General features: G+C 42.7%; 2 protein-coding genes across 6 annotated transcripts in view; both read left to right on the top strand.

Annotated features, from left to right (window-relative positions):
* The window catches only part of ascc2 (activating signal cointegrator 1 complex subunit 2), a 23,716-nt gene extending 12,422 nt beyond the window's left edge, over positions 1 to 11,294 (top strand). Inside the window, exons 12-19 of the mRNA XM_062050661.1 lie at positions 1,726 to 1,800; positions 1,867 to 2,053; positions 2,121 to 2,317; positions 2,380 to 2,499; positions 3,347 to 3,541; positions 3,602 to 3,686; positions 3,758 to 3,843; positions 10,929 to 11,294. Coding sequence (XP_061906645.1) covers positions 1,726 to 1,800; positions 1,867 to 2,053; positions 2,121 to 2,317; positions 2,380 to 2,499; positions 3,347 to 3,541; positions 3,602 to 3,686; positions 3,758 to 3,843; positions 10,929 to 11,091 — 1,108 coding nt within the window. The 3' untranslated portion in view covers positions 11,092 to 11,294. The remainder of the gene's footprint in view (positions 1 to 1,725; positions 1,801 to 1,866; positions 2,054 to 2,120; positions 2,318 to 2,379; positions 2,500 to 3,346; positions 3,542 to 3,601; positions 3,687 to 3,757; positions 3,844 to 10,928) is intronic.
* Positions 11,295 to 28,938: 17,644 nt separating this feature from the next.
* LOC133652188 (STAM-binding protein-like A) lies at positions 28,939 to 67,298 on the top strand. Of its 5 annotated transcripts, none has more exons than XM_062050659.1 (11): positions 28,939 to 29,058; positions 32,019 to 32,243; positions 37,638 to 37,713; positions 38,925 to 39,020; positions 43,937 to 44,321; positions 58,329 to 58,453; positions 59,015 to 59,152; positions 61,244 to 61,264; positions 61,339 to 61,451; positions 61,528 to 61,627; positions 66,932 to 67,298. In XM_062050659.1, exons 2-11 carry the CDS (start codon positions 32,041 to 32,043, stop codon positions 66,986 to 66,988), a joined length of 1,314 nt encoding a protein of 437 aa, XP_061906643.1. In that variant the 5' UTR covers positions 28,939 to 29,058; positions 32,019 to 32,040; the 3' UTR covers positions 66,989 to 67,298. The 5 variants fall into 5 exon arrangements, with proteins under 5 accessions (XP_061906643.1, XP_061906640.1, XP_061906642.1 ...); XM_062050656.1 differs by having other exon boundaries at positions 61,244 to 61,276; XM_062050658.1 differs by lacking the exon at positions 61,244 to 61,264 and adding an exon at positions 60,793 to 60,816.
* The last annotated feature ends 4,791 nt before the right edge of the window (positions 67,299 to 72,089 follow it).

Genomic DNA, 72,089 nt, shown 5'->3' with positions numbered 1-72,089 from the left:
CATAATAAAGAAGGAAAAAAACATATATAAGTCGCACTGGAGTGTATGTCGCATTTTTTGGGGAAATTTATTTGATAAAACCCAACACCAAGAATAGACATTTGAAAGGCAATTTATAATAAATAAAGAATAGTGAACAACAGGCTGAATAAATGTATGTTATAAGACGCATAAATAACCAACTGAGAACGTGCCTGGTATGTTAACATAACATATTATGGTAAGAGTCATTAGAATAACTATAACATATAGCACATGCACATGCACAATCTGTCATTCCTAATTGCTAAATCCGATTAAATCTTATACGTCTAGTCTCTTACGTGAATGAGCTAAATAATATTATTTGATGTTTTACGGTAATGTGTTAATAATTTCACATATAAGTCGCTCCTGAGTATAAGTCGCACCCCCCGCCAAACTATGAAAAAAACTGTGATTTATAGTCCGAAAAATACGGTATCACACCTACTCTACATCCACCATTTTGTCCTGACTAAGTAATAATAATCATATATCACATCTACTCTACATCCACCATTTTGTACTGACTAAGTAATAATCTTATATCACATCTACTCTACATCCACCATTTTGTACTGACTAAATACGAGTTGTCTACGTGATATCATGTGTGATACAAGCAGTGTTTACCTGTGTGTGATATCATGTGCGATACAAGCAGAGTGTTTACTTGTGTGTGATGTCATGTGCGATACAAGCAGAGTGTTTACTTGTGTGTGATACAAGCAGTGTTTACTTGTGTGTGATATCATGTGCGATACAAGCAGAATGTTTACTTGTGTGTGATATCATGTGCAAAACAAGCAGTGTTCACTAGTGGGTGATATCATGTGCGACCCAAGCAGAGTGTTTACTTATGTCTGATATCATGTGCGATACAAGCAGTGTTTACTAGTGTGTGTGATATCATGTGCGATACAAGCAGAGTGTTCATATGTGTGTAATACAAGCAGAGTGTTTACTAGTTTGTGATATCATGTGTGATACAAGCAGTGTTTACTAGTGTGTGATATAATGTGCGATACAAGCAGTGTTTACTAGTGTGTGATATCATGTGCGATACAAGCAGAGTATTTACGAGTGTGTAATATCATGTGCGATACAAGCAGAGTGCTTACTAGTTGGTGATATCATGTGCGATACAAGCAGAGTGTTTACTAGTGTGTGATATCATGTGCGATACAAGCAGAGTGTTGTACAAATATGACAGACAGTTAACATCTAAATGTCCTCCAACAAACACACAATTTCTTCTATTTTACTAAAGTAATCTACACAATGTAAACATGCTAGGCTGTAGGCAGCTAGCAGCTACACAACAGCTAAGCACACAAGTTTCATTTAATCAAACCTTTCCTAGCATTCCACACAACTACATAATACAATATGAATGATTCCTGATGATCTGATATAAGTATTTCTGTGACCTCACATTATCAGGTAATTAGAAGGGGCCTTTATTTTGAAGGCCAGTTGCTCCCTCCTGGAGTTTCTAGTAGTCAGACTAGTTACACACCTGTTGGCCCACCAAGTTGTATGAAAAACAAAGTGCAGGTCAACAGCATTCAAAGTGCACACTTCCTGTACACCAGCTTAAAAATAAGAGCATGGCAGTGTTGTGGCTAGTTAGCACCATTGTTGGAGCAAGAGTCAGGTCCACAGGAAGTATGTGGTCAAGGTGTCATGGTCTTCACCTGGCAGGTTCCTGACAGACTACGACCAGCTCTTTCCCATGGCAGACCAGGTCCGTCTACTGCAGCAAGCACTTCCTGTCTTGTATCCTTCTCCGCTCGCCGTGTCCCAGGGCGCACCTTTCCACACACGCCTTAACGTGTCCCTCAGAGACGAGACCAGGACGTCCTACCTACTGCAGGGCGTCCAGAGCGCCTGGGACAGCCTGGGCAGGCGCAAGACCGCCTCCTCCTCGCCGCCTGCCAGTCAGGGAGCAGTGGGCGGGGCTTCACCCTCAGCTCTGCAAGTGCCAAGAGAGAGCCCGAGGGGTGCGGACGCCCCGCCTGAAGGAAGTAACGTGCGTGCTTCCTCCCTCCGTGGTCACATGACCGCACCAAGAGTTTGAGTTGTAGTTTTGTCTCCAGGGAGCGTGGTGTCCTCTGAGTGAGGCGGAGCTGGACTCTCTGCTGTCCTGCATCAGAGACCTGCTGCCGGACTTGGGAGATGGCTTCCTGCTGGCGTGTCTGCAGGAGTACCACTACGACTGTGAGAGGGTCATCAACAACATCCTGGAGGACACGCTCAGTCCTGGCCTGGACACGCTGGACCGAGCCACGCCCAGGTGGGCCACGCCTCCTCGCCGCACGCCACCACGCCTTCTTCACACAGACTTTGTGTCCTCAGGCCCGTCAAGCCAGCGCTACCTGCCGTCCTGAGCAGCCGCTCCAACGTCTTTGACGACGACCACTTTGACGTCTTCCGCAGGGACCAGGTGGACATGTCCCGCGTCTCAAAGGGCAGGAGGTGACCTTTGCTTTAAGTTAGAATATGTAACGCACCATGTTACACAACTGATATGTACGGTGAAAAGGCTAACAGTTAGCATATGTAACACGTCCGCCCTGAGATCGGTAGGTGGTGAGTTCAAACCCCAGTCGAGTCATACTAAAGACTATAAAAATGGGAGCCATTACCTCCTTGCTTGGCACTCAGCATCAAGGGTTGGAATTGGGGGTTAAATCACTCAAATGATTCTCGACCGTGGCCACCGCTGCTGCTGCTCACCTCACATCCCAGGGGGTGATCAAGGGTGATGGGTCAAATGCAGAGGATAATTTCACCACACCTAGTGTGTGTGTGTGACAATCATTGGTACTTTAACTTTATATGTAACATACCAAGTTATAAGACTGTAAGGTGTACGGTGAAAATGCTAACAGTTAGCATATGTAACATACCAAGTTATAGGACTGTAAGGTGTACGGTGTAAATGCTAACAACTATGTAACATACCAAGTTATGCGACTGTAAGGTGTACGGTGAAAATGCTAACAGTTAGCATATGTAACATACCAAGTTATAGGACTGTAAGGTGTACGGTGAAAATGCTAACAACTATGTAACATACCAAGTTATACGACTGTAAGGTGTACGGTGAAAATGCTAACAACTATGTAACATACCAAGTTAAAGGACTGTAAAGTGTACGGTGAAAATGCTAAGAGTTAGCATATGTAACATACCAATGTGACAATGCTAAGAGTTAGCATATGTAACATACCAAGGTGACAATGCTAAGTATTAGCATATGTAACATATCAAAGTGAAAATGCTAAGAGAACATACCAAGGTGACGGTGTGACTCTCACAGGAAGCAGCAGGAGGAGGATGCAAGGCAGCTGGTGGACAACAAGCAGCATGTGTCAGAGCAGAGAGAGCGTTACCATGCCTACCAGACGGTGGTGGAGGTGCAGCCAGGAGACTACGATGACGAGTATGACGACACGTACGACATGAACCAAGTGGGAGCCAACGACCTGGACGGAGACAGCCTGCTCAACAGGAGGTAGGAAGGAGCAAGATGGCCGCCAGATGACCTCTGACCCTGGCTGCTGTGTCCCTGCAGGCCCTTCACTGTCCCCAGGGTCTTGGAAGGAGGGAGCAGAGCCCATGATGAAGAGGAGGAGGAGGAGGAGGAAGACATCATGCAGGTGCACATATCTCACCTGCTCAAAGCAGGACTCACCTGCTCCATATTCACCTGCCACCTCTGGTCCTCCAGAGCAAGAACCCAGACCACTTTGTTCAGGACCCGGCACTGCTGAGGGAGCGAGCTGAGGCCAGACGTGCCATGCAGCAGAGGAGAGGGTAACCATAGTAGCATTAGCATAGTATCAGTACATCATTGATACTACACTCATTAGCACTTTTCTCCTTTCTCATTGTTACCATATCAGGAAGTAAACATTATTTGTATACACCTTTATGTGTGTATACAAATCTATGTATACATGTGTGTGTGTATATTACGTATCTACATGTCATGTAGATACATAACATGTAAATACATAACATGTATCTAACTACTTTTCAAAGGCAGTATAGTACCGATTTTAATCAATTGGTACTGATAAAGTACCGCGATACTGTACACCCCTAATATAAAGATTATATGTATGTGTATGTATATTTATGTTTATATATATATATATACATATGTGTATATATATATATTTATATATATATATATATATATATATATATATATATATATATATATATATATATATATATATATAGTTTGGGGTCACCCAAACAATTTTGTGGAATAGCCTTAATTTCTAAGAACAAGAATAGACTGTCGAGTTTCAGATGAAAGTTCTCTTTTTCTGGACATTTTGAGCGTTTTTTTGACCCCACAAATGTGATGCTCCAGAAACTCAATCTGCTCAAAGGAAGGTCAGTTTTGTAGCTTCTGTAACGAGCTAAACTGTTTTCAGATGTGTGAACATGATTGCACAAGGGTTTTCTAATCATCAATTAGCCTTCTGAGCCAATGAGCAAACACATTGTACCATTAGAACACTGGAGTGATAGTTGCTGGAAATGGGTCTTTATACACTGTTTCGTTGACCAGCATTCCTCCAATGGGGAATTGAAATTGCTAGTCTCTCCCAGATTCTTTTTATGGCAATACGCTGATGTTTATATTCAATCTCCAGGCAATAGTTGGTATTTTGTAGTTTATTCTCAAAGCTTAGAGGACAAACCTGAGACCAACCCAGCACCTAAGCGTTCCCTAGCCCGGTCCAGATCGGTCTAGCTCAAACTCCCGGAAGTCCCGTGATCTTCCGTCTGTCCCTCGCCCCCACTCTTTTTGTTTAGACTACTCCGAGTTATCTGTACTCTGACACATTCCAATCTAGAAGGCCAACACCTTACTATGAGACTCAAAAGAAGGAAGAATACTAGCTATTCTTTATATGACTATAGGAGTTTAGAAAGAAGTAACACTTAATTATGGATATTCTTCCAACAAGTCCCCCTTTAAGATCTTCTAATAAGATCTTTATTACTTGTACAAAACTTATAAAGCACGCCCCACATTAAAGTAGGTGCTGTTTTTTTTTCTTTAAGCAAGCTAGCAATAAAACAATAGCTTATTTACATGGGAGATAGATGGAAAGAGTCCACGTCAATGTCGTCATGGTCAGGGAAGTAAACCAACAATTCTCGAAAGTCTTAAAGTTACCACTTTGCTAGACCCCCTTTAGTGACACTTAGCCCAAGGGGCGATAAAGCAACCGCATGAGGCTATGATGGCCAAAAAAGCTCCGAATGGAGACCAAGACAGACTTAATTAGGTCAGTCCACCTGCCTAATGTGCTTTGAAGCCAACCTTTGAAGGGGTCAGAGACCCCTGAAACTTCAGTAGTTCCCTAGACAGGGCCTGGAGGCCCTTTAAGGCCCTCTGAACTGAGCCATCTGGGGTAGTGTTGTTAGGAATGAAGGTACAGCATTGGTCACCAAACATTGCACACACTCCTTCTTCCTTGGCTAGGATGCGGTCAAGGGCTATGCGGATCTGAACGGCCCTGAGGGAGGTCGGGGCAAGTTGTTCAGCAAGTCCCTCAACGGCGTCACGAGTCAGGTTGGTTAGTCTCAACGGCGGCGGGGAGTTAGAGAGGCCGCTGAAACAGGAGTTCCAAGGGGTGTTAATTTGGTGAGTGGGGTCACCAGTCTAACCATAGCACAAAGCCCAACGGCTGACGTCGGGATTCTAATGTACAATCTGTGCTTCCCACAACACCAGAATAAGTCAGCTCGTGCCTAAGGGCCTATCCTAGAGCCATCTATCAGTGTGGTGCACCAGTAACGGTTGATGTCACCCAATTTGTTGGGGGACGGAGAGGGTCCTGTAATTTGAAAACGCGTGTAATTCAGCTTTTGGGCCACAAAGGGAAGAAGTCGGGTGGCATTGTCAACAGAAGGGTACACATGTCAGTCAACTTAAAAGGGGCGGGGTAAGTGTGGGAAAAGGGACGTCCAGCGGAAGAAGCAACACAGTCACCCAGGTTTTGGCATCCACCTGAGCCACAGGTTGTCTGCACCCGCTCCTAAGGTCAAAGGTCAAAGTTACCAGGCCTTCGGTGGTGATGTCATTAGCACGCACAGATGTGAGCCTTTGAAACACCACCGAGGTGGGGTGGTACTTTAGGTGCTACAGAGGGTGTAGAAGTAGTTAACGCCCTCTCAAGGACATTAATTTTAATAATTCCTTTAGCGTCTGTATCAGTCAGGTCAAGCCCCAAAACAACATAAAAGGGACGACGGGCACAACTTACCAGAGTATGTTGTCTGCATCCGACACCAATGGTTCAGGGTTGAGTCGTAACAAATATAGAGGTTATTACCACGGTAATAGCTATTGTGTCCCCCGTAATTAATCACACTGCACAGGTGAAAAAATAAGTCTTGCTATCCCCTTTGACCCAGTCTATTTAAAGTCCGCTGTATGTTCTTAGACACTTGTCAGTCACTGTCGTCAGGAAGGATGAACTGAGACACAAAGACAGTAGAACACGCCCAAGCACCAGTCCGTCAGGGAACACTAGTCGGGTGTAACATCCTGCCTTTCGTCTATCAATATCAGAGTAATTTAGGTAACAAAACGGGGATAAACATCAAACTTTTCACTTAATGTAACGACACAGATAGTTATGCTGCAAACAAGCAAGAAAAACTGAGAAACATTTAGCATACTGTATTGGTCTCACACAAGGATATACAATATAGAAGTTGAAAAGAGTAATGTAGGTAGAAAATCTCTCTCGTCTCCTGGGCTGAGGGGCAGATGTTGTGGCGATGTCAGCAATGACATCCCCTGGTGATCTGTCAGGTTCTTCAGCTGTAGTGCAGAGGGAGAGGTGGTACCAGGTGTCCCCTCCACCAGCCAGTCGAAGGGCGTGGGACGTCCGTTCCACGACCTTGAAGGGACCAGTCCACCTGAGCTCCGTCCACTTGCGTTTGATGACCTTGATCTTGACCCTCTCAGCGGGCGGAAGGGAATCTGTACAGAAGAACTGGCACACAAATTCTGCAATTTTTTGTGTAAAATACCATTTTGGTTTTACGCTGAGTCCTCCTTCCATGGGGGGGGGCTGCTGGTCCTGTGAATGGCTGACCTGTATGCAGCTCATAGGGTGAAAAACTCAAAAGGGCGGTAAAACAGTTTTATTCACAGACCTTCGAATGATCATTAACGCTAATTGCAACATGTCAATCCAATTAAATTTGGTCTGTGCACAGATTTTAGCCAATTAGTTTTTGATGTTCTGTTCCATCCTTTCAACCTTACCTTGGGACTCAGGATGGTACTCCAAACCTGTGTTCTAGTCCGAAAGCCTTTTCGACCAAGGCTAAGTGAGTATTTTTTTTAAATGGTTGCCGTTGTCTGACCTAATCTTTTTGGGGAAACCATGTCGGGGTACTAGGTCATTCACAAGTCATTTAATTACTGATATTGCATCCTCTTTTGAGGTTGTTGTTGCTTCCGGCCAACCACTGTGATTGTCAACACAAGTCAGTACGTACCTTTTCCCTTGTACCGTATTGATCATATCAGTGAAATCAAAGACTATACATGGTTCACCCTCACCTCCTCCATATTCTAAATTTGATCTACTAAACTACTATCGATGTGTAAAATCATTATTTTCAAATTAAAATTAGTTATAAGTTCTTACCCACGGTAAAAACGTTAAAACTATGAAAAGTGTCAGAGTCGGATGATTGTCGATTTTGTTCCAAGGAGTCTGTATCCACCCTCACTCACCCCCTTCTGTTTCTGAAAAAAAGGACTGTGTTAGTCATATTATCACTTTCAGAAACATCTAAGAAAAAGGTCAGCTATTAGTCAAGTAGCGGGTCATGTTTGAGGTCAATGATTGTCTCTTCAGCCTCTATGGTCCACTGGGGGGTGGTGTTAGGGTAGGGGACCCCTTAGCAATATCACAATTAACTCAAACTCATCTGAACCCTAACTTTTATGTAACTTATTCAATATGGTGAAAGTAACAAAATATGCTTACGTTTATATTGTCACCAATACTAGAAAAATACTACCCTTATGGCGGATGCTTTAGCAATAGTATTTTGAAATTTTACCACACCTGGTGGCCCCAATAATTCATTAAGTCAAGCTCATGTTGTAGAAAGTTGAATGATGCAGACACGTTTGTTACTGAATACTTTCTATCAGACTTCTGTCTTGACGACTATGTGTATGTAATGAGCAACTATAATTATTTGATATGCTTAAATGTGTAATGTGTCGTTTTAGCTCAGCTGTTGTGTAGCTGCTAGCTCCTCGTAGCCTACAGGTGCCTAAAGTGCAGCCCATAGTTATGTGTTTAACATAACCATGGGCTAAACCTAAACAATTGAAAATGTGGTATTTGGGTGTTGGTGTAATGTTTGGCAGCTATGCCGTGTCTTATCATTGTACCTAAGTTCTTTGGTTTTGTAGGCGAGACAGAGAGCAAGGGAACAATGTGGGACACTATTGTGTCCATCTTATACCATGCTAGCTGTTGCAAAGATAGGTCAACATGAGCAGCCACACCTTGAGTTCCAACATATATAAATAATCATAACATATGGCGAGTCGGGTGGCAGTACACACGGAAGCATCTCAGCCAGTCAGGGTTTTCACTGTTAGAGCAGTTGGATGTCAGCCATTCCTATTGTTTCAGGCTGTGGTATGAGCTCCTGGAGGAGCCTTGGTAGTGGTGTCGCAGCTTGGTGGTTGAGCCGTCAGGTAACACCAGGAAGGTTCCTTCTGTGCGATATTGAATGTCAGGGTACAGTCTGTAAAGGAGGTCATTACCAATTAGGCAGGGTGTGTGCAGGTCAATCACGAAGGGGTGCTTTAGTGTGTGTCCAGCAATCTGAACCGGAAGTGGTTTGGTGACAGGCAACCTTCTTGTGACCCCAGCGAAGCCTTCGACCTTTAAAGAGGAAGCACACAGTTTCTTTGGTACCTCTGCAGTCAGAATCGAATGGGTGGCGCCAGTGTCAATCACGAACTGATAACATTGTCCGTTGACACTCATGTCCAGCAGGGGGCCAGTCTGTATCTCCTGCTGGGGCTCCTGCGGTGGGTGTGCTTTGCCACGCCGGTATGATGTTCTGGCTGCAAACCGGGGCCTGTCTCGTTCAGAGGAGTTAGGACATTCACGTTGCCAGTGACCCGGCAGGTCGCAGATGTAACAGTTTCCACCCCGGACTGGCTTTGAATTATTGTGTTGTCCACCACCCGAGTCCAAACGTCTGGTCTCACGTTTGTTGAGGATTCTTTCCTCCACCTGTTGGAACTCAAAAGCAAGGTCACCCACAGCTGAATATACCCTATCTGATTTTTGACCTTTTGGTTCTTTTGACTTTTTATCTTCGGCGATCTGTAATTTAAGTAGTTGCTTCCTTGTTGCTCTGTCATTAGCCCTATTTTGCATGGGATGAATAAAATGTCCCTGCCATATGTTGTTTTTGGCACCGTGTATATCAGGGTTAACTTTGTCCAAAGTGTTTGGCCAAAGGTTCCCTCCCGGAGGTACAGGTGGGAAAGCAAGGTCAACAATGGCTTGCATGTATGCATCGGCAAGAGACTTATATTGTAGTATGTCCAAAGTGTTAATGTCATGTGTCAAAAATGTCTGCCGGAGAAAATGGTCAGACGTGTACAAGGGGTTAATTTTCGGAGGCAGGATTAATCTTAGAGGGGGCGTGTTAATACCTCCTTCTCTTGTCACTGGAGTAGGGGGCGGTGTCCTAGTCAACGTCTGGGCGGGTCGTTTGAATTGTCTTGCGCATGCGCGGCAGACAAAAAAACCAATCAGTTCATTCTGTCATTAATCATCGTTTCTTTTGCTGCATTTCGTTTTTCCACGTAATCCCCGTTTACTTTTATCATACGCCAAACTCTTAAATTCTCTCCCTGAGTGTTCCATTTTCACCAGCGCACACACACACACACACACCACACACACACACACACACACACACACACACACACACTCAGCAGCACACACACACACTCAGCAGCACACACACACACACGAGCACGCGTAAGCACTCCCGCTCACACACACTCACACTCAGCAGCACACTCTCTGCGTTTCACTTTACCATAAAACTTCCAGTTACATTTTTTTATTTTATTTTACCAGACGTTTGAGTTCACGACTTTTCGAGTATTGTAAACTCCCTCTTAACCCTTTCAAGGAACGTTCTCCTTTTTTTTCTCTTTTTTTTTTCTCTACCTGCTAGTTCCATTGTCGACAACCGTCCATTCAATTGATCATTACACAGTAATGATTCATCACATTCCTCCCCCGCTGCCATCATTTTTCTGTTTGTCACACTCCAAGGCCATTGTGTCTATATTTTCTTAATTCTAGTGCCCTTATCGCACTGGGATCTTCCAACCCGGGAGTCTTTATTGTACCTTTTACAAATGGCCTCCAGCCTTTTCCGTACGTTTCAGTGCCCTATTATCGTCACTGGGATCTTGCAATCCGTACTCATTAAGGGACGACCAAATTCCCAGGGTAAGCTACACCCAACTATTAGTTCACTCGTCAATGAAACTGCCCGTCACGGTAATCGAGACACAATGGCCTGAGTTGACCACTTATTTACAATTTTAATGCAATGGCAGGCTCGGCAAAAATGCAATCAATCTATCAAAATCACCAATCTGTGCCTGGGATTAAAAAACAGTGTTTGACTTACAGACTTCAGGACAGACTCCTAACGCAGATTTTATCTAAAAAGAAAGGTTCTGCTTACCTTGAATTGGCCAATTGAGTCTGTCCAGAAGATTGCAAGAAGATGATACTGTAGATGATCAATATTGTAAACATCAATGTTTCATCATCACCTGTCCTTCCCAGCATGCGTCCAGACCACCTGCAGGGACGTCCCAAAGGCCAAGGCCAGACTCTGGAGACGTTCCTGGACCGCCGCAAGAAGGAAGCCAACAAGAGTCGCGGCGCCAACCACAACCGTCGCAACATGGCCGACCGCAAGAGGAACAAAGGTATGATCCCGTCCTGATGCTGGCCACCCTGAAGGACTGTGTGACCAGGTGACAAAGAAGTGAGGTCATGTGACCTGGTCAGTAGTTTTGTAGCCCTTCCAATAAACACTTCAATCATCCTCTTCAAACAATCCACCACAGCCTCATGGAATGATTCATCACCCCATAATGTTTTTTACACATGTTGTCACATTTATTCCAAATAAAAGTATGACACCTACTTAAGTCTTTGCCATAAAGCTGAAACCTGTTTCAGCTTGAGATGTTCCTCCAGCTTCATTCAGGGTATCTGCGGGCTCTTAAAAAGTCTGAAATCCAATCATTTGAATTTAAGGCCTTAAAATGTCTAAAATTCCTAAAATGTCATGATGTGTTGTTACAGCTTAGTTAGCATAGCAGAGGAGAACACTTCACCAAAGCCAAATGACTTGCATAAGATGGCTAAGTCAAAGATTTATGTCTCCTGAAGGATCCATTTAATGCACGCTTGAAGAGGAGGCAAGAGTTTGTAAATATGGTGCTGAAAGTCAATGGAATGTTCATGTCAAACTCCAAAATAAGTCTGTGTCAAAAGATGCTGAAACACTTGCACAACTTTACAAAGTAAAGTAAGTATGAGATGTTTAGTAGTGACATCATACTATTACATACAGTAAGTATGAGATGTTTACTAGTGACATCACACTATTACATATAGTAAGTATGAGATGTTTACTAGTGACATCACACTACTACATACAGTAAGTATGAGATGTTTACTAGTGACATCACAGTTTTACAGTAAGTTTGAGATGTTTACTAGTGACATCATACTATTACATACAGTAAGTATGAGATGTTTACTAGTGATGTCATACTGTTACATACAGTAAGTATGAGATGTTTACTAGTGACATCACACTTACATACAGTAAGTATGAGATGTTTAGTAGTGACATCACACTATTGTATACAGTAAGTATGAGATGTTTAGTAGTGACATCCTACTATTACATACAGTAAGTATGAGATGTTTACTAGTAGTGACATCCCACTATTACATACAGTAAGTATGAGATGTTTACTAGTAGTGACATCACTATTACAGTAAGTATGAGATATTTACTAGTGACATCACACTATTACATACAGTAAGTATGAGATGTTTACAAGTGACATCATACTATTACATACAGTATGAGATGTTTAGTAGTGACATCACACTATTACATAATGTAAGTATGAGATGTTTAGTAGTGACATCATACTATTACATACAGTAAGTATGAGATGTTTAGTAGTGACATCACACTATTACATGCTGTAAGTATGAGATGTTTAGTAGTGACATCATACTATTATATACAGTAAGTATGATATGTTTAAAAGTGACATCACACTATTACATACTGTAAGTATGAGATGTTTAGTTGTGACATCATACTATTACATACAGTAAGTATGAGATGTTTACTAGTAGTGACATCACACTATTACATACAGTAAGTATGAGATGTTTAGTACTGACATCACACTATTACATACAGTAAGTATGAGATGTTTAGTAGTGACATCATACTATTACATACAGTAAGTATAAGATGTTTACTAGTGACATACTATTACATACAGTAAGTATGAGATGTTTACTAGTGACATCACACTATTACATACAGTAAGTATGAGATGTTTAGTAGTGACATCACACTATTACATACAGTATGAGATGTTTAGTAGTGACATCACACTATTACATTCAGTAAGTATGAGATGTTTACTAGTGACATCCAGTGTTGGGTTAATTACTGAAAACCACTAACTAGTTACAGTTACTAGTTACTTTATTTCAAAAGTAACTCCGTTACTTACACCAAAAAGTAATGCGTTACTGTGAAAAGTAACTATTTAGTTGCTTATATATTTTTTTTTTTTAAATATATTTTTTAAGGCCCCATTTAATGCCCTTTTAGCCTTCATTTCAGTACTGTTATTGCACTGGAGAATAATACAATCTGTTGATCAACTTGACATGCATTTGCATCACTGAACTCTGCTAAGCAATGTGGTCTACATACAACACACAAAGACAAAGATATGTTTCAAAGGGCCGATTTGTTTCAGGCCAGAACAAATTGACAAAACTATTTTAAATAGCTGCAAGATAACATACATAAGTAACAAACAGCATAATAACAACATAGCTGTAAACCAAGGAAGGCACACACTGCATACACAAAGCCTAACCAGGCGTGTTTTTATCTCAAGAAATTCTGAAATAAAATCATGTCTGAAGCCCAGAACCCTAAACATTTCCCCAGTTTTAGTTTAGAGATAAGGAAAGATTGGCCTGGCCCACTAGCATCCCTCTTTATGTTTGTGAACTTTATAGTCTATACATTTAGAGTGATGTGATAATCAAACACTCTAGAAGTCTAGAATGAAAGAGCAACAGTATATAAGACAATTGACAGTGTGTGTACCTCCAGTGCGCAGTGCCTCGTTAAAATCCAGCCGCTGTTGCAGGTGGAGGTGAAGTGTGTCTCTCTTTACTAGCTTTGTCGAAGCATGTTGTTTTTGTAGCTGTTTCAGCAGATTTGAATTGCTAGGATAGGATCTTTGATCCAAGACACAACTTACAATCAACTAAAATGTTATTTTCTTTGTGGTGGACAAAAGAAAAGTATTGAGAATATCTCCATGTTGAGAAAATCGGGTTCGGGCTTCGCCATGACGTCTTGTTAGTAAACACAGACACGCCCCCTCCCACACACACACACAGACATAGCGCGGCGCGCCTCTTTCTTGTCGCCTCTTCCGCAGCGCTGCAATAAAACACACTCAGATCTTCTCAGTTTCTAGCCGATACTACATAAAAAATAGCGTAAAATAACGCAGTAATGCATCATGTAGTAACGGTAACTGAGTTACTGAATATAAAAAATAACGAGTTAGATTACTATTTACCGCTGAAAGTAATGGCATTACAGTAACGCGTTAGTCCCAACACTGGTGACATTACACTATTCCATACAGTAAGTATGAGATGTTTAGTAGTGACATCACACTATTACATACAGTAAGTATGAGATGTTTACTAGTGACATCACACTATTACATACAGTAAGTATGAGATGTTTACTAATGACTCGGCAGTAAAACTGTGAACTCTTATATTATTTATATTATTTGTTGCAACAATTTCAGGTCAGCTTCTCATCTTTTCTCCAAGTTTATACAGCAAGCGACATTAAAAGTGTTTACAGGAGAACAGGAGGCCGAGAACCATCGTAGCTAAATTGGAAGACTTCAAGCAGAAGGAGCAGGTGAGGATCCAGGGCCGAGAGCTGAAAGGATCCAATCACAATACACCTGTGTGTCATCATAACGCTCACGTAAAAATCTCTCTCTCTCTCTCTCTCTCTCTCTCTCTGTAAACCAGGGGTCGGCAACCTTTACCACTCAAAGAGCCATTTTGGCAAGTTTCACACATTAAAGAAAGTAATGGGAGCCACAAAAATGTTTTTAAAATTTTAAATGAAAAACACCGCATAGAAAGCTTACATGCTTTGTGCTATGTTAACCAGGGGTCTCAGACAAACGCACCGGCACGCACTTTAATGTGGGAATTGGATGTTAGTGCAGCCCGCGAGTTTTGGATGAATGTCGCTTGCGTCACACTTGCCAACCCTCTCATTTTTCCCGGGAGACTCCCGAATATCAGAGCGTGATGACACTGCATTTGGCGCCCTCTACAGTCTGCCCAATCAGTGTACCTGCTCGGCCACAAGTGGAATGCAGCTTTAGCTTGCTCACGTAAGAGACAGCAAGGCTACTAACTCAGCAGCCACACATCTTACACTGACGGTACCAATACCCAGAATCCCATGCAGCCCTAACTCTTCCGCTCAACCAACCACGAAGAGGGGGGGGGGGTTGATGTGTGGGGGGATTTGGTGGTAGCGGGGTGTATAATGTAGACCGGAAGAGTTAGGACTGCATGGGATTCTGGGTAATGGTTGTGTTGTGTTTATGTTGTGTTACAGTGGGATGTTCTCCAGAAATGTGTTTTTCATTCTTTTTTGGTGTGGGTTCACAGTGTGGCGCATATTTGTAACGTAACAATGTTGAAGTTGTTTGATACGGCTACCGTCAGTGTAAGCTGTGTGGCTGATGAGTAAGTATGCTTTGCTGTCTCCTGTGTGAGCAATTAATAACAACATACAACATGTGGCTGGCCTGGCATGCTGTAAGTAAATGCTATAGAGGACAATTACTGCGGTGCAATTAGGGCACGCCCTTTATATAGTAATTAGAGTGTTAATAGGATTATTTTTCCCTGGGAGTAGTCTATGAGAGACACTGACATCCATAAGTCTCCTGGGAAAATCGAGGGGGTTGGCATGCATGTAGCTGAGCCGCATCAGAGTGGTCAAGGAGCCGCATGCGGCTCCGGAGCCGCGGGTTGCCGACCCCTGCTGTAAACCAATATGTTTATTGTTTTACTTTCTCTTTTTCCTTTTTATGTCACTTATTTCACTACCTGTTCAATCCACCACTCTCTTCTTTTCTTTTCATTTGATGTTTTTTCTTTTTCTCTGTCTATTTCTCCACCTGTTGTGTGTCCCCTTGTCGTCATCAGCATGTACACTCACAGCTAATACATGCACAACTATACACACATGATAGGCTTACATTTAGATACATTATTTACACATAAAGTACACACATACATCCACACACTTAGTTACAGTCTAGTTTAGTATGTCCACTATACAGTTTGTCACTTGGAATGTGCGTGGGGTCGGGTCCAAGGAAAAATATATAACAATTCTTAATCATTTGAAGAGCATGCAAGCAGACATTGCTTTACTACAAGAGACTCACCTCTCCAAGTCCGATACCTCAAAACTGCATTCATCACAATACCCACACACATACTTTGCTAGTTACAACTCCAAAAAGAGAGGCGTAGCCATTCTCATTAGTAGAAAGGTAAACTTTACATTCCATAACTCCATTACTGACATAGAGGGAAGATACATCATTCTTAATATTTCTGATGACGGGAGAAACTTTTGTATCGCCAACATTTATGGTCCAAATGTTGATGACCCCTCCTTTTTCATACTTTCTTCTCTTCACTTTCTCCTCACTCAAACCACTGCTTGATTCCAGGAGGCGACCTCAATTTAGTATTTAATCCAAATATAGATGGGTCCAGAGTGAGTCTCAGTCAGTGTTAATACTTAAGCAATATATGAACGATTATGGTCTTTGCCATGCCTGGCGTTCTTATCACCGCACTCTTAGGTATTACTCTTATTTTCCCCCAGTTCACCACTCATTCTCTTGCATTGACTACTTTTTAACAAGTAGCTCAATTTTATCTGACATCGCAAACATTCACATCTATCCTATCATTATCAGTGACCATGCACCTGTCTCACTCTCCTTCACTAACAAAACTATCACTGCACCTATAAAACAATGGAGACTTAATACATCATTACTATAGGACCCAGACTTCCTAAACTATTTTGAGAAAGAATGGACAGATTTTTTAGATTTTAATGATCAAGCAGAAATCACGGCGTGCATTCTCTGGGAAACGGCGAAAGTAGTTATGCGAGGAAAAATTATTTCTTATTCATCATACAAGAAAAACAAGGAACATTTATTAGAGCAGGAACTTGAAAAATGAAATAAAAATATTAGAAATAGCTTATGCTAACTCACAAAATGAACAAATTGAGAAAACTCAAATTAGATTTAAGAGAAATAATTGATAAGAAAAGTAAATTCCTGCTCCAGGGGTTACGCTTAGAAAAATTTGAACATGACAATAAACCAAGCAAATATTTGGCTAACCAACTAAAATTAAACAAAGAAAAAAACTCCATATCATCCATTAAGGATTCAGCTGGGAACATTACGCATGTTCCTGAGGAAATTAACTCCATCTTTAGAGGCTTTTACAGAAACTTGTATACACCCCAGATTGACCCATCTCTTTCAGACATTGAGACATTTCTCAATGGTATAGACTTACCTAAATTAAATACAAGGCAGGTATCAAATTTAGATCTTGCTATTTCTGTAGATGAACTTCACGATGCTCTTCAACAGATGCCAAACAATAAAACACCAGGGCCTGATGAGTTCCCTGTGGAGTTCTACAAAATATTCTGGTCACTGCTAGCTCTGATATTTACAAAAATTTATTTTTTTACCTACTCAGTGGCCTAGTGGTTAGAGTGTCCGCCCTGAGATCGGTAGGTTGTGAGTTCAAACCCCGGCCGGGTCATACCAAAGACTATAAAAATGGGACCCATTACCTCCCTGCTTGGCACTCAGCATCAAGGGTTGGAATTGGGGGTTAAATCACCAAAAATGATTCCCGGGCACGGCTACGCTGCTGCCCACTGCTCCCCTCACCTCCCAGGGGGTGATCAAGGGGATGGGTCAAATGCAGAGGACAAATTTCACCACACCTAGTGTATGTGTGACAATCATTGGTACTTTAACTTTAACTTAACTTTAAATGGCTTTAGAGATTAAAGAAAACTCATTTCTTCCTCCAAATATGAACTCTGCCACGATCAGTCTCTTGCTAAAACCTGATAAAGACCCAACACTTCCATCCAGTTACTGGCCAATCTCCCTGATTAATGCTGATCTTAAAATGATCTGCAAAGTATTAGCTCAAAGATTAGAAAAAGTCACTCCATATACAGGACTGTCTCAGAAAATTAGAATATTGTGATGAAGTTCTTTAATTTCTGTAATACAATTAAAAAAACAAAAATGTCATACATTCTGGATTCATTACACATCAACTGAAATATTGCAAGCCTTTTATTATTTTAATATTGCTGATTATGGCATACAGCTTAAGAAAACTCAGAAATAATATCTCAAAAAATTAAAATATTTCCTCAGACCAAGTAAAAATACAAGATTTATAACAGCAAAACAAAATGGAAAATGAAATCATCATCTCCATAGAGCTTTTCAACAGATGGAAGCATGTAGTGCTCTAAAATCTCTTGGTACACAGCTGCATTGACTCTGGACTTGATGAAACACAGTGGACCAACACCAGCAGGTGACATGGCTCCCCAAACCATTGCTGACTGTGGGAACTTCACACTGGATTTCAAGCAACTTGGATTTTGCTCCTCTCCAGCCTTCCTCCAGACTCTAGCGCCTTGACTTCCAAATGAAATTGCTTTCGTCTGAAAACAGGACTCTGGACCACTCTGCAACTGTCCAGTGCTTCTTTTCCATAACCCAAGTCAGACGCTTCTTCCGTTGTCTTGAGTTCAGGAGTGGCTTGACCATTAGAATACAGCTATTGTAGCTGTATCTGTTGAAAAGCTCTATGGAGATGATGATTTCATTTTCCAGCATGATCTGGCACCTGCCCACAGTGCCAAAACCACCAGTAACTGGTGTACTGACCATGGCATTACTGTCCTCGATTGGCCTGCCAACTCCCCTGACCTGAACCCCATAGAGAATTTGTGGGGTATTGTGAAGAAGAAGCTGAAAGACACCAGACCCAATAATGCAAATGAGCTAAAGGCCGCTATTGAAGCATGCTGGGCATCCATAACACCTCAGCAATGCCACAGGCTGATTGCCTCCATGCCACGCCGCATTGATGCAGTAGTCCGTGCAAAAGGATTCCCAACCAAGTACTGAGTGCATTAATTGACATTTTCAAATGTTTGTTTTTGTTTTGCGGTTATAAATATTTTTTTTTTACTTGGTCTGAGGAAATATTCTAATTTTTTGAGATAGGATTTTTGAGTTTTCTTAAGCTGTATGCCATAACCAGCAATATTAAAATAATAAAAGGCTTGCAATATTTCAGTTGATGTGTAATGAATCCAGAATGCTGGTGGGGCGGGGGCGGTCTTCCCGTCCGGTTGCGGGGAGTCTCTGGGCCCCCCGGGCGGGGCGTCCCGCCTTTCTGGGTGTAGTCTCTCGCTGGCTTGAGGGCTGGCTGTCCCCTGCTTCTCCCGTGCCTTGTCCTCTGCCGGGCGTGTCTGTCTACAGCCTGCTGCTGGCTCTTCCGGGCGGCGTGGTGGGCCTGGGGTTCCTGTCGCTGGCCGGCCTTGCTGCGTGGGGCCGGTGGTCCCTGGTTCCCTGGGTGCCACACCTGCTGTTTGTGGGTTGGGCTCTCTGGGTGGCTGGGGCCGTACTCTGGCTCCCACACACACTGGGAGTCAAATATATTGTACATACAAATACACATATATACTCACATACACACCGTTATTCATACATACATAGGTACCTACGCTCCCACATACATACACAAATACAGTACATACCTACATACTCAAAAGTTCGTACATCGACACGCACATTCACTGTACAAACATACATATACACATACTGTACATATACATTCACTGTAAAAACGTACATATACACATACATGTACATATACATACACTGTATAAACATACATATACAGTGTACACATACTGTACATATACATTCACTGTATGATTGTAAGATACATCCTCAGATGCACTGGGACACATCCTCAGTGATGTGCCTGCGATCACCGGGGGTTTCGGGTCTTTCAACATCATACCCCCTCCCTCAGGTGACCCAGCCAGTGTTGATCAGACCCCAGCTTGTGTCCCAGTAGCATTGGCCCACAGTTCGCTCCTCCTGATCCAAAGCCATCTAGAGGCTCTCTCTGCTGCCTCCATGGTGGTCTTGATGGCCTTCCTTTTCCCATCACCTGTGATGCCAAGTAGTGTGAACACCTTGCACAGTGAGCGGCCAGCAAAGCCTCTACACCCCACTTCAATGGGCTCACAGCGTGCCCTCCAGCCTCCTCTGCGGCATTGCTCGACTAGCTCCTGGTACTTTGACCGCTTCCGCTCGTTTGCCTCCTCTATGCGATCCTCCCAAGGAACTGTCAGCTCTATCAGTAGCACCTGCCGTGAAGATACTGATGTAAGCAAGATGTCTGGCCTCAACGAAATTATTGTAACATAGTCTGGAAACTTGAGCTGCTTGCCCAAGTCCACTCGAAGATTCCAGTCCAATGCTGAGGTGAGGAGCCCGGCTGCTGACTTGGGCTGTGACTGTGGCTGCTCTCCAGTCCTGACAAAGGCAATTCTTCTCTTGCCAAGTTGTTGCTTGCTGCTGTTGTTTTTGGCCACGGCTTTAGCTATGGCTTCAGCAACGGTCTTCAGCACTTGGTCGTGCCGCCAGCGGTAGCGGCCCTCCCCCAGAGCTTTAGAGCAGCTGCTTAGGATGTGCTCCAGCGAGCCTTTCCTGGACCACAGCACACAGGCTGGAGAGTCAATCATGCCCCAGAGATGGAGATTGGCTGGGCTGGGTAGGACGTCGCAGACAGCTTGAACCATGAACTTAATGCGCTGGGGTTCAGCCAGCCTGATCTCAGACCAGGTCACCCTCCTCTCCAGTGCACCCTCCCACATTGTCCATGCTCTCTGCTGCTGCATTCCCACCATCCTGCTGGTTCGTTCCTCCTCAACATCTGCACGCACCTCCTTCAGGACTAGCTGGCGTTTGTCTTTACCACGTGCCTTCTCATAGTGAGGTTGGGGGAAGGCTCCCAGCCCAGCACGGCCTGTTGCCACCGTTCCCACCAGGGCCCTATGTCTCAGCCGAGACTCAGCAACCTCCAGGCTTTCCTGAGCCCTCCACTTCCTGCCAGTTCGCACCACGATGCCTGCTGATGCCACTTTAGAGTCCTTGGAGTCACGATAGAGCAAAGCCTCTCGAGTGCGAGAGACCCTGAACTCCTCGTCCATACTACTAAAGGGGAGCTGGAGCTTGTTGGTCTTCCCATACAGTGCTGTGCTGCACAGGCTGCGTGGAAAGCCCATCCATCGGCGGAGGTAGCTGCTGATCTTCCTCTCCAGAGTCTCCACTGTTGACAGAGGAACCTCATACAACAACAGAGGCCAGAGTATCCGGGGTAAGACGCCATGCTAGTAAATCCGCGCCTTAAACCGGCCAGTTAAGCCAGACTTGTCTACAGCCGATAACCACATCTCCAGGTCTTTGATGGTCGTTTGGATTGCTGCAGTATCCCTGAGACTACAGTCGAAAACCTTGCCCAGGCTCTTGACCGGTTTCTCTGTGATAGATGGGATTGCTGTGCCATCCACGAAGAAGCGGAACTTGTCTGCCAGTTTTCCCTTCTTCAGAACCATCGACCTGGATTTAGTTGGTTTAAAGCTCATTCTTGCCCAGGAGATGAGCTTTTCCAGGCCCTGGAGTATCCATCTTGCGCCGGGCACGGATGTAGTTGTGACAGTGAGATCGTCCATAAAGGCTCTGATGGGGGGCTGTCGAGTTCCAGACTTCGACAGAGGGCCTCTGCATTCCGTTTCAGCTGCCTTGACTACCATGTTCATGGCTAGGGCAAAGAGGCAAACTGAGATTGTACACCCAGTTATAATGCCTTTTTCAAGCCTGTGCCAATCTGATGTAATGCTCCCGGAAGTGACCCTGAGCCTGAAGTTCCCGTAGTAATTCAGGATGAGGTCTTTGATCTTCTTGGGTACATGGTGTCAGTCCAGGGTAGTCTCCATGAGCTTGTGGGGTATGGAGCCGTGCGCATTGGCAAGGTCAAGCCAAAGCACAGCAAGGTCTCCCTTACCCTCCCGCGCCTCCCTGATCAGCCGGTAAACTACACCGGTATGTTCCGGGCATCCTGACACACCTGGGATTCCACCTTTCTGGACCGAAGTGTCGATTTAGGCATTCTTGAGGAGGAAGTCAGTCAACCTTCTGGAAAGGATGCTGAAGAAGATCTTTCCCTCAACGCTAAGGAGCGAGATGGTCCTGAACTGCTCCAGCTTGGAGGAATTTTCCTCTTTAGGTATCCAAACACCCTCAGCCTGCCTCCACTGGTCTGCAACAGTTCCTCTGCGCCAAATCACTCGCAGGATCCTCCAAAGGATTCTAAGGAGTTCCGGGCATCGCTTGTACACCTTGTAGGGTACTCCACTGGGTCCTGGAGCTGAACTGGCTCTGGCTGCAGTAACAACCTCCTGGATTTCCTTCCAGGTGGACTCGCTGGTGATGAATTTGACAGTGGGAGATGGTATGTCCAATAAGGCACTGAGGGGCCCTAGCTCTTTCTCTTTTTCAGGGTAGCTCAGGTTGTTTTTCAAGAAGTTGTTAACTTCTTCTTTGGAGCAAACTAGACGCCCACTGCGCTTCTGCCCCAACAGCTGTTTAATAAATCCAAATGGATTAGCTATGAATGTAGTTCGCTTCCTGGCTCTCTCTCTCCTGCGCCTCCTGTGCCATTCAGTTCTACGTAGGGTCGTCAGTTTCTTCCTGATGATGTTCCGGAGTTCAGCCAATGGCGCCTTCTCCTCCTCAGTTGCTGCCTTGTACTGCCTTGCTAGGGACCGGAGCTCCTGTCGCAGTTGATGGATCTGTTCTGCCCTTCGGTTCATGGTGTAGTTGGAACTGATGGGCTTGTCCTCTTCCACACCGAACCTCTCTGCTCCATAAGAAACAATGATGGTGGTCATGGTTTGAAGCCGTCTGTCGACATCCCCTTTGGCTATTGATTCGATGATTCTGGCTGTGTGCTCGTCGAATTGGTGCCACACTTTGTGTTTGCTTGCAGGAGGCCACTTGATACGAGACTGCTTAATTACTTTGCTGGGAGCTGGAGGGTTTATCACATGGAGGTTCTGGGCTCTGTGGGGTGTCTCCCGGCCGGGCTCCTCCGTCGTCTCACCAGGACTCGGTCCTGTGCGCTGTGTGTCACTCTCCTGCACCAAGCATTTCATTCGACCCTGATGGATTTTTAGGCCACGCTCGTTCTTGAGGCTCTTGCCACAGTTGCATCTTAGGGTTGTCATTGTCGTTAAGCCGTTTGCTAAAGTCGTCAACGTTGGATCCGTCCTGTTGGGGAACTCATCCTCACCCCCCCTCTCGGGTTCCCCTTGGGGTATTTCTCAGTGTACACATACTGTACATATACATTCACTGTACACACATACATATACACATACTGTACATATACATTCACTGTCCAAACATACATATACACATACTGTACATATACATTCACTGTACAAACATACATATACACATACTGTACATACTGTATACATTCACTGTACAAACATACATATACACATACTGTACATATACATTCACTGTACAAACATACATATACACATACTGTACATATACAAGTACATATACATACATACACTCATGCATATAATCACGTTTCATCAAACATATTAACGTTGTTGCCCTCGGGTAAACTGGGTAACACATGGCACACTGACAAAGCTTAACCTATTGTTACTATAACAATCTACAAAGTTAATATAGCTGGCTTCTCTTTCTTCCCCTCCATGTATCTGCTTTCTTTTGTATCTGTAGTTATTACGTATATGTATTGTTGCATTTGAACAACTGTATTGTTGATAATAGAGGTAATTATTGGTATTATTCATTATCAATAGTGCTAATTCTATTGGTATTTGTATTGATCCATTTGTAGTGTAATAATGTTCATTGTCATTTCTGTATTATTATTTATTTCACTAACTGCTTCTTTGCTATCTCTTTTACTATCATATTTGTACATATCCTATTTGCTGATGTTGTTCTATTGTTGTTGTAGTTGTTGTTATTATTGTTGTGTTTGCTGTTTTTGTCTCTGTCTTATCCCCCTCTTGTCCCCATAATTCCCCCCTCTGTCTTCCTTTTTTTCTCTTTCTATCCCCTACTGCTCCGGCTCGGCTGCACCAAATAATAATATAATACATTTAATAAAGTCAAATACAAACAGGAACTTCAAACAGGAAACAGGAAGCCAGTTCAGTTTTAGTTTCGTTCTACGTAGCCTTCCCTAAGCTTTAATGCCTTTTCTTAGGGGCACTCACTTTTTCTTTATTCCATCTATCCATCCATCCATCTTCTTCCGCTTATCCGAGGTCGGGTCGCGGGGGCAGCAGCCTAAGCAGGGAAGCCCAGACTTCCCTCTCCCCAGCCACTTCGTCCAGCTCTTCCCGGGGGATCCCGAGGTGTTCCCAGGCCAGCCGGGAGACATAGTCTTCCCAACGTGTCCTGGGTCTTCCCCGTGGCCTCCTACCGGTCGGACGTGCCCTAAACACCTCCCTAGGGAGGCGTTCGGGTGGCATCCTGATGCCACCCGAACGCCAGATGCCCAAACCACCTCATCTGGCTCCTCTCCATGTGGAGGAGCAGCAGCTTTACTTTGAGCTCCCCCCGAATGGCAGAGATTCTCACCCTATCTCTAAGGGGGAGCCCCGCCACCCGGCGGAGGAAACTCATTTCAGCCGCTTGTACCCGTGATCTTGTCCTTTTGGTCATAACCCAAAAGCTCATGACCATAGGTGAGGATGGGAACGTAGATCGAACGGTAAATTGAGAGCTTTGCCTTCCGGCTCAGCTCCTTCTTCACCACAACGGATTGATACAGCGTCCGCATTACTGAAGACGCCGCACCGATCCACCTGTCGATCTCACGATCCACTCTTCCCTCACTCGTGAACAAGACTCCGAGGTACTTGAACACCTCCACTTGGGGTAGGGTCTCCTCCGCAACCTGGAGATGGCACTCCACCCTTTTCCGGGCGACAACTATGGACTCGGACTTGGAGGTGCTGATTCTCATCCCAGTCGCTTCACACTCAGCTGCGAACCGATCCAGTGAGAGCTGAAGATCCTGGCCAGATGAAGCCATCAGGACCACATCATCTGCAAAAAGCAGAGACCTAATCCTGCAGCCACCAAACCGGATCCCCTCAACGCCTTGACTGCGCCTAGAAATTCTGTCCATAAAAGTTATGAACAGAATCGGGGACTAAGGGCAGCCTTGGCGGAGTCCAACCCTCACTGGAAACGTGTACTACTTACTGCCGGCAATGCGGACCAAGCTCTGACACTGATCATACAGGGAGCGGACTGCCACAATCCGACAGTCCGATACCCCATTTTCTCTGAGCACTCCCCACAGGACTTCCCGAGGGACACGGTCGAATGCCTTCTTCAAGTCCACAAAGCACATGTAGACTGGTTGGGCAAACTCCCATGCACCCTCAAGGACCCTGCCCAGAGTACAGAGCTGGTCCACAGTTCCATGACCAGGACGAAAACCACACTTCCTCCTGAATCAGAGGTTCGACTATCCGGCGTAGCCTCCTCTCCAGTACACCTGAATAGACCTTACCGGGAAGGCTGAGGAGTGTGATCCCACGATAGTTAGAACACACCCTCTGGTTCCCCTTCTTAAAGAGAGGAACCACCACCCCGGTCTGCCAATCCAGAGGTACCGCCCCCGATGTCCACGCGATGCTGCAGAGTCTTGTCAACCAAGACAGCCCCACAGCATCCAGAGCGCTAAGGAACTCCGGGCGGATCTCATCTACCCCCAGGGCCTTGCCACTGAGGAGCTTTTTAACTACCTCAGCAACTTCATCCCCAGAAATAGGAGAGCCCACCACATATACCCCAGGCACTGCTTCCTCTTAGAAAGACGTGTTGGTGGGACTGAGGAGGTCTTCGAAGTATTCCCTCCACCGATCCACAACATCTGCAGTCAAGGTCAGCAGAACACCATCCTCACCATACACGGTGTTGACAGTGCACTGCTTCCCCTTCCTGAGGCGGCGGATGGTGGTCCAGAATCTCTTCGAAGCCGTCCGGAAGTTGTTTTCAATGGCATCCCGGAAGTCGTTTTCCATGGCTTCCCCGAACTCCTCCCATGTCCGAGTTTTTGCCTCCGCGACCGCTGAAGCCGCACACCGCTTGGCCTGTCGGTACCTGTCCGCTGCCTCAGGAGTCTTATGAGCCAAAAGAACCCGATAGGACTCCTTCAGCTTGACGGAATCCCTCACCGCCGATGTCCACCAACGGGTTCTAGGATTACCGCCACGACAGGCACAAACTACCTTGCGGCCACAGCTCCAATCAGCCGCCTCGACAATAGAGGTGCGGAACATGGTCCACTCGGACTCAATGTCCAGCAACTTCCTCGTGACATGTTCAAAGTTCTTCCGGAGGTGGGAATTGAAACTCTCTCTGACAGGAGACTCTGCCTCTGACTTTTCTTTATTTTTGGTTTAAAAATAACATACCTTTTCACCTGCATGTTGGGACCACAACAATGCATGTTCCCAAATTAGCTACCTGCTGCCACCTACTGATATGGAAGAGTATAACATGGTTAGTCTGCCGACACTCAACAACAACACATTATTTGCAGATTAAAATTACTGCTTTGCAAAAAAGATTTTTGGACTTACACTTACACAAACTTTAATGATCCACAAAGGAACATTTTCCACACAGTAGCTCAGTTACATACAGTGTTGGGTTAGTTACTGAAAACCAGTAACTAGTTACAGTTACTAGTTACTTTATTTCAAAAGTAACTCAGTTACTAACTCAGTTACTTACACCAAAAAGTAATGCGTTACTGTGAAAAGTAACTATTTAGTTACTTCTTTTTTTTAAAGCTCCCATTAATGCCCTTTTAGCCTTCATTTCAATACTGTTAATGCACTGGAGAATAATACAATCTGTTGATCAACTAGACATGCATTTGCGTCACTGAACTCTGCTAAGCAATGTGGTCTACATACAACACACAAAGACAAAGATATGTTTCAAAGGGCCAATTTATTTCAGGCCAGAACAAATTGACAAAACTATTTTTAAATAGCTGCAACATAACATACATAAGTAACAAACAGCATAATAACACTAACACTAACCACGTTAAACCCAGATTCCGAACTAACAAAGGTCTTAACTCATTCTCTTTCTATGCCACATCAATATGGAATGCACTCCCAACAGGTGTAAAATAAAGGGCATCTCTATCCTCCTTCAAAACCGCACTAAAAGAACACCTCCAGGCAACTAAATAAATAACTACAACCCTAAACTAACACCCTCCCTTCCACATAATACCTCTTCGGATTGAAAATAATCAAATGTAAACAATCAAATGTAGACACTTTTTCTTATACTTTCTGATCTCTCTCTCTGTGTCCACTACTTGCTGTACATATCCTACCAAGTCAGTCCTACACTGTTCCAATGTCCATTTCTCTGATGATGCAATTGTTGATGCTGATTGTTGATGACTGAAGTGTTGATACCAACCAAACCTAACACCCCCCCCCCCACACCCCCTCCATATCCCACACCCCGGATTGTAAATAATGTAAATAATTCAATGTATATACTCTGATGATTATCTTGTGTGATGACTGTATTATGATGTTAGTATATATTTGATAGTATATATCTGTATCATGAATCATTTTAAGGGGACCCCGACTTAAACAAGTTGAAAAACTTATTGGGGTGTTACCATTTAGTGGTCAATTGTACGGAATATGTACTGCACTGTGCAATCTACTAATAAAAGTTTCAATCAATCAATCAATCAACAACATAGCTGTAAACCTGGCTTCACCTAAGGAAGGCACACGTGACATACACAAAGCCTAACCAGGCAGATTTGAATTGTTGTTTTGGGCAGTAGACGGGATGTTTGATCCAAGACACAACTTACATTTAACTAAAATGTTCTTTTCTTTGTGCTCCACAAAAGAAAAGAAGTGAGAATATCTCATACTTGCCAACCCTCCCGAATTTCAGTGCCTCTCCCCGGGACAACCATTCTCCCCAATTTCTCTCGATTTCCAGCCGGACTTAAGGCACGCCCCCTCCAGGTCCGTGCGGACCTGAGTGAGGACAGCCTGTCGTCACGTCCGCTTGGCCAACCAAAAAGTAACCACAGAACACTATACCGTATAGTCGTATAGTGTTCTGTGGTTACTTTTTGGTTGGCCAACGGTTTACGTTGTGTTGCGCACCCTCCTCCCCTCCCTCCCCTTCCCACCCACACCCAGACACACACACACACACAGAGCGCAGAGGAAGAATCAGAAGCATGTCACAGCAGCGCTGCAATAACACACACGCAGATCCTCTGTTTCGAGCCGATACTACATCAAAAATAACGCAGTAACGCATCATGTAGTAACGGTAACTGAGTTACTGAATGTAAAAAATAACGCGTTAGATTACTAATGCGTTACTTTGTAACGCAATAGTCCCAACACTGGTTACATAGGATGGAAAGGATAAAGAGGGAAAGGATCGTGCACACAAGGGCACAAAAAGAGGGCGAAAACAAAAGGATTAAATTAGACTTAGAACGTACCAACTTTTAAGCCAAGTAGGTGAAATTAGATCATCTCCCACATCACACCAGACCATGTGTCACTGGTGTGCCGCGGCACATTGGTTGAAACACACTGCTTCATACAAACAGAGCGTTCTTTATGTGCACCGCGCCAAGACTGAAAAGAGCACGCCCACAACAACAACGTGATGACGTCGCACGATTGGGCAACGTCACATCCGCTTCCGCATTAACAATACACAAATACAAGAAAAGTATACTGTAAGGGTGCAATAAAAATAGAAAGCTTAACAATGTCTCAAAAACACAAGACACAAAAATTGCGTTTAGTTGAATACAACTACAAGTCCTATTTATAAACAGAAATGTAGCTGATTTTTCTGATATATTTGAGTTATTAATTTTCAAAAGCTTTATGAATACACATTATACTACTAGTCTTCTTTTGGAAAAAACTATCTTGCGGATTTTCCAGAAATAGTTTGTTTTTAATTTTGAATAGCCTTATTAAAAGTTGATGACACGCAGACGTCTACAAATATAACATTTACAGTAGAAGTCTAAAACAATATTCGTGTATTACTGTTTTCAATCAGTACTATTTCAAAATAGGTGTGTAATAATATTTCTATTCAACTAACCCACTTCCGCCCGCTGGCCTCACGTGACTGCGGAAGCCGGAAGTGGTTGTGATTGCGGAAGTGTTCTTTCCTCGAGTCCAACTTAAAGACGCTGCAATTCTTCTTTGTGCGACATCTTCCTTCATGTAGGAGCTGCCCGGGTAAGAAGGTTTCTGCTCCAAGAAGGAACGCGATGCTTCGTTGTGCGAGCTAACTGCGGCTAACGTAGAGCTACGGCAGGCGCACATTAAAGCGTGTTCAAGCCCACATTTCATCGTTAATCAGCTCATTTTAAAGCTGAATTACACTTTTACATGTTGAATTAGACGTTTGACTTTGTTCAATGACACACTTCAATGAGACATTTGGAGCACCATGACACGTCAATAAATGCGTCTCTAGTTATCATTACGTATATGTATTGTTGCATTTGAACAACTGTATTGTTGATAATAGAGGTAAATTATTGGTCGTTATCAATAGCGCTATTTCTATTGGTATTTGTATTGATCCATTTGTAGTGTAATAATGCTCATTGTCATTTCTGTATTATTATTTATTTCACTAACTGCTTCTTTGCTATCACTTTTACCATCATATTTGTACACATCGTATTTGCTGATGTTGTTCTATTGTTGTTGTTGTCTCTGTCTTATCCCCCTCTTGTCCCCACAATTTCCCCCTGTCTTCCTTTTTTTCCTCTTTCTATCCCCTCCTGCACCAAATAATAATATAAATACATTTAATAAAGTAAAATACAAATAAGACAACAAGAGAAGTATCCCACACTTCTCTGTTGTAAAGTAAATCTGAACAGCCGATACGGACATCTACATCAACTATATGATTTGCCTGAGAAGCTGGACAGGACAAAAAATAAATAGATGCGTTTCATACAATGTGCTCGTTAATGTTCTACATTATGTTCTTAAAACACTAATTTGTCCACACGGTTACGTCTTGCAAAACTCCTCATTTGTCCACAGACTCGGGATTTATTTTAGGTTGTTGTGAAAAACTGCAAACTATCTCAAAGCTGGGGATAGCATTTTAAAGACTTTGGAAATAAGAGAAAACAAAATAAGTAGGAGATGTCTCAAGGCAGCACGGTGGCACAAGGTAGTCCTGAGTTCAATCCCGGGCTCAGGATCTTTCTGTGGGGAGTTTGCATGTTCTCCCCGTGACTGCGTGGGTTCCCCCCCGGGTACTCCGACTTCCTCCCACCTCCAAAGACATGCACCTGGGGATAGGTTGATTGGCAACACTAAATTGGCCCTAGTGTGTGAATGTGAGTGTGAATGTTGTCTGTCTATCTGTGTTGGCCCTGTGATGAAGTGGCGACTTGTCCAGGGTGTACCCTGCCTTCTGCCCGAATGCAGCTGAGATAGGCTCCAGCACCCCCCGTGACCCCAAAAGGGACAAGCGGTAGAAAATGAATGGATGGATGTCTCAAAACCTCATCAGGAGTCCCATCAAAACCCCAAAATGGCAGAACCTTTTTTTTTTAAACCTTTTTTTGCTAAAATATCATACGGGGGGAGCCTTACACTAAATATAAAACAACTGTCTTGCTTCAACAGCCCAATACTGGTCTTTTTGTATATATTTGTAATGTAATATATGCTAATATAATATAATATATGTTATATACTGTATATATAATATGTAAGTATTACATATGTTATATATATATATTGCTACTATGGTACATTTTTAGTCTACCTTTTATTTTCGCCCTCTTTTTGTGCCCTTGTGTCCATTATCCTTTCATCCTTTGTAAGTGACTCCTGTGTGGAACTATTTCCCTTTCCATCATTTGTAAGTGACTCTTGTGTGGAACCATTTCCCTTTCCATTCTTTGTAAGTGACTCCTGTGTGGAACCAGTTTGTATAAGTCTAGTTTTGCAAGGTGACGTGAATGATTGTGATGGCCAGTTATTGTTTTTGAATCATTTATTTTGTTGTTTTGAATGATCCTAAAGAGACATTTTTTTACCTACATTTTGGAAAGTCATCTTCCAAATATAGTCACTTCCTTTTTGTTTGTCATCAATCATGAAATCAAGTTCAGTTACCTCAAAGAAATCACCTCATTCTTGAATGTATTGAGTGAATGAGTTGGGGTGTAGGCTGAGTGAATGGATGAAAATCACTTCATTCTTAAATGTATTGAGTGAATGAGTTGGGGGTGTAGGCTGAGTGAATGGATGAAAATCACTTCATTCTTAAATGTATTGACTGAATGAGTTGGGGGTGTAGGCTGAGTGAATGGATGAAAATCACTTCATTCTTGAATGTATTGAGTGAATGAGTTGGGGTGTAGGCTGAGTGAATGGATGAAGATCACTTAATTCTTGAATGTATTGACTGAATGAGTTGGGGGTGTAGGCTGAGTGAATGGATGAAAATCACTTCATTCTTGAATGTATTGAGTGAATGAGTTGGGGTGTAGGCTGAGTGAATGGATGAAAATCACTTCATTCTTAAATGTATTGACTGAATGAGTTGGGGGTGTAGGCTGAGTGAATGGATGAAAATCACTTCATTCTGGAATGTATTGAGTGAAAGAGTTGGGGGTGTAGGCTGAGTGAATGGATGAAAATCACTTCATTCTTGAATGTATTGAGTGAATGAGTTGGGGGTGTACGCCGAGTGAATGGATGAAAATCACTTCATTGTTGAATGTATTGAGTGAATGAGTTGGGAGTGTAGGCTGAGTGAATGGATGAAAATCACTTCATTCTTGAATGTATTGAGTGAATGAGTTGGGGGTGTAGGCCGAGTGAATGGATGAAAATCACTTCATTCTTGAATGTATTGAGTGAATGAGTTGGGGTGTAGGCTGAATGAATGGATGAAAATCACTTCATTCTTGAATGTATTGAGTGAATGAGTTGGGGTGTAGGCTGAGTGAAGGGATGAAAATCACTTCATTCTTGAATGTATTGAGTGAATGGATGAAAAAGGCCATTTAGCGTGAATAATAGTGCGTTAGTCTGATATGATCTGACCAGAGTGAAGTTTTCTGTGGATGTTCCTGGGGAGCGCCACAAAACAATGGAGGTCAGGACTGTTGACAAACATGTGAAGTGTAATCATATGATTAATGTCTCACCTTCAGTCTTCCACCTTGGAGTGCGGCCATGGCGGACCCCAATGACGTCAGTCTGCAGCCCGAGGAGCGAGTCCGCATCCTGACCAAGAAGGGCAGCTCAGTGGAGATCAACGAGCAGGTGCCCCCCCGACGCTACTTCCGCTCTGGCATGGAGATGATCCGCATGGCCCATGTCTACGCTGAAGAGGGCAACATCGAGCACGCCTTTGTCCTCTACAACAAGTACATCACGTGAGTTACTCACCTTAGTCCTCTGCAACACATACATCACCTTAGTCCTCTGCAACACATACATCACCTTAGTCCTCTGCAAGACATACATCACCTTAGTCCTCTACAACACATACATCACCTTAGTCCTCTGCAACACATACATCACCTTAGTCCTCTGCAACACATACATCACCTTAGTCCTCTGCAACACATACATCACCTTAGTCCTCTGCAAGACATACATCACCTTAGTCCTCTACAACACATACATCACCTTAGTCCTCTACAACACATACATCACCTTAGTCCTCTGCAACACATACATCACCTTAGTCCTCTGCAACACATACATCACCTTAGTCCTCTACAACACATACATCACCTTAGTCCTCTACAACAGTGGACCGATTGGTACCGGACCGCACAAGAAATAAAAATAAAAAAAATTGTTTTTATTTATTTATTTTATTTTTTTAAATGTATTAAATCAACATAAAAAGCACAATATATGCATTATATATCAATATAGATCAATACAGTCTGCAGGGATACAGTCCGTAAGCACACATGATTGTATTTCTTTATGACAAAAAAATAAAATACCATTAACCCCCCCAAAAAGGTTGGGGACCACTGTTGTAGAGCAGTGGTCCCCAACCTTTTTGTAGCTGCGGACCGGTCAACGCTTGAAAATTTGTCCCGGGGGGGGGGGTTATGGGTATGATATTTTTATTTTTTTGTCATAAAAAAATGCAATCCTGTGTGCTTACGGACTGAATCCCTGCAGACTGTATTGCTCTATATTGATATAATAATGTAGGAACCAGAAATATTAATAACAGAAAGAAACAACCCTTTTGTGCGAATGAGTGTGAATGAGTGTAAATGGGGGAGGGAGGTTTTTTGGGTTGGTGGACTAATTGTAAGTGTATCTTGTGTTTTTTTATGTTGATTTAATAAAAAAAAAAATATATATATATATATTTTTTTTTAAATTTATTTCTTGTGCGGCCCGGTACCAATCGATCCACGGACCGGTACCGAGCCGCGGCCCGGTGGTTGGGGACCACTGCTCTACAACACATGCATCACCTTAGTCCTCTACAACACATGCATCACCTTAGTCCTCTAAATAAATAAATAAATGATAATAATAATAATAATAATAATGGATTAGATTTATATAGCGCTTTTCTAGACACTCAAAGCGCTTCACAGAGAAGTGAGAACCCATCATTCATTTTTACAACTCATTCATTCATCATTCATTCTCCGGTGTGAGCGGCACCGGGGGCAAGGGTGAAGTGTCCTGCCCAAGGACACAACGGCAGCGATTTTTGGATGGTAAGAGGCGGGGAGCGAACCTGCAACCCTCAGGTTTCTGGCAAGGCCGCTCTACCCACTACGCCAAGCCGCCCCCAAATGATAAATGATAAATGGGTTATACTTGTATAGCGCTTTTCTACCTTCAAGGTACTCAAAGCTCTTTGACAGTATTTCCACATTTACCCATTCACACACACATTCACACACTGATGGCGGGAGCTGCCATGCAAGGCGCTAACCAGCAGCCATCAGAGGCAAAGGGTGAAGTGTCTTGTCCAAGGACACAACGGACGTGACTAGGAAGGTAGAAGGTGAACCCCAGTAACCAGCAACACTCCGATTGCTGGCACAGCCACTCTACCAACTTCGCCACGCCGTCTCCAACACATGCATCATCTTAGTCCTCTACAACAGTGGTCCATAAAAAAACATAAAAAACACAAGATACACTTACAATTAGTGCACCAACCCAAAAAACCTCCCTCCCCCATTTACACTCATTCGCACTCATTCGCACAAAAGGGTTGGTTCTTTCTGTTATTAATATTTCTGGTTCCTACATTATATATCAACATAGATCAATACAGTCTGCAGGGATACAGTCCGTAAGCAAGCATGATTGTATTTTTTTATGACACAAAAAAACAAAAATACCATACCCATAACCCCCCCCACCCCCCCGTTCCGTGGGACAAATTTTCAAGCGTTGACCGGTCCGCAGTTACAAAAAGGTTGGGGACCACTGCTCTACAACACATACATCACGTTAGTCCTCTACAACTCATGCATCACCTTAGTCCTCTACAACACATGCATCATCTTAGTCATAGTCCTCTACAACAGTGGTCCCCAACTTTTTTGTAACTGCGGGGGGGGAATAAGAAATAAAATACAAACTTTTTTTTTGTCATTTATGTTGATTTAATAAAAATAAAAAAAATATATATATTTTTTTTAAATTTTTTAATTGTGCGGCCCGGTACCAATCGATCCATGGACCGGGCCGTGGCCCGGTGGTTGGGGGTTGGGGACCAACACATACATCACCTTAGTCTTCTACAACATATGCATCACCTTAGTCCTCTACAACAGTGGTACCGGTCCGCACAAGGATTAAAAAATAAATAAAAATAAAAATATTTTATTTTTTATTAAATCAACATAAAAAACACAAGATACACTTACAATTAGTGCATCAACCCAAAAAACCTCCCTCCCCCATTTACACTCATTCACACTCATTAGCACAAAAGGGTTGTTTCTTTCTGTTATTAATATTTCTGGTTCCTACATTATATATCAATGTAGATCAATTCAGCCCGTAAGCACACATGATTGTATTTTTTTATGACAAAAAACAAAAAAATCATCTTAGTCCTCAGTGGCATACTTGCCAACCCTCCCGAATTTTCCGGGAGACTCCCGAATTTCAGTGCCTCTCCCGAAAATCTCCCGGGACAACCATTCTCCCGAATTTCTTCCGATTTCCAGCCGGACTTAAGTCACGCCCCCTCCAGGTCCGTGCGGACCTGAGTGAGAACAGCCTGTCGTCACGTCCGCTTGGTCAACCAAAAAGTAACCATAGAACACTATACCATATAGTGTTCTGTGGTTAGTTTTTGGTTGGCCAACAGTTTACGTTGTATTGCGCACCCTGACGGCAAGTGTGGGAGTCTTATTTTTTGTTTTTTTCAAACCCTTTACTTATAAAATTCAACATTTACATACTATCAAAAAAATAATAATTAAAACAAGTACAAAACAGCGCCAGGGGGTTTGTAAACTCAATAAAGCAACTAAAGAAGAATGCAATATATATATATATATATATATATATATATATATATATATATATATATATATATATATATATATATATATATATATATATATATATATATATATATATATTGTAGCGGTTGATTTAAGGACATAATTCACCACACCTGTTATTTATCTTTGTCATCATCATTCACTGTACTGTTCTGTTGTGCACATGACAATGTTGTTCTTTGTGTGTTGTTAAGAGCGAGTAATTCGGCGCGGCCCCTTTAAGTGGCCGTCAGTACATTCTCACAAAGGTGGGGGTTTGTTGTTCCCGCGATATTTGAGTGTTGTGATGAAAGCGTTCATTCTTGCTTGTGCTTTTCTTGAATAAACGACGCACACGTTTTTGTGTGTCAACTATATTTCAAGTTGTCTAGCCTTCACGCTACGAGCACAACAATATATACATATATATGTAACAAAATGTAAAGCCATAGGCTCACACAAGTTCTGTAAATAATCCAAATTTGGAGCACAGCATCATCGTTTTCACAGCTTTTTGGTTGTTAGAGGTAGTAAGTGTTTTAATGTAGAGTTTTAAATCTTTTTTAAAGGCACAAAAAACAGGTCGGGTATTGAGAAACTTACATTTATGAATATAAAACTTAGCCAATAGTATAATGAGGTTGCAAAGGTAAAATTCCTTTTAAAAATGTTTTTCATATAGTGTAAATCCAAATATCACATCTTTAAAACAAAGCACAAATTTGTCATGGGCAAGTGTGGGAGTCGGTTCTGAAGTATGAAGTAAAGAGACGTAACTTCATCACCTCGCCTGGTTATTGACTCCAACCCAGAATATTACACTGCTCCTTCAAAGGCTGTGCTACTGGCTGCAAAGCATTGCACTTTCAAATACAACAATGAGTAGAGAGGAGTGTTATGTGTGTATATGTGTAAATAAATGAACACTGAAATTCAAGTATTTAATTTATTTATATGTATATATATATATATATATATATATATATATATATATATATATATATATATATATATATATATATATATATATATATATATATATATATATATATATATATATATATATATATATATATATATATATATATATATATATATATATATATATATATATATATATATATATATATATATATATATATATATATAACTTAAAGTCAAGTATTTATTTTATTTATATATATATATAAGAAATACTTGAATTTCAGTGAATTCTAGCTATAAATATACTCCTCCCCCTTGACCCCGGCCCCGTCCACCCCGACCCCGCCCACCTCAAAACCCCCCCAATATATATCATTACAGTCTGCAGGGATACAGTCCGTAAGCACACATGATTGTATTTCTTTATGACACATGCATCACCTTAGTCCTCTACAACACATGCATCACCTTAGTCCTCTACAACAGTGGTTCTCAAATGGGGGTACGCGTACCCCTGGGGGTACTTGAAGGTATGCCAAGGGGTACGTGAGATTTGTTTTAAATGTCTGTCAAAAAGAACTGTGAAAAGAAATGCAACAATGCAATATTCAGTGTTGACAGCTTTTTTGTGGACATTTTCCATAAATATTGATGTTAAAGATTTTTGTTTTTGTGAAGAAATGTTTAGAATTAAGTTCATGAATCCAGATGGATCTGTATTACAATCCCCAAAGAGGGCAGTTTAAGTTGATGATTACTTCTATGTGCAGAAATCTTTATTTATAATTGAATCAGTTGTTTTTTTTTTCAACAAGTTTTTAGTTATTTTTTAATCTTTTTTTCCAAATAGTTCAAGAAAGACCACAACAAATGAGCAATATTTTGCCCTGTTATACAATTTAATAAATCAGAAACTGATGACATAGTGCTGTATTTTACTTCTTTATCTCTTTTTTTCAACCAAAAATGCTTTGCTCTGATTAGGGGGTACTTGAATTAAAAAAAATGTTTACAGGGGGTACATCACTGAAAAAAGGTTGAGAACCACTGCTCTACAACACATGTATCACCTTAGTCCTCTACAACACATGCATCACCTTAGTCCTCTACAACACATACATCACCTTAGTGCTCTACAACACATGCATCACCTTAGTCCTCTACAACACATGCATCACCTTAGTCCTCTACAACACATGCATCACCTTAGTCCTCTACAACACATGCATCACCTTAGTCCTCTACAACACATACATCACCTTAGTCCTCTACAACACATACATCAGGTGAGTCACATGCCTCCCTGACTGTGTCCCACATCACATGAAGAACCTTTGTCTTGTCCTCAAGTCTCTTCATAGAAAAACTGCCCAGACATCGGGACTACAAGACGGCCAACATCCCTGAGAAGAAAGACACACTGAAGGTAAGAAGGACACAATCTCCTCTAACATGCTGAAGGTACACCTGACATGTCTCACTTGCACACCTCCTCTAACACACAGAAGGTACACCTGACATGTCTCACCTGCACACCTCCTCTAACACAGTGTTTTTCAACCTTTTTTGAGCCAAGGCACATTTGTTGCGTTGAAAAAATCTGGAGGCACACCACCACCAGAAATCATTAAAAAAACGAAACTCAGTTGACAGTAAAAAGTTGTTGTCACAATTGTTGGATATGACTTTAAACCATAACCAAGCATGTATCAATATAGGTCTTGTCTCAAAGTAGGTGTACTGTATCAATATAGGTCTTGTCTCAAAGTAGGTGTACTGTAACAATATAGGTCTTGTCTCAAAGTAGGTGTACTGTCACCACCTGTCACATCACTCCCTGACTTATTTTGAGTTTTTCGCTGTTTTCCTGTGTGTAGTGTTTTACTTCATGTCTTGCGCTCCTATTTTGGTGGCCTCTTTCTATTTTTTGGTATTTTCCTGTAGCAGTTTCATGTCTTCCTTTGAGCAATATTTCCCGCATCTACTTTGTTTTAGCAATCGAGAATATTTCAGTTGTTTTTAACCTTCTTTGTTGGGACATTGTTGATTGTCATGTCATGTTCGGATGTACATTGTGCACGCCGTCTTTGCTCCACAGTAAGTCTTTGCTGTTGTCCAGCATTCTGTTTTTGTTTACTTTGTAGCCAGTTCAGTTTTAGTTTCGTTCTACATAGCCTTACCGAAGCTTCAATGCCTTTTCTTAGGGGCACTCACCTTTTGTTTATTTTTGGTTTAAGCATTAGACACCTTTTTACCTGCACGCTGCCTCCCGCTGTTTCCCACATCTACAAAGCAATGAGCTACCGGCTGCCACCTACTGATATTGAAGAGTATTACACGGTTACTCTGCCGAGCTCTAGACAGCACCGACACTCAACAACAACACATCATTTGCAGACTATAATTACTGGTTTGCAAAAAATATTTTTAACCCAAATAGGTGAAATTAGATCATCTCCCACGGCACACCAGACTGTATCTCATGGCACGCCACGGCACAGTGGTTGAAAAACACTGCTCTAACACACTGAAGATACACTTGAGATGTCTCACCTGCACACCTCCTCTAACACATTGAAGGTACACCTGAGATGTCTCACCTGCACACCTCCTCTAAAACCTGTCCTTCTTCTACAGAAACTGAAGGACGTGGCTTTCCCTCAGGCCGAGATCTTGAAGAAAGCTCTGACCAAGAGATTTGAACAAGAGTATGCACAGTACCTGGTCAAGAAGGTAAACTTCTTGGTCACAGTCCAGGAACTGGGAGGGAGGTCCCACCACAAGACTTGATGAGTGTCCTTAGACACACCTTGCACCTTCACCTAGGGCTGGACCACTTCTGACTTCCACTTCCAAATGCTCACTAACACAGATTTAGACACACCTGTGCAATAATAATTCTGTTTAATCAGCACCTTGATATGACACAGCTGTGAGGTGGGAGGTACTAAAGAAGAAATGCTCACTAACACAGATTAGACACACCTGTGAGGTGGGAGGGATTAAAAAATAAATGCTCACTAACACAGATTAGACCCACCTGTGAGGTGGAAGGGACTAAAGAAGAAATGCTCACTAACACAGTTTAGACCCACCTGTGAGGTGGGAGGGACTAAATAAGAAATACTAAATAAATGATAAATGGGTTATACTTGTATAGCGCTTTTCTACCTTCAAGGTACTCAAAGCGCTTTGACAGTATATCCACATTCACCCATTCACACACACATTCACACACTGATGGCGGGAGCTGCCATGCAAGGCGCTAACCAGCAGCCATCAGGAGCAAAGGTGAAGTGTCTTGCCCAAGGACACAACGGACGTGACTAGGAATGTAGAAGGTGGGGATTGAACCCCAGTAACCAGCAAACTTCCGATTGCTGGCACAGCCACTCTACCAACTTCGCCACGCCGTTCCCAAGACTGATTAGCCACACCTGTGAGGTGGGAGGGACTAAAGAAATGCTCCCTAACAGATTTAGACACACCTGTGAGGTGGGAGGGACTAAAGAAGAAATGCTCACTAACACAGTTTAGACCCACCTGTGAGGTGGGAGGGACTAAAGAAGAAATGTTTACTAACAATGATTAGACACACCTGTGAGGTGGGAGGGACTAAAGGAGAAATACTCACTAACACAGATTAGACACACCTGTGATATGGGAGGGACTAAAGTAGAAATGCCCACTAACAGATTTCGACACACCTGTGAGGTAGGAGGGACTAAAGAACTCGTTAACACAGATTAGACCCACCTGTGAGGTGGGAGGGACTAAAGAAGAAATGCCCACTAACAAATTTAGGCACACCTGTGAGGTGGGAGGGACTAAAGAACTCGTAAACACAGATTAGACCCACCTGTGAGATAGGAGGGACTAAAGAAGAAATATTCACTAACAGATTTAGACCCACCTGTGAGGTGGGAGGGACTAAAGAAGAAATACTCACTAACACATATTAGACACACCTGTGAGGTGGGAGGGACTAAAGAAGAAATGCCCACTAACAGATTTAGACACACCTGTGAGGTGGGAGGGACTAAATAATTTGTTAACACAGATTAGACCCACCTGTGAGGTGGGGGGGACTATAGAAGAAATGCTCACTAACACAGATTAGACCCACCTGTGCGGTGGGAGGGACTAAAGAAGAAATGCTCACTAACACAGTTTAGACACACCTGTGAGGCGGGAGGGACTACAGTAGAAATGCTTACTAACACAGTTTTAGACACACCTGTGAGGTGGGAGGGACTAAAGAAGAAATGCTCACTAACACAGTTTAGACACACCTGTGAGGCGGGAGGGACTAAAGAAGAAATGCTCACTAACACAGATTATATACACCTGTGAGGTGGGAGTGACTAAAGAATAAAGGCTCACTAAAACAGATTTAGGCACACCTGTGAGGTGGGAGGGACTAAAGAAGAAATGCTCACTAACAGATTAGACACACCTTTGAGGCGGGAGTGACTAAAGAATAAAGGCTCACTAAAACAGATTTAGACACACCTGTGAGGTGGGAGGAACTAAAGAACTCGTAAACACAGATTAGACCCACCTGTGAGGTGGGAGGGACTAAAGAAGAAATGCTCACTAACACAGTTTAGACACACCTGTGAGGTGGGAGGGACTAAGGAAGAAATGCTCACTAACACTGATTAGACACACTTGTGAGGTGGGAGGAACTAAAGAAGAAATGCCCACTAAAAGATTTAGACACACCTGTGAGGTGGGAAGGGACTAAAGAAGAAATGCTCACTAACACAGATTAGACACACCTGTGAGGTAGGAGGAACTAAAGAACTCGTTAACACAGATTAGACCCACCTGTGAGGTGGGAGGGACTAAAGAAGAAGTGCCCTCTAACAGATTTAGACACACCTGTGAGGTGGGAGGGACTAAAGAAGAAATGTTCACTAACACAGATTAGACACACCTGTATGGTAGGAGGGACTAAAGAATAAATGCTCACTAACACAGATTAGACACACCTGTGAGGTGGGAGGGACTAAAGAAGAAATGCTCACTAACACAGTTTAGACACACCTGTGAGGTGGGAGTGACTAAAGAATAAAGGCTCACTAAAACAGATTTAGACACACCTGTGAGGTGGGAAGGACTAAAGAACTCGTTAACACAGATTAGACCCACCTGTGAGGTGGGAGGGACTAAAGAAGAAATGCTCACTAACACAGGTTAGACCCACCTGTGAGGTGGGAGGGACTAAAGAAGAAATGCTCACTAACACAGTTTAGACACACCTGTGAGGTGGGAGGCACTACAGAAGAAATGCTTACTAACACAGATTAGACACACCTGTGAGGTGGGAAGGGACTAAAGAAGAAATGCTCACTAATACAGAGTAGACACACCCGTGAAGTGGGAGGGACTAAAGAATACAGGCTCACTAAAACAGATTTAGACACACCTGTGAGGTGGGAGGGACTAAAGAAGAAATGCTCACTAACACAGATTAAACACACCTGTGAGGTGGGAGGGACTACAGAAGAAATGCTTACTAACACAGATTTAGAGACACCTTTGAGGTGGGAGGGACTAAAGGACAAATGCTCACTAACACAGATTTAGACACACCTGTGAGGTGGGAGGGACTAAAGAAGAAATGCTCACTAACACAGATTAAACACACCTGTGAGGTGGGAGGGACTACAGAAGAAATGCTTACTAACACAGATTTAGAGACACCTTTGAGGTGGGAGGGACTAAAGGACAAATGCTCACTAACACAGATTTAGACACACCTGTGAGGTGGGAGGGACTAAAGAACTCGTAAACACAGCTTAGACACACCTGTGAGGTGGGAAGGACTAAAGAAGAAATGCTCACTAACACAGATTAAACACACCTGTGAGGTGGGAGGGACTACAGAAGAAATGCTCACTAACACAGATTTAGACACACCTGTGAGGTGGGAGGGACTAAAGAACTCGTAAACACAGCTTAGACACACCTGTGAGGTGGGAAGGACTAAAGAAGAAATGCTCACTAACACAGATTAAACACACCTGTGAGGTGGGAGGGACTAAAGAAGAAAGGCTCACTAACACAGTTTAAACACACCTGTGAGGTGGGAGGGACTACAGAAGAAATGCTTCCTAACACAGATTTAGACACACCTGTGAGGTGGGAGGGACTAAAGGAGAAATGCTCACTAACACAGATTTAGACACACCTGTGAGGTGGGAGGGGCTAAAGAACTCGTAAACACAGATTAGACACACCTGTGAGGTGGGAGTGACTAAAGAATAAAGGCTTACTAAAACAGATTTAGACACACCTGTGAGGTGGGAGGGACTAAAGAACTCGTAAACACAGATTAGACAGCCCTTTGAGACACTTGTGATTTAGGGCTATATAAATAAACATTGATTGATTGATTGATTGATTAGACCCACTTGTGAGGTGGGAGGGACTAAAGAAGAAATGCTCACTAACACTGTTTAGACACACATGTGAGGTGGGAGGGACTAAAGAAGAAATATTCACTAACAGATTTAGACCCACCTGTGAGGTGGGAGGGACTAAAGAAGAAATGCCCACTAACAGATTTAGACACACTTGTGAGGTGGGAGGGACTAAAGAATTTGTTAACACAGATTAGACCCACCTGTGAGGTGGGGGGGGATTAAAGAAGAAATGCTCACTAACACAGATTAGACCCACCTGTGAGGTGGGAGGGACTACAGAAGAAATGCTTACTAACACAGTTTTAGACACACCTGTGAGGTGGGAGGGACTAAAGAATAAAGGCTCACTAAAACAGATTTAGACACACCTGTGAGGTGGGAGGGACTAAAGAAGAAATGCTCACTAACACTGATTAGACACACCTGTGAGGTGGGAGGGACTAAAGAAGAAATGCCCACTAACAGATTTAGACACACCTGTGAGGTGGGAGGGACTAAAGAACTCGTTAACACAGATTAGACCCACCTGTGAGGTGGGAGGGACTAAAGAAGAAATGCTCACTAACACAGGTAAGACCCACCTGTGAGGTGAGAGGGACTAAAGAAGAAATGCTCACTAACACAGGCTAGACACACCTGTGACGTGGGAGGGACTAAAGAAGAAATACTCACTAACACAGATTAGACACACCTGTGAGATGGGAGGGACTAAAGAAGAAATGCCCACTAACAGATTTCGACACACCTGTGAGGTAGGAGGGACTAAAAAAGAAATGCTCACTAACACAGATTAGACACACCTGTGAGGTGGGAGGGACTAAAGAAGAAATGCTCACTAACACAGATTAGACACCTGTGAGGTGGGAGGGACTACAGAAGAAATGCTTACTAACACAGATTTAGACACACCTGTGAGGTGGGAGGGACTATAGAAGAAATGCTCACTAACACAGGTTAGACACACCTGTGAGGTGGGAGTGACTAAAGAACTCGTTAACACAGATTAGACCCACCTGTGAGGTGGGAGGGACTAAAGAATAAATGCTTACTAACACAGATTAGACACACCTGTGAGGTGGGAGGGACTAAAGAAGAAATGCTCACAGACATTAATATTTAAGAGGAACAGGTCTTTTATGTCAAAGTTTGACATCAACTCATGAAGGTCAAGTGTTTGAGTTGCGTGCGACAGCTGACCTTTGACCTGTGACCTTGCAGAAGGCGGAGGAGGAGGCGCAGGCGTTAGAGCAGTCCCGGCAGCGAGCGCTGAATGAGGAGCGTGAGCGTGTGGCCGTGATGACGCGGCGCCAGCAGGAACAAGAACAGTTCAGTGCCTTCGAGGAGATGATCCGCCGCCAGGAGCTGGAGAGGGAGCGCCAACGCGTGCTGCTGGAGTTTGCCACGCCCTCCGCCCCAGCCCCCGACACGCCGCTTATTCCTGGCATCCAGGGGCCCCCCGCCCTCTCGCCCAACGACCCCCTCGGTCCCAGGGACATGTCCGGCGGCATCAACCACCAAGACAATCGCACCTCCGCAGTCGTGTCCCCGCCCACCTTTGACCGCACCCTCAAGCCCGGCTCATTGGTCAGCCCAGGAAACAACAGTGAGTTTATGCCATTGAATTCTTGTCTGGGAAGGTCCCCACAATGTGATTATTTTGTTCTGGCTATTGTCTGGGAAGGTCCCCACAATGTGATTATTTTTTTCTGGTTCTTGTCTGGGAAGGTCCCCACAATTTGTTCTGGTTCTTGTCTGGGAAGGTCCCCACAATGTGATTATTTTGTTCTGGCTATTGTCTGGGAAGGTCCCCACAATGTGATTATTTTTTTCTGGTTCTTGTCTGGGAATGTCCCCACAATTTGTTCTGGTTCTTGTCTGGGAAGGTCCCCACAATGTGATTATTTTGTTCTGGTTCTTGTCTGAATAGGTACCCACAATGTGATTATTTTGTTCTGCTTCTTGTCTGAATAGGTCCCCACAATGTGATTATTTTGTTCTGGTCCTTGTCTGGGAAGGTCCCCACAATGTGATTATTTTGTTCGTATTCTTGTCTGGGAAGGTCCCCACAATTGTATTATTTGGTTCACATTCTTGTCTGGGAAGGTCCCCACAATGTGATTATTTTGTTGTGGTTGTTGTCTGGGAAGGTCCCCACAATGTCATTATTTTGTTCTGGTTCTTGTCTGGGAACGTCCCCACAATGTGATTATTTGGTTCGTATCCTTGTCTGGGAAGGTCCCCACAATGTGATTATTTTGTTCTGGCTCATGTCTGGGAAGGTCCCCACAGTGTGATTATTTTGTTCTGGTTGTTGTCTGGGAAGGTCCCCACAATATAATTATTTTCTTCAGATTTTTGTCTGGGAAGGTCCCCAGAATGTGATTATTTGGTTCGTATTGTTGTCTGAGAAGGTCCCCACAATGTGGTTATTTGGTTCTGATTCTTGTCTGGGAAGGTCCCCAGAATGTGATTATTTGGTTCATATTCTTGTCTGAGAAGTAGGGCTGGGCGATATGGCCTTTTTTAAATATCGCAATATTTTAAGGCCATATCGCGATACACGATATATATCTCGATATTTTGCCTTAGCCTTGAATGAACACATGATGCATATAAACACAGCAGTATGATGATTCTATATGTCTACATTAAAACATTCTTCTTCATACTGCATTATTAATCAATCAATCAATCAATCAATGTTTATTTTTATAGCCCTAAATCACAAGTGTCTCAAAGGGCTGCACAAGCCACAACGACATCCTCGGTACAGAGCCCACATAAGGGCAAGGAAAAACTCACCCCAGTGGGACGTCGATGTGAATGACTATGAGAAACCTTGGAGAAGACCGCATATCCAATCCAATCCAATCCAATCCACTTTATTTATAAAGCACATTTACACAACAAGAATGTTTCCAAAGTGCTGCACAGCCATGTTAAAAACAATATTAAAAACAATATTATGCTACACCAATGACTGAATAAAAACAAAGAATAAATTAATAGAAAACCAAAACAAAAAAAATATAAAAAATAAATATGATTAAAAACGATTTTAAAGGGTAAAACCAATTAAATCAGTAAAATAGACATCAAAATTTATTTAAAAAAAAACACAGAGGACAACAGAGGACAGAAGACCACATAACTCACGTAGTGTTAAAAGCCAAAGAATAAAAGTGGGTTTTAAGACGAGACTTAAAACACTCCACTGTGGAAGCAGTTTGAACATGGAGGGGCAGAGTGTTCCAGAGCTTAGGGCCGACCACAGAGAAGGCCCTGTCTCCCCTGGTTTTAAGTCTCGTCCTGGGCACCACGAGCTGGAGCTGGCTCTCGGACCTCAGAGCGCGCGCGGTAGTGTAAATTTGGATGAGGTCCGAGATATACTGAGGTGCCAGTCCATGTAAAGCTTTAAAAACAAACAGCAAGGTTTTAAAATCAATTCTAAAATGAACAGGGAGCCATTGCAAACTCCGAAGAATTGGGGTTATATGCTCGCGTTTCCTGGCCCCTGTTAAAAGTCGTGCTGCCGCGTTCTGAACTAACTGCAACCTGGAGAGAGCTTTTTGGCTAATGCCAGCATAAAGTGCATTGCAGTAGTCCAGGCGACTTGAAATAAAAGCATGCACGACTTGTTCAAAAAGGTTTAAAGATAAAAATGGCTTTACCTTTACTAAAAGACGAAGATTATAAAAACACGATTTTAAAACGCCATTGACTTCTTTGTCAAATTTAAAATCGCTGTCTATAGTGACGCCAAGGCTGGTGACTTTGGGACGCACATAATTTTGCAATGGTCCCAAGTCAGTTAGGGCCGGACCAAAAACTGAAATTTCCGTTTTTCCCTCATTCATTACTAAAACATTCTGGGCTAACCAAGCCTTGACATCGCATAGACAGTTGAGAAGGGGTGTCAGGGGGCCGTGGCCTTTTGAAATTGGCATATAAATTTGGCAGTCATCTGCATAAAAGTGATAAGACACTCCATGTTTCTTAAAAATCTCTCCAAGAGGGAGAATGTATAAGGAAAACAGGATGGGGCCTAGAATAGATCCCTGGGGGACACCACAGTAAAGCGTAGCAGAAGAAGAGGTGGCGTCCCCCAGCCTGACAGAGAAGGACCTCTCTGACAGGTAGGATCTGAACCACTCTAATGCAGTCCCCCTGACACCCACACAGTCTCTCAGGCGGTCTAAAATAATTGTGTGGTCGACTGTGTCAAAGGCAGCTGTAAGATCTAAAAGCACTAAAATGGCAGAGCTACCAGAATCAGACATTAAAAGCAAGTCATTAAAAACCTTTAAAAGTGCAGATTCAGTACTGTGCAAAGCTTTGTATCCAGACTGAAATGGATCTAAAGTGCTATTTTCATCTAAAAAAGGCTACAGTTGCGCTAAAACACATTCCTCCAGAATTTTTGACACAAAAGGTAATTTGGAAATGGGCCGATAATTTGACAAACTTGTAGGATCTAGACCTGTTTTTTTAATCAAAGGCTCAACAACAGCTCTTTTACAAAAAGAGGGCACACTGGCAGAAATCAAGCTGCTGTTGATGATGTCCCTAACAGACAAGTCAATAGTGTCCCAGATTTCTTCAAAAAAGCGAGGGGGGACTGGGTCTGTGGGACAGGACGAGGGTTTTAGTTTGTCGACTATTCCTGTAAGCATATGTGGGTAACCCCCCCCAGGGGAGACCGAAAGCAATAGATGTCGAGTGGGTCTGACATAGTATTTTGAAAGTCCAGTCCATAGTGGATCTAACATATTAGTGAAAGTCCAGTCCATAGTGGGGCCAGCAGGAAACCATCCCGAGCGGAGACGGGTCAGCAGCGCAGAGATGTCCCCAACCGATGCACAGGCGAGCGGTCCACCCCGGGTCCCGACTCTGGACAGCCAGCACTTCATCCATGGCCACCGGACCTGTATGTCTCCCCCTCCACAAGGCAGAGGGGGGCCGAGGAGAAAAGAAAAGAAACGCCAGATCAACTGGTATAAACAGGGGGTCTATTTAAAGGCTAGAGTATACAAATTAGTTTTAAGATGGGACTTGAATGCTTCTACTGAGGTAGCATCACTAACTGTTACCGGGAGGGCATTCCATAGTACTGGAGCCCGAATAGAAAACGCTCTATAGCCCACAGACGTTTTTTGGGCTCTCGGAATCACTAATAAGCCGGAGTTCTTTGAACGCAGATTTCTTGCCGGGACATATGGTACAATATAATCGGCAAGATAGGCTGGAGCTAGACCGTGTAGTATTTTATACATAAGTAGTAAAACCTTAAAGTCACATCTTAAGTGCACAGGAAGCCAGTGCAGGTGAGCCAGTATAGGCGTAATATGATCAAACTTTCTTGTTCTTGTCAAAAGTCTAGCAGCCGCATTTTGTACCAACTGTAATCTTTTAATGCTAGACATAGGGAGACCCGAAAATAATATGTTACAGTAATCGAGACGAGACGTAACGAACGCATGAATAATGATCTCAGCGTCGCTAGTGGACAAAATGGAACAAATTTTAGCGATATTACGAAGATGAAAGAAGGCCGTTTTAGTAACACTCTTGATGTGTGACTCAAACGAGAGAGTTGGGTCGAAGATAATACCCAGATTCTTTACCGAGTCGCCTTGTGTAATTGTTTGGTTATCAAATGTTAAGGTGGTATTATTAAATAAATGTCGGTGTCTAGCAGGACCGATAATCAGCATTTCCATTTTCTTGGCGTAGAGTTGCAAAAAGTTAGCGGACCTCCATTGTTTAATTTCATTAAGACACGCCTCCAGCTGACTACAATCCAGCGTGTTGGTCATCTTTAGGGGCATGTAGAGTTGGGTGTCATCAGCATAACAGTGAAAGCTAACACCGTATTTGCGTATGATGTCGCCTAGCGGCAGCATGTAAATACTAAAGAGTGCAGGGCCGAGAACCGAACCCTGGGGAACTCCGCACGTTACCTTAACATAGTCCGATGTCACATTGTTATGGGAGACGCACTGCATCCTGTCAGTAAGATAAGAGTTAAACCAAGACATGGCTAATTCTGACCAGTGACGTGCGGTGAGGTTCATGACTGGTGAGGCACGGACTTCATCACAGTCAGATTTACAAACATATGAACCCTAAAGAGTATCTTATTCACCATTTGATTAGCAGCAGTTAACGGGTTATGTTTAAAAGCTCATACCAGCATTCTTCCCTGCTTGGCACTCAGCATCAAGGGTTGGAATTGGGGGTTAAATCACCAAAAATGATTCCCAGGCACGGCGCCGCTGCTGCCCACTGCTCCCCTCACCTCCCAGGGGGTGAACAAGGGGATGGGTCAAATGCAGAGGACAAATTTCACCACACCTAGTGTGTGTGTGACAATCATTGGTACTTTAACTTAACTTTAACTTTACACATAGAAACTGTAGCACACAAAAAAGCACATTTAATAAAAAAAAACGTTATTATGGTCTTACCTTTACTTATAGGTGCGGGAACAGTGGTGTTCGTGTTGGAGGAGTTGTAAATGAATGAAATATGAAATCCGTGCTGCAGTCTGCAGGTGTACCTAATGTTGTGTCCCTGAGGTCGTTCGCAGCTCCTCCGGCGCGAGCATTGTTGTTTTTGCACTTTTTGGCTTCTTGTTAAGTGACTTTTTTTGGGGGTGGATTTGGTCTTGCATGTGGAGGGTTTGGGTGTGGGCTTTGGTTGGTGTGGCGCTCCCGTCGGGCGGTGCATTCTGCGGCGGACGTGCTTGGCACCAGGAGGCGGGGTTATGAGGCGAGCCTCTCACAGTGCGTCTTCGCAGCAGTTTTATGATCGCTCAGCACAAGAAATACTTTACACACATACAGTTGTTGACAAAATACACTGGACATTATATACCTCAGCTAGCTAAACTATGGAAATGTATAATATAATTCATATAGCAATACGGTCTCACTGCACAGCAGGCCAGCAGTTAGCCGAATCATTGCGCACAATCCATGTTGAGGCACAACTGAGTGACGTGCCTCAACTGGCTGCTGATCACCGCACCGTCTCTTCTCAGTATTTGACCGGCAAATGTGAAAATAAAAATAATCTAAAACTGGTGAAGTTAAATGGAAAATAACTTTAGTATAATCACTGGATACATATAACAATTTAATTAATTTTTTTTTCTTTTTACATTTTTTTTCTTTCCATGATGACAGGTTAGGCCGTGCCTCCCCTGCCTCCAGAGACGGCACGTCACTGAGTCTGACATACCAATACGTGTTTTGATACGCTCTAATAAAATATTATGATCGACGGTATCGAAAGCAGCGCTAAGATCAAGAAGCAGCAACATGGATGACGCATCAGAATCCATCGTTAGCAATAGATCATTAGTCATTTTTGCGAGGGCTGTCTCCATAGAGTGATTTGCCCTGAAACCGGATTGAAAAGGTTCACAGAAATTGTTAGACACTAAGTGTTCATTTAGCTGCTGTGCAACAATTTTTTCGAGGATTTTCGAAATAAAGGGAAGGTGGGTAGTTTACCATGAGGTCAGGATCGAGGTTAGGTCTTTTGAGCAGAGGATGAATAACCGCTTTTTTGAATGCTAAGGGAACAGTGCCAGAGGAAAGTGATAAGTTTATAATATTTAGCACTGATGGACCTAATAATACAAAAAGCTCCTTGATAAGTTTCCCAGGAAGTCGGTCAAGTAAACATGTTGTTTGTTTTATCCCACTTACACGCCGTAATAATTCCTCTAATGTTATTTCATCAAAAAGAGAGACTATTTTAGAGGGCAGTATCCGTTGTATATACAGTCGTATCTGTGTTAATAGAACCCAGTTGTAGCTGGGATGCGTTATCTTTAATCTCCTTTCTAATGAGTTAAATTTTCTTATTAAAGAAATTCATAAAGTCATCTGCCGAGTGGGTGGAGCTACTGGAAGAAGTCCCTTGTCGGGTTAGCGACGCTATTGTACTAATTAAAAATTTAGGATCGTTTTTGTTGAGGCGGATGAGATTTGAGTAATATTTAACTTTAGCTAAGGTAAGCATGCGTTTATAAGTTATTAAACTATCACTCCATGCTTGATGGAAAACCTCAAGTTTAGTCGCGCGCCATTTGCGTTCCAGCTTTCTACATGATAATTTACGAGCTCTAGTTTCTTCTGTTAACCATGGGGTACACCTTTTAGGGGCCCTTTTTTGCTTTAGCGGTGCTATACTATCAATGGTTTCGCGCAGGGCGTCGTCAAAGTTGTTAGTGAGGTTATCAATAGAGCCGACATAATTTGGGAATGGTGCCATTACCGAAGGCAGTAGGTCAGCAAGAGTCATCGTTGTGGCAGCATTAATGTTGCGGCTGCTATAGCAGTTATTATTATTATTAGCTTGTTGACAATGAGTCAGAACTTCGAATTGTATAAGGTAATGATCGGACATTACTTTAGTATACGGGAGTATCATAACTTTGGAGGTGGTGACACCCCTGACAAGCACTAGATCTATCGTATTACCGTTGCGATGCGTGGGTACATTTATTATTTGTGTAAGACCACAGCTATCAATTATAGTCTGGAGCGCCACGCACTGAGTGTTCGATGGGGTATTCATATGGATATTAAAGTCCCCCATTATGATTATATTGTCGGCGTGCGTCACTAGATCAGCAACAAACTCTGAAAATTCACTGAAAAAGTCCGAATAGGGCCCTGGGGGGCGGTAGATAACAGCCAGGTCGAGAGGCAGCGGTGTGACAGACCTCATAGTAAGCACCTCAAACGATTTATATTTATTATTTAGGTTACGGGTAAGGTTAAAGTTTTCATTGTATATTAGTGTGACCCCCCCGCTCCTTTTAAGGGGACGGGCAATATGTGCATTCGTATAGTTAGGAGGAGGGGCCTCATTTAGCGCAAAAAAATCGTCTGGTTTGAGCCAGGTTTCGCTAAGACCAATGACGTTAAGATTGTTGTCTCTAATGACCTCATTAACTAATAACGTTTTGGGAGACAACGATCTTATGTTTAAAAGCTTACATTATAGGTATTGGGCTGTTTTGACGAGTTTTTGTTGAAATTATCCGTAGTAGCAATATTAATAATATTGCGTTTATTATGCGTAGTGCACTTTAAATAGTTTCGACCATATCTAGGAATTAATATGACGGGAATTTTCAGATTGTTTGCTTGGTGCTGCGATAAACTGAACGCACAATAGTATGCCACCTCAGTAGAATGCATGTCTACCTCTGACACAGTCACAACAGAAAAAACATGTGAGTTGTGTATTATTCTACGAGAATTGCTATGTGTGCAGGGATTATCCAGCCTGGCGCTGGCTAGTTCTGTCTTAACTGACTCCTCACCCGGACTAGCAGACTCTGTAATTGCCTGTGACCGGGCTTGCTCTAGTATAGGTAGTCAAGTGTGACTCAAACAGTAGTCTATGTTCCTAGTCAGGATGATGGCGCCTTCCTGATTAGGGTCTCTCATCAGCAAGCCTGGTTTGCCCCAGAAAAAGGGCCAATTATCAATAAACGTTAGTCCCTGTTGTCTACAGAGGCTAGCCAGCCACTTGTTAAGCGAGACTAATCTGCTATAACTCTCATCATTGCCTCTCGCAGGCAGGGGGCCAGAGATAATTACTCGATGCATGGGCATCTTTCTAGCGAGATCACAAGTCCTGGCTATGTTTCTCTTTGTAATCTCTGACTGTCTCATTCTAGTGTCATTGGAGCCAACGTGTACAACTATATTCGCATAACTAGTGGTGCAATTAGCCTGTCGTACGTGTTTACTAGGCTTGTTGCGAGTTAGCTCCCTAAGATTGGCTTCAATGTCAGGTGCTCTGGCCCCGGGAATACACTTAATTGTGGCTGGTTTGCTAAGCTTTATGTTTCGGGTGATGGAGTCCCCTATGACTAAGGTGTGGTGCCCGGTAGACTGGGGTGTAGGGCTAGCTAAAGGGCTAAATCTATTATGCGTCTCAACCGGTACACCGTAGCTTATAGGTCGCTTAGGATTGCTATAAACTGGGCTAGTTAGCCCGCTACAGCTAACGCTAGCAGATGTGTCCGCAACATCTAAAGTTACAAGATTACTCTGCTCTAACTGGCGGACACGGACCTCTAGCAGAGCCAACTTATCCATGAGTAAGGTGCACGACGCACAGGAAGCCATACTTACGGTATTTTCTGTCACCGAGTGAAGTTCCTACTGTCTTCCGGGAAGTGGTCACGGTGTGCGGGAGTAGATGCCTTCTGACCGACGACCGGCGCCGCCTTTCTCCGCGATGATTTCGTTAGCTTAGCAGCTAGCTAGCTGAGGAAGGGGTGGTGAGACAGAGATCGGGTGATTTGCAAGTTAATTAGGACTACTAAATATGTTTGGGAAGTAGTAAAGAAAGCTGCAAAACAATTAAAAGCACACAGATAGAACGATACTTAGCTTTTTCGCAACAGCGAGCAGTCAGCGAGCAGTCACTCATTCTTCTTCATACTGCATTAATATATGCTACTTTAAAACTTTCTTGCAGAGAACGAAATCACAACTACAAAAATGACAATATTTTTCATACGGTGTTGATCTGGCAATGTTTGCCTCTGCATTTTGATGGTGTGGGCGTGTGGCACCGAATGGAGATGTTGACATGCGGAGTAAGCGCTCTTCATTCTCTAGCAGGTGACTTTTCAAATGATGCTACATATTAGCAGTAATGCTACTTTTTGTAACAACGCTTTTGCCCCACACTTGACAAATTACGGTTGTCTGTTCGACATATTCCCACTTGAAGCCAAACCACCGCCAGATGATGGACCCCCTGCTGTTTTTTGGGGGAATGAATTATTCCTTCATTTGTTACCAGATTCGCACCTTCTCTCTCTCGTATTACCACTCGCACGGCTGCGCTAGCATCACGGCTAACGTTACCCATGCTGCTACCTCTTTGCTGCGCGAGGGCGAAGACCTATGTGACGTATGTCGTGACAGTATGTGACGTATGTAAGAAGGTGCGCTTGTCTGTCTGTGAGAAGGAGACACAGGAAGCGAGGAGAGCCTGTAGTGTAATGCCAGCAGCTAAAAGCAACAGCGTGAGAACGTATACTGGAATATCACGATATAGTCATTTTTTATATCGCACAGAGACAAACCCGCGATATATCGCGTATATCGATATATCGCCCAGCCCTACTGAGAAGGTCCCGACAACGTGATTATTTGGTTTGTATTCTTGTCTGGGAAAGTCCCCACAGTATGATTATTTTGTTCCGATTCTTATCTGGGAATGTCCCCACAATGTGATTATTTGGTTCGTATTCTTGTCTTGGAAGGTCCCCACAATGTGATTATTTGGTTCGTATTTTTGTCTGGGAAGGTCCCTACAATGTGATTATTTAGTTTGGATTCTTGTCTGGATAGGTCCCCACAATGTGATTATTTTTGTTCTAGTTCTTGTCTGGGAAGGTCCCTACAATGTGATTATTTTGTTCTGGTTCTTTTCTGCGAAGGTCCCGACAATGTGATTATTTGGTTCTGATTCTTGTCTGGGAAGGTCCCCATAATGTGATTTTTTTCGTCTGATTCTTGTCTGGGAAGGTCCCCACAATGTGATTATTTTTGTTCTGGTTCTTGTCTGGAAAGGTCCCTAAAATATGATTATTTTGTTCTGATTCTTGTCTTGGAAGGTCCCCACAATGTGATTATTTGGTTCGTATTCTTGTCTGGGAAGGTCCCCATAATGTGATTATTTTGTTCTGGTTGTTGTTAGGGAAGGTCCCCACAATGTGATTATTTTGTCCTAGTTCTTATCTGGGAACGTCCTCACAATGTGATTATTTGGTTCATATTCTTGTCTGGGAAGGTCCCCATAATGTGATTATTTTGTTCTGGTTGTTGTTAGGGAAGGTCCCCACAATGTGATTATTTTGTCCTAGTTCTTATCTGGGAACGTCCTCACAATGTGATTATTTGGTTCATATTCTTGTCTGGGAAGGTCCCCACAATGTGATTATTTGGTTCGTATTCTTGTCTGGGAAGGTCCCCACAATGTGATTATTTGGTTCTGATTCTCGTCTGGGAAGGTCTCCACAATGTAAGTATTTGGTTCGTATTCTTGTCTAGGAAGATCCCACAATGTGGTTATTTGGTTCGTATTTTTGTTGGGGAAGGTCCCCATAATGTGATTATTTTGTTCTGGTTGTTGTTAGGGAAGGTCCCCACAATGTGATTATTTTGTTCTTGATCTTGTCTGGGAAGGTCCCCACAATGTGATTATTTGGTTCCGATTCTTGTCTGGGAAGGTCCCCACAATGTGATTATTTGGTTCTGCTTCTTGTCTGGGAAGGTCCCACAATGTGATTATTTTTGTTCTGTTTCTTGTCTGGGAAGGTCCCCACAATCAGAATCAGAATACCTTTATTGTCATTGTATGGAAACAACGGTAATTGTACAGCAATCCAGCTCAGTGCTTTTAAAACAACCTACATAAAATAGTCTTAAGACAACAAACAATAATAAAAAAATGTAAATGTAAAAACAGAATAAAATGTCAAAAACATATTGCACAGCAGATCTCTATCAGAGGTAAGCAAGTTAATCAAGTGGTGAGTGTTCAGGTAAGTGCAGAGTTTAGGGCAATAACAGCTCTAGGATAAAAACTGTTTTTCAGTCTATTTGCCCTTGCTTTGATGCTCTTATAGCGCCTCCCTGAGGGCAAGAGTTCAAGCCACTGGTGACCTGGGTGGGATGAGTCCCTGAAGATGCTGTTTGATCTCCTGCTGCAGTGTCTCTTATAGAGCTCCTCTAGAGATGTAAGAGGACATGCAGTGATGTAATTTCTTTCTCTCTGCCAGCGTGCAGCTAGAAAACCACACAGAGATACCGTAGGTCAGTATTGAGTCAACGGAGCAGCGATAGAAGGACAGGAGCAGGTTATCAGCCAGATCTATTTTCCTCAGCCTTCTCAGAAAATAGTCTTTGCTGACCTTTTTTCTGGAGTGCAGTGGTGTAGCTTTTTCAGGTCATGTTGCTTGAGATGTTCACACCCAGGAACTTGCACTCTGAGACCCTTTCTACCTCCTCTCCCATGATGTAGATGGGCTGAATGGGATCAGTGATTTTTTTCCTGAAATCAACAATCAGCTCCTTGGTCTTTGTGGGGTTGAGAATGAGGTTGTTTTATTGGCTTAGTGGTCTGACAGTGCCTTCACCTCTTCTCTTTAGGCAGTCTCGTCCCATTCTGTGATGAGCCCCACCACTGTAGTATCATCCGCAAATTTGATGATGGAATTGCTCGGATGGATGGGAATACAGTCATAGGTGTAAAGACTGAAAAGCAAGAGGCTCAAAACACAGCCCTGTGGGTCACCGGTGCTGACGCTGACGATTGAGGAATGATGGTGTCCGACCTTCACTCTCTGAGGGCGGTCCGTTAGAAAGTCCTTGATCCAGTAATAGATCTGTTGAGACAGGCCTCACTCCAGCAGCTTGGGAATCAGTCTGCTGGACAGAATGGTGTTAAAGGCACTACTGAAGTCAATGAAGAGCAGCCTGACATAGCTCCTTGGCTTTTCCAGATGTGTAAGTGTGGAATGAAGAACTGTTGCTATGGCATCCTCTGTAGATCGGTTTGCTCTAGGGTCGAGTGCAGGTGGTATGATAGCGGTCATATGGCTTCGGACCAGTTTCTCCAAACACTTCATGATGGTTGGTGTAAGAGGTACTGAGCGGTAGTCATTTTGGCTGCTGGCGTTTACCTTCTTTGGCAGGGGGATTATTGTGGAGGACTTTAGGCAAGGTGGAATCACGCCCTGCGATAGGGATTGGGTGAATATCTTAGTAAAGACATTTGCCAGTTGGTCCGCACAGTCCTTCAGAACCCTTCCTGTCACGCGATCTGGTCCCGCCGCTTTCCTTGGGTTTACAGCTCGCAGTGTGCGCCTGTCCTCTGCACCTGCACCGTGAGGATGTCGCTGCCGTGCGCTGGTGTCTGTGGTGAGGCCTCCGGTGTCTCCACCTCAAAACGAGCGAAGAAGTGGTTTAACTCCTCGGCTGATGAGGCGTCCCCACCGGCTGCGACGCGGTTGCTGGTTTTGTAGTTGGTGATGTGTTGGACCCCTTGCCACATCTGCCTTGTGTTATTGCTGCTGAAGTGACCCTCAGTCTTCTGCTTGTATGTTGCTTTAGCCCTCCTAATGCCTTTGTCCAAACAGATTCTTGACGCTTTGTAGAGTGCCTCATCTCCATTTCTGAAAGCACTATTTCTCTCCTTCAACAGGATTTTGACCTCTCTGGTCATCCAGGGTTTCTGGTTAGGGTACACCCGGATACACCTGTCCACTGTGACTGTGTCTACACAGTGTTTGATGTAGCCTAAAACAGATGAGGAGTACATTTCCAGGTCCTGGTGTGCAAAGATGTCCCAGTTGGTGCTTTCAAAGCAGTCTTGCAACTGCTCTGTAGCTCCATCTGGCCACATTTGAACAGTCCTGGTTGTGGGGGGAGCTTTTTTCCTGAGGGGGGTGTATGCTGGTGACATGGGATCTGAAAAGGCAAGGTGAGGTAGTTGTATAGCCCTATAGCCCTGCTTTATGTTAGAGTAGACTTTATCCAGGGTGTTTACACCTCTGGTGGCACATTTTACGTGCTGATGGAATTTGGGCAGTACTACTTTAAGCTCAGCATGGTTGAAATCCCCTGCGATCACATGTACTCCCTCACAATGTTATTATTTTGTTCTGGTTCTTGTCTGGGAAGGTCCCCACATTGTGATTATTTTGTTCTGGTTCTTGTCTGGGAAGGTCCCCACATTGTGATTATGTTGTTCTGGTTCTTGTCTGGGAAGGTCCCCACAATGTGATTATTTTGTTCTGGTTCTTGTCTGGGAAGGTCCCCACATTGTGATTATTTTGTTCTGGTTCTTGTCTGGGAAGGTCCCCACAATGTAATTACTTGGTTCCGGTACATGTCTGGGAAGGTCCCTACAATGTAATTATTTTGTTCTGATTCTTGTCTGGAAAGGTCCCCACAATGTGATTATTTGGTTTGGATTCTTGTCTGGAAAGGTCCCCACAATGTGATTATTTTTGTTCTGATTCCTTATCTTGGAAGGTCCCCACAATGTAATTACTTGGTTCCGGTACATGTCTGGGAAGGTCCCTACAATGTAATTATTTTGTTCTGATTCTTGTCTGGAAAGGTCCCCACAATGTGATTATTTGGTTTGGATTCTTGTCTGGAAAGGTCCCCACAATGTGATTATTTTTGTTCTGATTCCTTATCTTGGAAGGTCCCCACAATGTCTTACTATGTTGTGATTCCTGGTCTGGGCAGGTCCCCACAATGTCCTATTATGTTGTGATTCCTGGTCTGGACAGGTCCCCACAATGTGATTATTTTGTTCTGGTTCTTGTCTGGGAACGCCCCTACAATGTGATTATTGTGTTCTGATTTTTGTCTGGGAAGGTCCCTACAATGTGATTACTTGGTTCTGGTTCTTGTCTGGGAAGGTCCCCAGAATTTGATTATTTTTGTTCTGATTCCTTATCTTGGAAGGACCCCACAATGTCCTGTTATGTTGTGATTCCTGGTCTGGGCAGGTCCCCACAATGTCCTTGCCTTGTGTGTGTCTGCAGATGTGACGGTGGATGCTCTTCGGCAGCTGGCGGTGCCTTCGGAGCTGTGTAGGCACTTCCTGCGCCTGGCGGAGGCCAACACCAGCCGGGCCGTGGAGACGTGCGGCATCCTGTGTGGAAAACTGGTAGGACTGCTGGCAAGCCATCCTACACATACAGGAAGCACATACAGGAAGTACTCACAGCGCGTCACTTTTGTTACTGCCTTATTCCTACATGGAATACATTTGTTTGTGTCCTCAAAATTCTGCACACAATACCTCGTAATGACAATGCAAAAAGTTTGTTTTTAAAAAACATCCAATGTATTAAAAATAAAATCATGTACAGTACATAAGTATGGAGAGCCTCTGATCAATACTTAGTCATTCCACCTTTGGCTGCAATTTCAGCCTCAAGTCTTTTTGAATACGATGCTTGGCACACCTATCTTTGGGCACTTCCTCTCCTTCCTCTCAAGCTCTATTAGGTTGCATTCATCTTTCCCTCTATCCTGACTAGGATAGAGGGAAAATTCCTGCCCCCCAGCATGATGCTGCCACCAGCATGTATTCATAGGGGCAGTATCGTTCATACAAGGCTGATACTGACACACATCATTGAGAATGTTCCTAAACTTGTCCACTTCAACAAGATACACTAGTAGTCAATACAGGAAGTCATGTGATAATCTTCTTCTCTTCCAGACCAGGAACATGTTCACCGTGACACACGTCATCGTTCCCAAGCAGTGTGGAGGACCCGATTATTGTGACACCGAGAACGAGGAGGAGCTCTTCCTCATCCAGGACCAGTATGACCTCATCACGCTGGGATGGATCCATGTGAGTGTTGACGTCTGACTCACCCTGTCACCATCCTTTGAACAACATACACATATGGATCCATGTGAGTGTTGACGTCTGATTCACCCTGTTACCATCCTTACAACAACATACACATATGGATCCATGTGAGTGTTAACGTCTGATTCACCCTGTTACCATCCTTACAACAACATACACACATGGATCCATGTGAGTGTTAACGTCTGATTCACCCTGTCACCATCATTTCAACAACATAAACTTATGAATCCATGTGAGTGTTGACGTCTGATTCACCCTGTCACCATCATTTCAACAACATAAACTTATGGATCCATGTGAGTGTTGATGTCTGATTCACCCTGTCACCATCCTTGGAACAACATACACATATGGATCCATGTGAGTGTTGACGTCTGATTCACCCTGTCACCATCATTTCAACAACATAAACTTATGGATCCATGTGAGTGTTGATGTCTGATTCACCCTGTCACCATCCTTTCAACAACATAAACATATGGATCCATGTGAGTGTTGACGTCTGATTCATCCTGTCACCATCCTTAGAACAACATACACATATGGATCCATGTGAGTGTTGACGTCTGATTTACCCTGTCACCATCCTTTCAACAACATACACATATGGATCCATGTAAGTGTTGACGTCTGATTCACCCTGTCACCATCCTTACAACAACATACACATATGGATCCATGTGAGTGTTGACGTCTGATTCACCCTGTCACCATCCTTTCAACAACATACACATATGGATCCATGTGAGTGTTGCTGTATGATTCACCCTGTCACCATCCTTTCAACAACATAAACATATGGATCCATGTGAGTGTTGACGTCTGATTCACCCTGTCACCATCCTTTCAACAACATAAACATATGGATCCATGTGAGTGTTGACGTATGATTCACCCTGTCACCATCTTTTCAACAACATACACATATGGATCCATGTGAGTGTTGACGTCTGATTCACCCTGTCACCATCCTTTCAACAACATAATCATATGGATCCATGTGAGTGTTGATGTCTGATTCACCCTGTCACCATCCTTTCAACAACATAAACATATGGATCCATGTGAGTGTTGACATATGATTCACCCTGTCATCATCTTTTCAACAACATACACATATGGATCCATGTGAGTGTTGACGTATGATTCACCCTGTCACCATCCTTTCAACAACATAATCATATGGATCCATGTGAGTGTTGATGTCTGATTCACCCTGTCACCATCCTTTCAACAACATAAACATATGGATCCATGTGAGTGTTGACATATGATTCACCCTGTCATCATCTTTTCAACAACATACACATATGGATCCATGTGAGTGTTGACGTATGATTCACCCTGTCACCATCCTTTCAACAACATAATCATATGGATCCATGTGAGTGTTGACGTCTGATTCACCCTGTCACCATCATTTCAACAACATAAACTTATGGATCCATGTGAGTGTTGATGTCTGATTCACCCTGTCACCATCCTTAGAACAACATACACATGTGGATCCATGTGAGTGTTGACGTCTGATTCACCCTGTCACCATCATTTCAACAACATAAACTTATGGATCCATGTGAGTGTTGATGTCTGATTCACCCTGTCACCATCCTTAGAACAACATACACATTTGGATCCATGTGAGTGTTGACGTCTGATTCACCCTGTCACCATCATTTCAACAACATAAACTTATGGATGCATGTGAGTGTTGCTGTATGATTCACCCTGTCACCATCCTTTCAACAACATAAACATATGGATCCATGTGAGTGTTGACGTATGATTCACCCTGTCACCATCCTTTCAACAACATAATCATATGGATCCATGTGAGTGTTGATGTCTGATTCACCCTGTCACCATCCTTTCAACAACATAAACATATGGATCCATGTGAGTGTTGACATATGATTCACCCTGTCATCATCTTTTCAACAACATACACATATGGATCCATGTGAGTGTTGACGTATGATTCACCCTGTCACCATCCTTTCAACAACATAATCATATGGATCCATGTGAGTGTTGACGTCTGATTCACCCTGTCACCATCCTTTCAAGGACATACACATATGGATCCATGTGAGTGTTGAGGTATGATTCACCCTGTCACCATCCTTTCAACAACATAAACTAATGTGAACTGATCTCTGCAGACACACCCCACACAGACGGCCTTCCTGTCCAGTGTAGACCTGCACACTCACTGCTCCTACCAGATGATGCTGCCTGAAGCCATCGCCATTGTGTGTTCGCCCAAGTTCAATGAGTGAGTGAGTGAGTGAGGTAGGGCGGCGGCCAGACAAAACCTTAGCTCTCCCCTAAAAGCAGGTGTGCTCTGGCAGGATCGGCTACTTCAAACTGACGGAGCGAGGAACCAACGAGATCTCCTCCTGCAAGCAGAAGGGCTTCCACCCTCACAGTAAAGATCCACCTCTGTTCACGGTGAGAACTGCAAGTATATATATATATATAATGTAGTAACAGACACCTTCATAACAATATGTAATATGTACAATATACACACTGCAAGTATATATATAATGTAGTAACAGACACCTTCATAACAATATGTAATATGTACAATACACACACTGCAAGTTTATATATAATGTAGTAACAGACACCTTCATAACAATATGTAATACGTACAATATACACACTGCAAGTATATATATAATGTAGTAACAGACACCTTCATAACAATATGTAATATGTACAATATACACATTGCAAGTATATTAATTATGTAGTAACAGACACCTTCATAACAATATGTAATATATTTTATATACACACTGCAAGTATATATATAATGTAGTAACAGACAATTTCATAATATGTAATATATACAATATACACATTGCAGGTATATATATAATGTAGTAACAGAGGCCTTCCTAACAATATGTAATATGTACAATATACACACTGCAAGTATATACGTCATGTAGTAACAGACACTTTCATAACAATATGTAATATATTTTATGTACACACTGCGAGTAGATATATAATGTAGTAACAGACACTTTCATAACAATATGTAATATATACAATATACACACTGCAAGTATATATATTTTTATATATATATATATATATATATATATATATATATATATATATATATATATATATATATATATATATATATATATATATATATATATATATATATATATATTATATATATATATATATCAGTAACATACACCATAACAACATGTAATATGTACAATATACACACTGCAAGTATATATATAAATATTGTAGGAACATACACCTTCTAAACAATATGTAAAATGTACAATATACACACTGCAAGTATATATACAATGTAGTAACCGACACCTTCACAACAATATGTAATATGTACAGTATACACACTGCAAGTATATAATGTAGTAACAGACACCTTCATAACAATATGTAATATGTTTTATATACACACTGCAATTATATATATAATGTAGTAACAGACACCTTCATAACAATATGTAATATGTACAATATACACACTGCAAGTTTTATATAATGTAGTAACAGACACCTTCATAACAATATGTAATATGTTTTATATACACACTGCAATTATATATATATAATGTAGTAGCAGACACCTTCATAACAACATGTAATATGTACAATATACACACTGCAAGTATATATATAAATATTATAGGAACATACACCTTCCAAACAATATGTAATATGTACAATATACACACTGCAAGTATATAATGTAGTAACAGACACCTTCATAACAATATGTAATACTTTTTATATACACACTGCAATTATATATATATAATGTAGTAACAGACACCTTCATAACAATATGTAATATGTACAATATACACACTGGAAGTATATATATAATGTAGTAACATACACCTTCAAAACAATATGTAATATGTACAATATACACACTGCAAGTATATATATCATGTGGTAACAGACACCTTCATAACAACATGTAATATGTACAATATACACACTGCAAGTATATATATATATATATATATATATATATATATATATATATATATATATATATATATATATATATATATATATGTATATGTATATATATATGTGTGTAGTAACAGACACCTTCATAACAATATGTAATATGTACAATATATACACTGCAAGTATATATATAATGCAGTAACATAAACCTTCATAACAATATGTAATATGTACAATATACACACTGCAAGTACAAACCCCGTTTACATATGAGTTGGAAAATTGTGTTAGATGTAAATATAAACGGAATACAATGATTTGCAAATACTTTTCAACCCATTTTCAATTGAATGCACTACAAAGACAAGATATTTGATGTTCAAACTCATAAACTTAATTTTTTTTTGCAAATAATAATTAACTTAGAATTTCATGGCTGCAACACGTGCCAAAGTAGTTGGGAAAGGGCATGTTCACCACTGTGTTACATGGCCTTTCCTTTTAACAACACTCAGTAAACGTTTGGGAACTGAGGAGACACATTTTTTAAGCTTCTCAGGTGGAATTCTTTCCCATTCTTGCTTGATGTACAGCTTAAGTTGTTCAACAGTCCGGGGGTCTCCGTTGTGGTATTTTAGGCTTCATAATGCGCCACACATTTTCAATGGGAGACAGGTCTGGACTACAGGCAGGTCAGTCTAGTACCCGCACTCTTTTACTATGAAGCCACCTTGATGAAACACGTGGCTTGGCATTGTCTTGCTGAAATAAGCAGGGGCGTCCATGGCAACATATGTTGCTCCAAAGCCTGTATGTACCTTTCAGCATTAATGGCGCCTTCACAGATATGGAAGTTACCCATGTCTTGGGCACTAATACACCCCCATACCATCACAGATGCTGGCTTTTCAACTTTGCGCCTATAACAATCCGGATGGTTCTTTTCCTCTTTGGTCCGGAGGACACGACATCCACCGTTTCCAAAAACAATTTGAAATGTGGCCTCGTCAGACCACAGAACACTTTTCCACTTTGTATCAGTCCATCTTAGATGAGCTCAGGCCCAGCGAAGCCGACGGCGTTTCTGGGTGTTGTTGATAAACGGTTTTCGCCTTGCATAGGAGAGTTTTAACTTGCACTTACAGATGTAGCGACCAACTGTAGTTACTGACAGTGGGTTTCTGAAGTGTTCCTAAGCCCGTGTGGTGATATCCTTTACACACTGATGTTGCTTGTTGATGCAGTACAGCCTGAGGGATCGAAGGTAACAGGCTTAGCTGCTTACGTGCAGTGATTTCTCCAGATTCTCTGAACACTTTGATGATATTACGGACCGTAGATGGTGAAATCCCTAAATTCCTTTCAATAGCTGGCTGAGAAAGGTTTTTCTTAAACTGTTCAACAATTTGCTCACGCATTTGTTGACAAAGTGGTGACCCTCGCCCCATCCTTGTTTGTGAATGACTGAGCATTTCATGGAATTTACTTTTATACCCAATCATGGCACCCACCTGTTCCCAATTTGCCTGTTCACCTGTGGGATGTTCCAAATCAGAATCAGAATCAGAATAGTTTTATTGCCATTGTTTGAGAACGGGTTCTCAAACTAGGAATTTTTCTTGGTGCAAACGTGCGACATAAAACACATGTAACACATATTTGGTATAAAAAGAGCTGTGACTGAGCTATCAGATAGACTTAGAAGGGATTCAAGGAATTCAAGGAGCTGCTGTTAGGAGTTATTGTTCATTTGCCTGATGGCAGAGGGGAAAAAACTGTTCAGGTGGCGGGAGGTGTGGGTCTGGATGGAGCGTAGTTTCCTGCCTGAGGGGAGAGGGGAGAATAGTGTGTGTCCAGGGTGAGAAGAGTCAGCTGTGATCCGACCCACACGCCTCCTGGTCCTGGAGGACAACAAGTCCTGGAGGGATGGGAGCTTGCAGCCAATCACCTTCTCAGCAGCACGTACGATGCGCTGCAGTCTATTCTTATCCTGGACTGTGGCGCCGGGGAACCACACTGTGATGGAGGAGGTCAGGATGGACTCTATGATGGCTGAGTAAAACTGCACCAGCATCTCGGTCGGCACCTTAAGTTTCCTTAGCTGCCGCAGGAAGTACATCCTCTGCTGGGCCTTCTTGATGAGGGAGCTGATGGTCAGCTCCCACTTGAGGTCCTGGGTGATGGTGGTGCCCAAGAAACGGAAGTAGTCCACAATGGGGACGGGAGTGGGAGAGTCAATCAGGTTGAGGGGGGATGGTGGGGCTGTGACTTTCCTGAAGTCCATGATCATCTCCACTGTTTTCTGGGCGTTCAGCTCCAGGTTGTTGAGGCTGCACCAGGACGTCAGCCGGTCCACCTCTCTCCTGTAGGCGAACTCATCGCCATTCGAGATGAGCCCGATGAGGGTGGTGTCATCCGCAAACTTGAGCAGTTTTACGGATTGGTGACTGGAGGTGCAGCGGTTTGTATACAGGGAGAAGAGCCAGGGGGAGAGTACACAGCCCTGAGGAGTACCAGTGTTTGTGGTTCGACTGTCCGAAACAATCTTCCCCAGCCGTACGTGCTGTCTTCGGTCTGTCAGGAAGTCATTAATCCAACTGCAGAGGGAGTCGGGCACGCTGAGCTGGTAGAGCTTGTCTCGTAGCAGTCCAGGGAGGATGGTGTTGAAGGCAGAGCTGAAGTCCACAAACAGGATCCTAGCGTAGGTTCCTGGGGAGTCCAGATGCTCCAGGATGAAGTGGAGGGCCAGGTTCACTGCATCATCCACAGACCTGTTGGCTCTGTAGGCAAACTGCAGTGGGTCCAGGAGGGGGGTGGGGATGTCCTTGAGGTGGGGCAGGACCAAGCGCTCAAAGGACTTCATGACCACAGACGTCAGCGCGACCGGCCTGTAGTCATTTAGTCCTGTGATCCGTGCTTTCTTGGGGACAGGGACAATGGTAGAGGTCTTAAAGCAGGACGGCACGCGGCATAGCTCCAGAGAGGTGTTAAAAATGTCAGTGAAGACAGGAGCCAGCTGGTCCGCACAGTGTCTGAGAGTGGAGGGGGAGACACCATCCGGCCCGGGGGCCTTCTGCGTATTCAGCTTCAAGAACAGCCGGCGTACATCCTCTTCTTTAATGGAGAGGGTCTTTACAGTCTTATGATAATAAGTGTTTGATGAGCATTCCTCAACTTTATCAGTATTTATTGCCACCTTTCCCAACTTCTTTGTCACGTGTTGCTGGCATCAAATTCTAAAGTTAATGATTATTTGCAAAAAAAAATGTTTATCAGTTTGAACATCAAATATGTTGTCTTTGTAGCATATTCAACTGAATATGGGTTGAAAATGATTTGCAAATCATTGTATTCCGTTTATATTTACATCTAACACAATTTCCCAACTCATATGGAAACGGGTTTTGTATATACGTGTATATCATGTAATTTATATATATATAAGTATTGATAAGTGTGTTGTGTAGAAGTCTTGATGAGTGTGTTGTGTAGAAGTATTGATGAGTGAGTTGTGTAGAGGTATTGATGAGTGTGTTGTGTAGAAGTATTGATGAGTGTGTTGCCTAGAAGTATTGATGAGTGAGTTGTGTAGCGGTATTGATGAGTGTGTTATGTACAGGTATTGATGAGTGTGTTGTGTAGAGGATGAGTGTTGTGTAGAAGTATTGATGAGTGTGTTGTGTAGAAGTATTGATGAGTGTGTTGTGTAGAGGTATTGATGAGTGTGTTGTGTAGAAGTATTGATGAGTGTGTTTTGTTGTGTTGTGTTGTTAGCATGCAGCACACATGTACATCAGTGAGGACAAGGTGACTATGCTGGACCTGAGGTGACTTGGATCTTTCTTCATGGTTGGAAGGACTTACCAGGACCTTGTCATCAAACACCTTGACAACTCAGGAATGTCTCTCTCTCTCCATCCATGGTGTTGTTTTTGTTGCCTCTCTCTCTCTCTCTCGCTCTCTCTCTCTCTCTCTCTCTCTTTCTTTCTCTCTCCATGGCATTGTTTTGTTGCTTCTCTCTCTCTCTCTCCATGGTCTGGTTGTGTTGCTTTTCTCTCTCTCTCTCCGTGATCTGGTTTTGTTGCTTCTCTCTCTCTCTCTCTCTCTCTCTCTCTCTCTCTCTCTCTCTCTCTCTCTCTCTCTCTCTCTCTCTCTCTCTCTCCATGGTCTGGTTTTGTTGCTTCTCTCTCTCTCTCAATGGTCTTGTTTTGCTGCTTCTCTCTCTCTCTCAATGGTCTTGTTTTGCTGCTTCTCTCCATGGTCTGGTCTACTTCTCCTCCAACACTCAGCAGCACAAATAAAGACTTTGTCAAGGACTGCTTGTCACAGTTGGAGTCATGAAAATACACACTTAAAACTTTTTAAATCCCAATATTACTTCTACAAAGTACTTCATATATATTAGGCTAGTCATGTATTTAATGGACTGTAAAAGTATACAAAGTATTAAACTAAGTATTTCATGTATAATATGAAATGAATGGTCTGTAAAAGTATAAATAACACTGAAAGTATTTCATGTATGATATCAAAATAACTACTTCTGCCACATCATGACAACACCTGGCAGGTAAGTTAAGATCTACTAGTTTATTTAACCTGTGGGGGGCGCCACACTTTCCTTCAGGTGGAAGGAGTACTAGTTATTTTAACCTGTGGGGGGCGCCACACTTTCCTTCAGGTTGAAGTAGTACTAGTTTTTTTTAACCTGTGGGGGGCGCCACACTTTCCTTCAGGTGGAAGTAGTACTAGTTATGTTAACCTGTGGGGGTGCGCCACACTTTCCTTCAGGTGGAAGTAGTACTAGTTATTTTAACCTGTGGGGGGGCACCACACTTTCCTTCAGGTGGAAGTAGTACTAGTTATTTTAACCTGTGGGAGGGGCGCCACACTTTCCTTCAGGTGGAAGTAGTACTAGTAGCACTAAGGTCATGTTGTGGAACTACAAAATCAACTAGACAGGATCCAGTCACAGGCACTAAGGCCATGTTGTGGAACTACTAAATCAACTAGACAGGATCCAGTCACAGGCACTAAGGTCATGTTGTGGAACTACAAAATCAACTAGACAGGATCCAGTCACAGGCACTAAGGTCTTGTTGTGGAACTACTAAATCAACTAGATAGGATCTAGTCACAGGCACTAAGGTCATGTTGTGGAACTACTAAATCAACTAGACAGGATCCAGTCACAGGCACTAAGGTCATGTTGTGTAACTACTAAATCAACTAGACAGGATCCAGTCACAGGCACTAAGGTCATGTTGTGTAACTACAAAATCAACTAGACAGGATCCAGTCACAGGCACTAAGGTCATGTTGTGGAACTACTAAATCCACCCAGTGGCAGCATTACAAGTAGAAATGAATGAAAACCCTTCAGACATGAGAAAAGATCAACTGTCAGCAGTTTATTGCACAAACTTGAAAGGGTCCAAGCAAGGACATCCTACTCATCAAGTGTTATTAAAGTGCCAAGAAAAGGAGAAGAAAAAAATGAATAGTTTGGGGTGGATAATAGGAGACATATGTGAAAAAGCTCAAATTGACAATATTAAAGTTAGCCCTACAGCACCAATCCCTGCAATACCACCGTGGATGTACCATAACCCAAATGTAAATATGCAATTATTAAAAAATAGAAATTGAAATAGTTAGAACAATGGATTGAGGAAACATTTTTAGACAACATCATAATATATTCAGATGCATCAAAAAGTATAAATTATAAAGTAGGAGCTGCAGCAGTTATCCCACAAGGAAACATAATATTGAATTAAAAAAAATCAGTGATAAGTTATCTGTTTTTACGGGGGAATTAATAACAATTTATATGGCAATTCATTGGATAGAGGAAAATAAAGAAATGAAAGCAGTCGTGTGTTCGGACTCCAGCAGTGCATTGATGAGCATCAAAAACAGCATCAAAAACCAGACAAGATTTAGTTGATGAAATAGTTCAGGCAATCTGCAGAATAAATCAAGTGTGCAAACATTTAGGCCGTGAGGTGAACCCGTTTTTCGTTTCATCTCGTTCCCATGTCTGGGCACTAAATAATTTTTGGTTCTTCAAAAATATATTTTGGTTTTCAATGAGAAAAAAAAAGTTCTCCACTGGACATCCAGGCAAATTTTTTAAATTGGTGTTTAAAGTCGGGACTATTTCTTGCTTGCCGTAACAATATTTTCGTCTCAAGAGGTGACGTTTTTGTCACGTGCTTCACATTCGACCAATCGGGTAGCCGCGCAGATCCAAGATGGCGATGTCAACAACGTCTAGCGATGAAGAGGAAAATACTCTAAAACACCTTAAAAAAGTTTGAAAAAAGAACAACAAAATATGCTACAAGCATGTTACGTCTGTTAGGAATGAAGAGGTGAATGATTTCACTATCAGAAGGTGGGATACTTACAGGAATTGTTTAAAACGGTGGCTTTGCTGTGATGGCGAGTCTCATAAAGTAGCCGAGTCATTCAAATCCTGTATCGATGTTGAATTTAAAGATATTCCTGATGACGCTGGGCTTCACCCGACTTGTTACCGGCGGTTCATTGATAAGAAGCATTTGGATTCTACCGAAAAACTGGCCAATCGGCAGGAGGTGGGTCAAGATGAGTTTGTGGCATCGGACATTCCAAAGAAAAAACTAAGATCGAAGACGGGCTTGCCTATCGGTTCTGCTGGCCCTGTGCTTCCTGCCATTTGGATCATTTGCAAGAAAACGTACAAGAGAGTTACTGTGGGAGGCAAACGACAGAGGGACCATCTTTCACAGGCAGAAACGCTTCCAGCAGGTAAACACGCACACACACACATTACACGTAGCACTTACACACATACAAACCATTTAATCATCTTTTACTTTTAGGCCAGTTGATGAACGCTGCCAGGATAAAGCAAGACAGTAGCATTCTCTTGCATATTGAAGACAGTGACTGTGTGGCCATGGAAACGCGGTACCACAAGTCCTGTTCCAGACAGTACACCAGCTTCATGACAAAGTCTGATGTAACACTTACTGGAACCGCAGATGAAGAAGTGTGAGTTATTAAATTGCATTATCAATTATATACACACTATAAATTACAATTCATATTATAGATGCATGACAGATACAGTGTCAATACTTATGAAATGAATATAGAATAAATAAAAGTTTCACTTTTTGAATGGACTTTTCCATGATATTACATTTGTTTTAGATGCACTTGTAAAGGCTGTTTGTATGTAGCTACAATCTTGACTGCATACCCTTTGGCACATATTAAATGCGTGTGTGTGTGTGCGTGTGCGTGTGACTTTTCCATGATATTACATTTGTTTTAGATGCACTTGTAAAGGCTGTTTGTATGTAGCTACAATCTTGACTGCATACCCTTTGGCACATATTAAGTGTGTGTGTGTGCGTGTGCGTGTGTGTGTGTGTATGTGTGGGTGTGTGTGTTTCTTTTCAGAAGTGAACCAACCTATGATGCCAGCTACAACATATTCTGCGAGAGGATCATCCGCCAAAGAATAATTGTTAATCAGGAGGTGCTGAGAATGAACCAGCTACGACGAATGTTTTTAAATACGGTGCAAAAACATGAAGATTGTGATGCTTCAAACTACAGGTAACAACAGAAGCTTTTTTTGGCAGCGATGTAAAACACTTTTATGCTGGAAAATATCAAAAGAATAATAAATAATTTAAAAAAAGGCTTTGATAGTATATTAGTAGTAGTAGAATTTCTGACCTTTGACCTATATTGCATGTCTAATAAGAATGTCCGCTCATTTTCAATTCTCTTCCATTTTGTGCCATTGAATGGACCAGTGGGACAAAGGTGAATATGGAGTTGTGCCAACCTGTCTACAGAATGTTTAGAATTTCCAAATATGACTAAGAGATACAAGGTTGTTTTGGAACAGACAAAACCAAAACATAATAATTATGACGCACTAGATAAAAAACAATGACGCACAAGAGGCATATAAAAAATGGCAGAAGACCGGAACTCGACAGTGATTTTGGCTTGTGTGTGTCTTGTTTACTCCGGAGTAACATGTGGTCTGTCTGCACGGCCAAGTTAATTCAACCTGCACTTCTGATAATGGGTAAATAAATTTGTTGTACTAAACTACTTTTGTTGCCTGTTTAAGCTTCGGACAATCCACTACACAAATTGGCGTCACAAACAGGATGGCACAGAAGCTACAGGTCGACAGCCGCTCCCGCTCTCTCTGTCAGGCAGACAGTGTGTTGCACGCGCGCATCACAAGGTAAGCGTTTTGCTTAAAGTGTAAACATTTTCTGCCTGGAGAGAGCCGGATCGATAAGACTAATTGCTGAATCTATTTTTGATAAAAGATAGGTTTAGTCAGGTTCTCCAAAAACAACCTGGAATGGGGTAAATTATGGTTGGATTGAGTTGTTTTATATGTGATCATTTGTCTGTGTGTTTGTTGAAAACTTGTGATTTCTTGTTTTTAACATAAGGGGATTGTTATTGGACTGGACTTTCACAATGTTATGTCAGACCCACTCGACATCCGTTGCTTTCGGTCTCCCCTAGAAGGGGGGGGGGGGGTTACCCACAAATGCGGTCCTCTCCAAGGTTTCTCATAGTCATTCACCGACGTCCCACTGGGGTGAGTTTTTCCTTGCCCGTATGTGGGCTCTGTACCGAGGATGTCGTTGTGGCTTGTACAGCCCTTTGAGACACTTGTGATTTAGGGCTATATAAATAAACATTGATTGATTGATTGATTGATTATTAGAATTTTGGTGGTTTGGAGTGTAGAAGCATAGACGATGTGAGACGAAAAATTTCTTTTAACCTCTTCATCCTCTGTCGTTGTTGGCAGAGGATGCCTTTTTCTGCAAGTACATTAGGTTAGCCGGAGTTGGACACAGCGAAATTTAAGGCAAGGTTGGCTAACTGGTGTGAC

This window comes from Entelurus aequoreus, linkage group LG06, assembly GCF_033978785.1.
Source record: "Entelurus aequoreus isolate RoL-2023_Sb linkage group LG06, RoL_Eaeq_v1.1, whole genome shotgun sequence".
NCBI lineage: Eukaryota > Metazoa > Chordata > Actinopteri > Syngnathiformes > Syngnathidae > Entelurus > Entelurus aequoreus.
This window is presented reverse-complemented; position numbering and strand designations above follow the sequence as displayed.

Bases quoted from the DNA above. Each gene is read 5' to 3' on its own strand.
- LOC133652188 (XM_062050656.1), top strand. From the start codon at position 32,041: ATGGCGGACCCCAATGACGTCAGTCTGCAGCCCGAGGAGCGAGTCCGC. The intron at 39,021-43,936 runs GTAAACTTCTTG...GTGACCTTGCAG, and splicing joins CACAGTACCTGGTCAAGAAG to AAGGCGGAGGAGGAGGCGCA. The intron at 44,322-58,328 runs GTGAGTTTATGC...GTGTGTCTGCAG, and splicing joins GGTCAGCCCAGGAAACAACA to ATGTGACGGTGGATGCTCTT.